Below are 52,500 nucleotides of genomic sequence, written 5' to 3'. Positions count from 1 at the left end.
AACAGTGGAAAACTTCCCTTGGGCTTTACTTCCTCCTGTATCTGGAGATAAGCCAGAACCTCCCTATGATCTTCCCTTGTAGTTGCACACAAACTCTAAGATAAGATCAGGCGTGTTCAGTAAAGTATATGAAGACTGGAACACTGAATACGTTGCCAAGACTGTACTGCTGTGCGCACGTTACTTGAGGATGGGAAAAATAGTGATGAGAAGAAAAACATCCCCTCCTTAATTCCTCATTTACCTGACTGAACCCTGGTGGCCATTTGTTGCGTTTCCATTTCTGCCTTGCTCCTACCTTCCCCCTTCCTTATTGAAGCTTACTTAGAGTGCAACCTTTGAGCTCTGGTGTTATCTTTCTTCTGTCTACAGGCCTCCAGTATATACCACTGTAATATAGCCATAAAAATAGGGGGATGGATCTTTTTCTCAGCACCCAGAGAAATAACAAACATTTTTTTTTGAGAGGAAATGCCTTTAATATGCTATTAAGAAAACAATCCAGGCTTTTCAGTCTAGAGAAACGGAGAAACATCACTAGCTTTACAGCAAGGAAGGGTAGCTTCCATGTAAATGTGCCAAAGGCGAGTCTGTTCCGTATTAGGAATGAGCTTGGACTTACTATTGCAGATAATCAATAGTACATCTGTAAGCAGAGGTCCTCATCAGCATTCATAATTGTCTTATTTTCTGTCTTTGGAAAATGACACGATGCTCACACCTCATTTTGCTCATCAGTAAAGTGGGTAATTGGTACCTTCCTTATGAATGTGTTGGAAGGAATATGCTTCCAAGAGGTCAGGTCAGAAGTGGAAGTTTTTTTTTTCCTTCCATCTTTCAGCACAAATGGATGTATCCTCAGTAGGAACCACGGAGCTATAAACCCCTTTTCTGACAGTTCCTTAAGGGATGGGAAGACACAGTTCTTATTTTCAACCCCCAAGCAGGTAATTGTGACACTTTGTCTTTCAAAGGGAGACTTAATCTTGGGTCATTTTGATGTGTGAACAGCACATCATGCCAACACAAAATCTCCAGGCCACCCTGCTCACTACCGCACCTTTGCTTGCCCGGATTGTGTGCTTACAAGTGGTGAGCTACTTTCTTTGAGAATGCAGGGGAGTCTGTTCTGTATGATGAATATCTGCCTCGCCAGCAACTCAGTTAACCCAGCCTTTATTGTTCTAGTCTGATTTCATTGTTTTGACAAGATTTGAAATAGATCTTCTAAATTCTATGACCACGTAATTGATGGTAGGTGAGTATTATTCAAAGGGAAAAGTGATCTTCATGTAATTAAGCAATAGATTCGTAATCACTTCCTGATGCTGTTTTACACAGTTAACTTGTTAAAAAGACTGGTGGTTTTTTAATTACTCCCTCCAAACAATATCTTCAGATAGAGAAATGTATGCTTACCTTACTCCTATCCCCTAAAAAGACCAGGAAGATACTCAGAATCAAATAACAAACACAAGAGCATAGGAACAAACGAGTTTCTGAAATTGTAAACAAAGTTTCAAGGGCTCTTGAATCTAGACTTTAAGTAGAAAAATGTATCGCACAGCTTTCTGCCCAGTGTCCATTTGACAGCATGAAATAAGATTTTTCTTAATATTAGAGTCTTCTGAAATATCTCCAACTCATGGTGTGTCTACTTGTTTGGAATTGTGCCTTATAAGGAATTATATCCGATCTCAACTGCCCTGCTGTTATCTTAGAGGCCAAAGAGACACTGTAACAGGAAGGATGCGTTGGTTTCTCTGCTCCCGTTTCATTCAGAAATGATGACCTGCTGTATCTCAATTGGCTGAAACCCACGGACAGCAGATGGAGTGCTGAAGAAAGCATTAGGCAGTTCTCCGGGGCTGACGGAACCAGAGTCACTTTGCACGGAACCTCCGCTGTTCTCAAACTGGGAGATTTTCTTTTTGATCATCTTCCTCTCCTTGGCTCTGCGATTCTGAAACCAGATTTTCACCTGAAACACAAAATGCTTTATACTTAGTGGGGACAATACCCTAAGTGGCTAGTGTGGGTCTTACAAGGCTTCTTCACACCCATCACTTCATTTGAGCCTCAGGGTGACTTTGTGAACTATACCCGTTTTACAGGTTCTAAAACACTGTGGCTCAGAGAGGGCAGGTGCTTTGTAAGAAGTGAGACTGAAATCATCAAACCTAGGACTACTGACTCTGAAGGCAGAGCTCTATCTATTCCAAGTCACTTGCATCCTCTATTACACAAGTAGAAATACTTATATAATGACGCCGAGGACTGCTGATGAAAGAGAAGGATTCAAATAGCAACAGTGATTACAGTTGGTCATTAAGAGACAGTTCCTTATATTAAAAAGTTAACACCCAGAACTAGGTGAACAGGGTCATGAAATACCATCTATTTCTTGTTGGAAATCCACACGAGAGTGGTCTTAATGTGCCTATATGTGGTTGGAATGCAAACTGCTTGAGATAAGGCAATGCATCAATGGATTTTACATTTCTAGACTTCTATGATTCCAGCATCACTCCTAGACTTAGGGAAACATCACCAGGTGCTCATGTAATTGCCAAGTCTGAATGAGTGGAGACTGCTGACCTTTGCTGTAACTTGATCTTCATTGAATGTTTACAATAAGCTAGATTCAAGGCAGGCATCATAACATCATACAGATTAGAGAAGATTACATTTCCTATTTTGAATGACAGAAAAGCTCCATCCATGGAACTGCACTGGTGTGCAGTACCTCTTGTAGTTTGACTGATAGGAAGCAGACAGCAGCCATAGTTGTGAAATTTCCACTTCTCACACTTGTTAGTACTACTTGAGGGACCAGATCAAAGTTTAACCTGATTGATGAATTCTATTGGACTTCTAATTTCTTTGCACCTCTTCGCTTGCTCTCTTACTCCCAGGTCCACATACCCATTCAATAGTTAATAAACCCTCTGGCCAATGAAACAATACAGGGTGAGTATGGGCTTAGGAGCTCCTAGAAAAGCATCTGCTGGGCTGGAGAGATGGCTCAGTGGTTAGAGCACTGACTGCTCTTCAAGGTCCTGAGTTCAAATCCCAGCAACCACATGGTGGCTCACAACCATCTGTAATGAGATCTGATACCTCTTCTGGTGTGTCTGAAGACAGCTACAGTGTACTTACATACATAAAATAAATAAATAAATAAAAAAGAAAGAATGAAAAGCATCCACTTCTGTTTTGCTATTTTCTACAAACCCCAGGCAATTGAAGTGATATGTGGGAGTGCTTGGTAATACCTGTCTCTCAGAAAGGCCCAGGTTAACTGCCAGCTCTGACTTCCTCCGGATGGTAATGTATCTATTGCAGTGAAATTCCTTTTCCAGCTCCAGCCTTTGATGATCCGTGTAGACCACACGATACTTTTCTTTGGTCCTGGTTTTCCCTGTTGGAGAAGCATGACATTTCATTTTATTCTTCTCTTCTGGAGATTGTTTGGTTTGAGGGAACCAATTACCCTTCTAACTTTCATTTACTACTTTGAAATATAAAGGGACTGCATTTTAAAACCAAATACGTCATGTCTATTTCTTCATAAATGCATTATCATAAGTGGCCATGTTATCTATACCTAGGTGGGTGTGAATATAAATATCTACCATTCTATCATATATATGAAACAAAAACCCTTTTAATATTTTCCTGAAATAATCAGTCAAATTACAGCTACTTTACCATTGACCTACTGTTATACCAAAACAATCGAAATACTTAAACACTCAACCCACAGTTTTCATTACATCCCCATCCACGTATAACAACTGAGTTAACAATAATGGCAACAGGCACTATGACTCACACCTTGCTGTGTTGTTGTTGCTGTTGTTTTGATACAGGGTTTCTTTGCATAGTTCTGGTTGTCCTGGAATTTGCTCTGTAGACCAGGCTACCCTCGAACTCATAGAGATCCACACATCTCTGCCTCTTGAGTACTGGGACTAAAGGTGTGCACTACCACACCTGGCCCTCATGAATTATATTTTATGCAATGCTTTCACGACTGTTTCCCATTATCTTATCTACTCTGTTCAATTATGCAGAGAATGTTATTGTATGGACAAAGAACCTAAGGTTAAGTATAGGTAAGTGCATTTGTGCTGGTGAGCTTAGGCGTGCAAACCCAAGCATGTAACCTTTGACTCTTGGGTCAGTATATTAGATTCATTCCCAGTTTAAACCTGTTGGGACGTATAATCCCATATGCAGTAAACTATTCTGGAATCCTGATGTTGTAGTTATGTGTACTACCTAGAAAGAATGTGTATAGTTTGAAAAGAAATATTTATTGCTACTTAGCAAACTATGTTTCAAAATAGCACCTAATGTTTATTAGAAAAAGTAATATTTCTCCTGTGGGAGTCTTAAGGCTTTTTTTTTATTTCCAATGAATAGTGAATGGGGGAAAGGAGGGTGTGTTGACTTAAGCAGACTGAAGTGAGGACTACACGTGCTTTGAAAAGATATCCAAACATTTGGTTTGTGTTACAACATCTAGCTAATTTCTCATGCTTGCCTTCAAATAGAGTTTTATTCTTCCTTTCAAATTTTCCAAAAGTGATTAGGAAGTCTCCCTTTCCTTTCAGTTTCTCTAACCCCCTCTAGGATTTTGCTTTTTTTCTCTGTGGCTTTTAGAAAGTTCTTCTGATCTTCTTTGGTTGTTTTGATGTGAGGTTTTGGGGGCCGACCCAGGACAAAGACCTCTTTAAAGTGGGTCCCTAAACTCCATTGAGGTGTTAAGATGCAGCCCAGGCCTAACAAAGGAGCAACATCGCATGGATCCCATCCTGAATCCTCTTTACATTCAGGAACATCAACCAATTGGTTTGGAATTTACAAGCCCTAAACAAATGTCAGACACCCTTTCATCTCCGGGAAGAGGAGGGGGCATGGATGTTGAAACAAATCTACCTTAGGACTCCGCTAAATGGCTGGATAACTGGCTACTCAGTGCAATTCCCTCCCTTGAAATGATGAGCACTAAGTCCCAGCCAACTAACTTTCCTCAAAGGTCCAAACTTTGAGCCAGATTTCTGGATTCCCGCAGAAACACAGAAAACCAAGGGTCAGGCTTTTGGCATCTTTCAAAGACAGAATGTATAATGAAGGATGAAAACAAAAACCTGAGGTTTAATTTGTTTTCAGGACTTCAGTTTTAGAATCAAATTATGTCTTTGAGGAGTTAGTTCCTAAAACCCTTCCTGATCAAAAAAGGGACTCAGTTTAAATTTTAACTTGAAACAGGGAGGTTAAAATTCAACTTGTGTGTGTCTGTGACTTCGGTTCAGTCAATTAATCAGTAAATATAACCAGACTTCAAGAACTCTGGAAAGATTGTGGTCCTTCCCCACCCCCATTGGTCATAAATTCCCCTCTTGCAGTTTCTTCTGAGGACAATAAAGTCAAGACCAGGCCTCTTTATTTGCCATGAAAATGGTCACCCTTTCCGGCAATATAACCTTCGAAGAAAGGGGCAGTGACAAGAGCGGAGATGCATATCAAAGCCGAACAAGTGTTAAAAAGGATCTGTAGGGCCAATCTGATGATAAGAACGAAAACCCCAAAGACAAGGGAGAGTATACTACCTGCACAGTTTACAAAGAGAAAGACATGGAAATTTCCTGGCACCCATCTCGTCTCGTGCTGTCTTCTCGGAGCCATGTCTTTCCCCCTTATTGCCTCTTCTCCTGAAGTGAGTGAAGGGATTGGGCCACTTTCTGGTAGAGCATAAAGTCCATATTCCCACAACTAAAGCCAAACACCAGCAAAGTATGAGGAATACTTGTTCTTATTGTTTAGCTTCCTCTATTTTCCAGAGACAATGACATTTTGAGACCAGGGGATTTCCTTCTCAGCTGATATTGTGAGTTAATTTAGGAATGGAAAAAGGTCTAAGACTTATTAAAGAGCTACTTCCACTCATGTGAAATGAGAATTTTGTTACTTCTTCCACAAAGATTTGAACAATCACCTTCATAGTTCACAGTGGTCCTTCCCACCACCCAGGGGGCACAGTTCATAAGGTGATGTCACTATATAAGATGACACTGTCACTGTAAGTATAGTTGAAATAGTGTTTGATGGAGAGGCTAGCAGCCAAGGTGCTATTAGGCAGAAAAACCAGTACAAAGCCTCAGGATCACAATGGTGATGGCAATGGAGAAAAACGATGGGGGACAGCCAGTTTTCTTACATAGACAGTTCACGGGGACGACTTTTCCCCTAATGGCAATCCTTTACTGCTTTAAAACTAAAAATCACATCCAAACTCATTTAAAAAAATTGTCCAACAAAACATGAAAAACCAAGGAAGACAATGGCAAAAGCTTCAAGGATTATTAAGCAATTCAGTTTATGAATACAGCTTTAAAAGTATTTCCTTAGTGGTGAGTGGCTTAATTAGAATCACTCAAAATGACTTCCTCTCCTTTTGTAAACAGGGAAGCCTGTTTCCAGCTCTGCTTAGCATGCAGCCTGGCCAATATTCATACAGGGCCACAGTTCTCTACTACAGAAAACAGTGGGAAATGGCTTGTTCTCATACACTGGCATTTAAATTATGAGACTGCTGGAAGATATTCATCACGATAGAAATGTTTGGACAAGATAGATTGCATATAGTGACATGTGTTTGGAATAGAATACTGAAAGCTACACAGCACTCGAGAGAGGCAGAGACAGGTGGATCTCTGGGAATTTGAGGCCAGCCTGGTCTACATAGTGAGTTCCAGGACAGCCAGAGCTGCACAAAGGACCAAAAAAAAAAAAAAAAAAAAAAAAAAAAGAAAAGAAAAAAAAAAAACCAAAAGAAAAGAAAAAAGAAAGAAAACTATGTCCAAATAAAAATAAAAGCCTTTTAAATCAGATTATCTGGAAGGCAGTGATTTATTCTACATGTCAATCTCCTTGCTTTAGAAATCATAGCTGTAAGGAGTGCAACACACACACACACACACACACACACACACACACACACACACACACATGCTCACACATATCACACATACACACACATTTTAACTTAAGTCTGTTTCAATTATCTTCATTAATGGAAAAAAAGCTCTCATGGGATTGCCTTAATTCAGGGAAGAGCTACGTCCAGTCTGTTGTCCGTAGATTTTTTTCTCTCTCAGCCCTAAACCATATGTTGATGTGCAATGATGGTACAAGGTGAACAGAAAGCTTAGGAAGATCTAACTCGTCTATTCACTTAACAGACGTTTAACACCTGCTCCCTTGCTAAGCATATAAAGGGGTACACTTTGATTCGGGGTGTCCCGGGGTGATGGCATTCATTTTTGTGAAGTTTATGGCCCTGTATCATGAAAGATACTCAGTGAGACTAGAATCTCCAGAACTTATGCAAAACATCACTTATGTGTGTAGCGCGGGGTGCTCTCATGCACAACCATCATCTCAAATTGTCAACAAATAGCAACCTGAGCCTACAAGAACATGCAAAGGGATGGTGTTAACTTACGAGGAATTCAAATGAAACAAATGTCAATGTTAATAAAACTTTGTCTATAGGACAAGTTGCCAAGAGTCCAAGGAGCTGTAACATCATTCTCAGTTTTAAACTTCTCCTAAGCACTGAAGAGATGAAGGCACACAGACTATGAGGATCCTTCTCAACTTCTCTTGGCATCAGAATTACCTAAAGAGGCTCTAGATAAATTCTGCTTCTCCTCTCTCTCTCTCTCTCTCTCTCTCTCTCTCTCTCTCTCTCTCTCTCTCTCTCTCTCTCTCTCTCTCTCTCCTCTTAAAGCAAAACAGAGAAAACTGCCATGCTTCCCTCAGCAACAAAAGACAATTCATCACAACCGTATTTTCTTACTGTGTTCTTTCCCTCACAGTTTTCCATTTTGAAAACCAAGCTAGGGGTTGGGATTTAGCTCAGTGGTAGAGCGCTTGCCTAGCAAGTACAAGGCCCTGGGTTCGGTCCCCAGCTCCGAAAAAAAGAAAAAAAAAAAAAAAAAAAAGAAAAGAAAACCAAGCTAGCGACATCCCCCAACCCCCACACAGTATTTCAAAGAAAAATCCTAGAAGTAGCTATTTGATGTCCTTTTAAAAATGTGTATTTTGCTTATTCTTAGGTTTTGGTGAATGGATGTTAGTTTTACCCTGAAGATTAGATGTAAGAACAGCTCTGGGGAGGAATTCCCTACCCTCGCCTCATTTGTCTTTAAGTTACATGACTCACCCATATCCTCTTTTTAATATAAGTTCTTAAGGGTTACTTTTAACTTGGGATCTCTACCCTAGTTAGACCTGGAACATCCTCCTTGTGGCTGAAAAGTCTCCTAACAGTAGGAAATGGTACCACCCTACCCTTTCACCTTTGCTTCTTGGAGGAGGGACAACAAAGGGTTATGAAGAGTATATATCATCATGGACAAATACTATTGAAATATCATTGCCTCTCCAGAGGGAAATGTCACCAATTTACTCTAATGACAGGGAACAAGCATTGGAATAAGAAAATGCTAGGGGAACAACCACAGCTGAAAACGAACATGTCTCCCAGTCCAAGATTAAAGTGGAGTCCTCATTTCCTCGAAGCTCGCCCCCCACGCCCCCAGCGGTTGCCTGCCCACCAGGGCTTGCTGGTCAGTGCCATTAGTCCTTAAACGGGATCCTTATGGCTTCTTGGGTGTTGTCGCTGTCGCAGACTTGCATTCTGCTTCTGCATCTGTGGCCACCTGCTGAATTAGCGATGAGGGCTTTAGGCACTTGGGGGGTGTGTGTGAATAATACGGTGGGTGTAAGGATAGTGTCTTATGAAATGACAGCTCAGTGCTGTAACGCTTCAACGCTTCCTTCAGTGGGTAGGACATTGGAAAAAGGCGTTAGGCTTTATTCAAGACAGTGCTAATTTGGTCGACGGAAGCTGTAGTTTCCTTGGGCATCTTGTAAAGAGGCCGTTTTGCTGTGGAAGCCTTCATAGGCTGGGGCGTCGGTTGCCAGCTAAGCACCTATTAAGTTGAGCATCGCCAGTTCTCAGCGAGGCTGCATAATAGGATAGGGGACGATTTGGACATAAAACCGGCAAGCACCGGGACAACCTTAACTGTCTTCTCACCCCGTTCATCACACGTGTTTCTGTTTTTCCCTCGGGACAACGACAGGATTAGATCCCGATCCTTGTGGTTCATCGGGAACACTGTTTGTGCCCTTACTCCCTTGACTTATCTGGGAAGGGTAAAAACCAAACCAAACCGAACCGAACCAAACCGAATCAACCAAACAACCAACCAAACAACCAAACAACCAAATAAAAAAGCCCACCTCAACAAACCCCCAGGAAAGGTTTAGTTCCAAGCGCTGCTTTTAACCAGCTTTGAACCTAGGCGCAAAGGAGGAAATTACTTATCCCGCCAGCCAGTTGCCCCGTGGGCTGCCTAGCTGAACTCTTCTGCGGGACGCGGAGTGAAGAGTAAGAGGGCAGGCGGACCAAGAGTAGAGAAGAGAAGAGACAGTGGAACGATGGATTACTCACCGGTCACCTGCACAGTCTTGCGCATCCACGCGTAGGGGCTGTGGCGGCTCCTGCTGGGAGAAGTGGCGCCGCCAGAGGTGCCTGAGTCGATGGAAACCAGTGACTCGCTGGCCGCGTCTGGCAGGCTACCGCCGTTGCTTGCACTGCCTGCACCGCCAGTGGGGCCCAGAGTGCTGTAGTCTGGGGAGCCGAAAGCTGGGGAGCTCGAGGTCATGTCGTTCATGGGCACTGTGCCCATTGTGCTGGACGGCCCAGGGTATGTACTCCAGTCTTCCCGGGGCGGACTGTAGGGTGAGCTCCAGGCTCCCAGCGAAGGCCCGTGAGGATCCATGTTGGACATATGTGGATACCCCATGTAATGTGGGTAAACTGGGGCTGCAGTAGTTGGAGGCAGGCAGAGGGACTACCACTGCCCCCAGAGGTGCCCACTCCGGCTGTGCTGCCTCCTCCAGGGTTCCTGAGAGTGCCTGGGTACATTCCCGCTTCTTTTTCTAAAAGGCAGCTTCCATACATGGTGGCTTGGATAGAAGAAGTTGCCCCCTAAGCCATCCTGAGGTCCCTGTAAACTTAGCGCCAACCCGAATTTGAGATGCAAGAGGCTATCAATGAATGGGTCAGCACTCGCTGTGCTGCCAGCTCCTCTGGGCGGCTCGGACTACTCCAACCTTCCTTTCCTACCCTAAATTTCCAGGTGACTGGTAGTGGGCCATAGGAGGGCTACGAAAGCCTGGGATGACGTCAAGGGGCTTCAAGCTTTTACATAGCATTTGCATTCAAATGAAGGGCCGTTTAACGTCTATGGGAACTTGTTCACTCCAAGCACCTTCTCCCCTAGCTCCCAGCCCCTCTGTGCCGCTTCTGGGATTCTTCTGCTTTCTTAGCAGCACTTTTGCGCTTTTGGAGGCGGTTGTTCCTCAAGAAATTTCTCATCGGCTTCTTCAAAATGAGACTGAGATGCGCAGTCTTGCTTCCTTTCACTGAGGTCTTCCTTTCACGATTTTCCAGAGCCCAGCTTACTGTCCTGGTTTCTCTCTCTCTCTCTGCCCATACTCTCCTGGTATGGATTTTCCAGTTGGCACTGGCTCATCATGCCACTGTAAAGGATTTCCCCTTCTCCCACACGCTCCTCAAGGAGAGGGCTTTGTTTCTATAGGCAGATTTGTTTCACAAATGTATATTCAGTGTCCACAGTGTGTCAGGAATTGTAGGCACCGGGGAAACAGCACTGACATGTATTTCTAGTTTCCTAAAGTTATATTCCAGTTAGATGGGAGGCTGAGTTAATTGGATGCCTAACAACTATGCACACATTAGAGAATAATGAAGCACATAGGCCATGAAAAGGGGAGAGGGAGCAAGTGGATAGTGCATTCTCTGAACTTCATATTAATGTATTAATTTACATCTCTCTGCTTCAAAGTCAATGCCCTGAAGGACAGGAGGAACTCTTGTAGTTTGAAATCCATGCAGCTACGGCAGACTTGCCATTCCATTTCAAAAGTATGGGCTAGGTAAGCACTCTACCACCTATATCCCGGACACCCATTTAAAGATAGAGGCTCCAGCTGAGTCTGCATTACAAAGCAGGCTTCACAAGATGAAGCCTGTAACCAGCTTGACTGCTGGACACGTTCACTCACTCATTGAATACATTATTGATAGCATTCTTGATCAGGTCTTTATTCAAACAAGTTGTCACCAATTATTTGACCTTTCTGACATACTACAGATTTTAACACTTTGTGCAGTCTGCTCCGATACGCCATTCCTTCTGGTAGACTTTTTTTCCTGGTTGTTTATTGTTTTCAATTGCTAGGTTATTGGTAGTTGCAGTTTTTCCTGCAAAGACTTCTTAACACCAGCAGCCTTCTTTCCTTTCTACCTTTCTTGGCCTGTGGCCCCTGCTCTAAGCTGCAGTCTCTGTATTCTTTCTCTGCAGACCCTTCCTTACACCCCTTCTCTTGCTTATCTATGTACCACCATTTCTGTATTCCTTCTCTGCACCCCTCTCTGTACTGCCTTTCCCTGCACCCCCTCTCTGTACCCCATTCTTTGCACCCTTTTGCATCCTCTTCTTCTCAACCTCTTCTTTACAGCCCCCTTCCCATCCGATTTGCTTTTGTTGCTGCCCCTACTTTCTTCCCCCAGGCTTTGTCTTCTCTGGCTCGGTGAGGACTGAGTTCTATTGCAGGGTCCTTGTGTGTGGGTGTAGTTCAATAAGATTCTCAGGTTCTTAGAGGATTTTTGTTCAGGAGTCTGATGAATCATTGTGTTTGATGTTTGCAGGGCTCTTTGGCTCTCTGGACTTTTCAAGATTCTGCCGAGGTCTGTATTGATCTTCTTGTACATGGGAAGTCTATTGTTATTCCTGAGGAAAACAGTTTTAAAGCAAGTGGCAAATGATTCATCTAACTTTCAGAAAGCACTGTCAGTACAAATGCAGAAATCCCTCCCATGTCTACCAGGAGCAGTTTGCTTACACTAAGCAGAGCAATTCCAAAGATCTCTCTCTCTCTCTCTCTCTCTCTCTCTCTCTCTCTCTCTCTCTCTCTCTCTCTCTTGGATATTCCTTTGTTTACATTTCAAATGTCATTCCCTTTCCCTGTTTCCTGTCCATAAGCCCCGTAACCCCTCCCCTCCCCTTGTATATGGGTGTTCCCCTCCCCAAGCACTCCCTTACCACCCCTGACAATCCCCTACACTGAGGGTCCAATCTTGGCAGGACCAAGGGCTTCTCCTTCCATTGGCTCCCAGCAAGGCCATCCTTTGCTACATATGAAGTTGGAGCCCTAAGTCAGTCAATGTGTACTCTTTGGTAATCGTTTAGTCCCTGGAAGCTCTGGTTGGTTGGCATTCTTGTTCTTATGGCGTTGCAAGCCCCTTCAGCTCTTTCAATCCTTTCTCTAATTCCTCCAACTGGGGTCCTGCTCTCAGTCCAGTGGTTTGCTGTTAGCATTCACCTCTAAATTTGACATGTTCTGGCTATGTCTCTCAGGAGAGATCTATATCCAGTCCCTTTCAGCATGCACTTCTTAGCTCCATCCATCTTCTCAAGTTTTGGTGGCTGTATATATATATGTGCCACATGTGGGGCAGGCTCTGAATGGCCATTCCTTCAGTCTTTGCTCTAAACCTTGTCTCCCTATTCCCTCCTATGAATATTTTTCCCCCCTTTTAAGAAGGACCAAGCATCTGCATTTTGGTCATCCTTCTTCTTGAGCTTCCTGTGGTCTGTGGATTGCATCTTGGGTAATTCGAGCTTTTGGGCTAATATCCACTTATCAATGAGTGCATACAAAGTATGTTTTTCTGTGATTGGGTTACCTCATTGAGGATGATATTTTCTAGTTCAATCCATATTTCTATGAATTTCATGAAGTCATTGTTTTTGATAGCTGAGTAGTACTCCATTGTGTAGATGTACCATGTTTTCTGTATCCATTCCTCTGTTGAAGGACATCTGGGTTCTTTCCAGCTTCTGGCTATTATAAATAAGGCTGCTATGAACATAGTGGAGCACGTGTCTTTGTTATATGTTGAGGCATCTTTTGGGTATATGCCCAAGAGAGGTATAGCTGGATCCTCAGGTAGTTCAATGTCCAATTTTCTGAGGAACCTGCAGACTGATTTCCAGAATGGTTGTACCAGTTTGGAATCCCACCAACAATGGAGGAATGTTCCTCTTTCTCCATATCCTTGCCAGCATCTGCTGTCGCCAGAGTTTTTGATCTTAGCCATTGTGACTGGTGTGAGGTGGAATCTCAGGGTTGTTTTGATTTGCATTTCCCTGATTACTAAGGATGTTGAACATTTCTCTAAGTGCTTCTCAGCCATTCGATATTCCTCAGCTGAGAATTCTTTGTTTAGCTCTGTACCCCATTTTTAATAGGGTTATATGTCTCTCTGGAGTCTAACTTCTTGAGTTCTTTGTATATATTGGATGTTAGCTCTCTATAGGATGTAGGATTGGTAAGATCTTTTCCCAATCTGTTGGTTGCCATTTTGTCCTAATGACAGTGACCTCTGTCTTACAGAAGCTTTTGCAATTTTATGAGGTCCCATTTGTTGATTCTTGATCTTAGAGCATAAGCCATTGGTGTTCTGTTCAGGAAATTTTCCCCAGAGACTCTTCCCCACATTTTCTCCTATTGGTTTGAGTGTATCTGGTTTGATATGGAGGTCTCCAAGGATTTTTCAAATGAAGATCTTGATGGCACCATTGTCTTCATTATAGATGATGGAAGATCCCCTGCCGGTCCACCACAATAACATTTGTTCATTTCGTTCTTGTCAGCTCTCATTTATGAAGAAACATAGAATTTCATACAGTGCATTTTGATCACATTCATCCCTTCCCTCTTTTCCTAGATCATTCCCACCTACTCCTTACCCACTCAACTTTGTATTCTCTCTCTTTTAAAATTTACTTTTATTCCTTTTAAGTGTGTGTGTGCATGTATGAGTCCATGTGTGTGCGTGTATGAGTAAATGTGTGTGCCTTGAGTGCAGGTATTTGCAGAGGCTAGAGCTGGCTAGATGCTTCTGAAGCTGGAGTCACAGGTAGGTGGTTGTAAGTCACTGGATGTGGCTTCTAGAAATCCAATTCTGGTCTTCTGGAAGAGCAGTATATGCTCTTAACTTTGGACTATCTCTCCAGCCTTCCTCCTTTGAAAACAAAACAAAACCAACAAAAAACCCAAAACAACAAGAACAACAATAAGAAAGGAGTCTAGTTTATTTTGGTCAATTACTCTTGGGTGCGGGGGTCCATCTTTTTTTTTTTTTTTTTCGAGCTGGGGACCAACCCAGGGCCTTGCGGGTTACTAGGCAAGCGCCTACCACTGAGCTAAATCCCCTAACCCTGCAGGGGTCCATCTTGATGCTGTTCCAGGTTTTTAGTTTCTTAAGTTAAACAGCTTTTGGGGCCTTCTTGTAATCTTATTTTCAACCAACAAAGAAAGTTTAGGAACTTCTTAAATATGATAACTTTTAGATATGAGCATGCTGCTAAGGCAGAGGTAGCCAGGGCACAAACATGACATACAGGTTTTGGGCTCTGTTCATTTTATCATGTTAATAATGCCAGACATTGATTGAGGTACATGGATGGTCTCCTCTTTTTATATGTTTATTTATTTATTTATTTATTTATTTATTTATTTATTTATTTATTTATTTAATGTATGTGAGTACACTGTCGCTGTCTTCAGACACACCAGAAGAGGGCATCAGGTCCCATTACAGATGGTTGTGATCCACCATGTGGTTGCTGGGAATTGAACTCAGGACCTCTGGATGAGCAGTCAGTGCTCTTAACCGCTGAGCCATCTCTCCAGCCCGGATGGTCTCCTCAATACAAATTTCCAAAGACATCTGGCTAGATTAGTGGGTTCCACTACCTTAACTGTGGGAATTCCAGCTACAGTTTTGCCAGTATCAGGATTCAGCACTAGTCTATGAGTTCCTCATTTAGACAGTACAAAATTGCCTCTTGGTTTTATGCAGGTTGGTTTGAACATATTCATAATATTTTGTTAAATGGGAATCTTGAACATAGTGGACATATTCACAATTTTATCCCTTTTCATACTAAAGCAAAAAGGAAACAAACAATTCACCTTATTGAACAGGGAAAACATGAAGATACAAACTCTGTATCAGGTACACCCGCTCAGTCTCAGGAACGAAAGGATTCTGTTTATAGCAGAACTTGTGTCCTTCCCCCACAAACACAACTTTTTCTAAGATCCAAGGAAAGCTAGAATCCTAAGGGTTCTTTTGAGAATGACCAGCATTCACTCCTCCTGGGTTGCTGCAAAGCACAGAAGCCCACATTGCCTCCAAGATGGTGTCATATAGTGACAGAAGCCAGTTTTCCACCAGAAACAGATCCATTGTATAAGTCAGATGCGTTTAGTTATTGCTTCCTTTCTTCTTCTCCTGCATATTTATATCATGCACCCTTAGCCATGCCTATTGGTCCCAAGAGCTGGTGAAAGCAGTGAACACTTCTCCTTACTATAGTGGATAGAGAAGAAGAACAAATATTTAAGTACTAGATACTGAAATGTGTATGGACACATCACCAGTGAATAAAGCATCTGACCTTATTAAACTTGGACTCCATATTTAAAAATATTACATTTACTTATTACTTACTTATTTATTTATTTATTTATTGAGAGAGAGAGAGAGAGAGAGAGAGAGAGAGAGAGAGAGAGAGAGTGTGCGCATGTGCATGTTGGCATGTGGAAATCAGAGGATAACTTGTAGGGGTTGAGCTTCTTCTGCCGTGTAAATCCTGAGGATTGAGCTTACATTGGCAGGTTTGTCAGCAAGTATCTTTATTCACTGAGCCATTTCACTTGTCCTTACACTTGTATTCTAATGGAATGTTATTAGATAATTACATTTTATCGCTTCTCGGCCTCTTGGCTAAGATCAAGTGTAGATAATTACATTTTGTGGTATGTCAAACAGCAATAATTTTTATGAAGAAGCAAACGATAGATGATATAGACTGCTGGAATGGGATGTTGCATTTTTAAATGTAGTGGTCTCCAAGAACTTCTCTTAGAAGTAACATGTATAAATTACATGACTTGATGGACTATGTCATGAGGAAAACTCTATACCAAGATAACAATGAGAAAAGATAGTGCTTGATTTCTATTGGAGAAAGGCTTTGTGGTTAAAGAGTAGATTAGGTCCAAGTGTTGAGGGAGGAGTAAGAGTTTGCAAGGATTAGGTTTTCCTCTAAATGAGGTGGAGACATTGTGGAACTTTCAGTGGATGAATGCTATGAATTGCTTTGGACATTGAATTTAAAATAGACTTTAAATTTGGCATGGAAGAACATATCTATAAGTAACCCCAACATTTGGCAAGTAGAGGGAAGAGGATCGGTTTCCAGTGCCATCATCATCAGTGACATAGCAAGATCAAGGTCAGTCTGAACTGCATGAGGACCTGCCTCAAAAACTAACAAACAAGTAAACAAATGACCAAACAGTGTAAGCAGGCAGAGTAGAATTAAGAAGATCAATTAAATGGTTCCTGCAATTTTGTGAGTGTCAGTGGAGATAGATTCTCTATATATTTTAAAGTTGTTTCTGAGAAGAAATAAAGAAATAATTGATTAGCAAAAAGTTAATGAAAAGTTTTGTTCCAGGGAGCAGGACTAAGGTCATTCATTACCTTTAGGTAATGTACCTATAGGTACTTTGCACATTAATCTCACTAAATCTTGGCAATAGCTCCACAAAGGATTTCTTATTCCTATTTTAGAGATGAAAAGACTGAGGCCATGAATCATTCCTTCACTTATTGTATCCTGAGGCACACTAGGCTAATGTGTCAGGATAGAGGAATGTGGAACATCTTAACAAGTCCTATAACAGGGCACAGTGGCTCATGCCCGTAATCTCAGCACTTGGAAGGCTGAGGTGGAAGATTGCTCTAAGTCTAAGGCCAGCCTGAACTGCATAGTGAGTTCAGGCTAGCCTGGGCTACAGAGTAAGGTGCTGTCAAAAAATGGAGGAGGGGCTATGGTGAAAAGGGGAAAGAGGAGAGGCAAGAGCTGGAGAGAAAATAATAGAGGCCAACGATCCCAGTGTTACACATGAGGAGGCAGAGGGCTTGAGAAGGCAAGATTTTAAGGGACTAAGGGACAGAACTATGATTGAAAAACAGGTCTGTTGACTGTCATATCAGAATTCTTTTCCCTAAAAAGGTATTATTTTTACATATGTACTCTCCTGTGCCTAAACCATCTCCACAATCATCAAGTTGTGGAAATGAAAAAGGTTCCACTTTGAATCAGCTGCAATACTGACCACATCCCTAAAGCCTCAAGGAGTAATCCTCTCAGAAAGTTCTCTTCCTTTTGTTTGAGTCCCATTAGAGATTCCTGTTCCTAAATGACTATGTTTGGTCTGCTTCCGAGTTATTTGAACTCTTTTTTCTGACTCTTTGGGATTTGTGCACTTTGAGAGAACGTGGGCTGATGTGTGTGAGTCCGTAGAATTGAACACACTATACCCAGCAGTTTTGGAAAAAAATTATGTACTGAATCAGAAAGAACCTTTGGATGGTGAAAGGACCTTTTGATTGTGACCCAGTGACCTAGCTACAGGGACTAGGGGCAAGATTGGTAAGTATACTGCCCAGTGTTTGCCAGCACTCCATTTCAGGGTTCTCCAGGCTCCCCCCCCCCGTGTCTCTCTCTCTCTCCCTCTCTCTCTCTCTCTCTCTCTCTCTCTCTCTCTCTCTCTCTCTGTGTGTGTGTGTGTGTGTATGCATGCATTTGGAAAGGCAACAAACAAGGAATCAGAGAGGCAGCTTTACTGCAGGGAGTGAAATTTCCAGAAGCATGGGTAGAATGGAGCCTCAAACCCTGATGACTCTCACTGTCAAGGTTAATTTTAAGGCCTGAAGGATATATTAGATGTGAAATTATTGATGGACTATGGGGATCATGGTGGAGTATGGGTAAACCTTTTAGTGCTTAGGAGAATCTCATCACTTGGTAAACATTTTCTAAACCTAGATTGGTTGTTAGTACAGTTCAGAGCATTTCTCTATCCTATCATTCATCTCTAACTACCTTCTCCACCTCACAGGCCTAGACTAAGGCAAGGCCTTTACCAAGGGATTTGAAGAGCAGAATGGTCCCCTCATTTTATAGAGCTATGTTGTCCAGGGTCCTCCTGGACCTGAGAAGGACAAAGAATTTAGAGCTTTAGTCCATCTCTCTTTGCTGGAATGGTAACTGAGGGTGAGGATAGAACAGGGAGGGACCTCCACGAGGCCACACTAGCAGACATGTTACTTGGAAAACCAAGTATGACCCACTATGGACTTCCACAAGGTACTCCATTTCTTTCAGCTTCAGTTTTCTTCTTTCTTTCCTTTTTTTTTTATTTTGCAAATTTAAGAAGTTTTTATTTAGGCATTTGTTGAACAGAACAAGCTGCAACTCAAAAGACTGAAAGAAGGTCTGTGCCTGCGATGGAATGAAAGTATATGGCACAGATAGGTTGATAGAGTGGGTGCAGATTTGGAGCTTCCCCTTCGTAGCATAAAATCACCTTTGTGAGTGAGCGTCTCAGAAAGAGGTTACCATTCTTATTGAGCATAAAACCCACAAGGCTGATTCTTTTTTAAAGATTTATTTATTTTTAATGTATGAGCACACTGTCACTGTCATCATGCACACAGAAGAGGGCATCAGATCTATTACAGACGGTTGTGAGCCACCATGTGGTTGCTGGGAATTGAACTCAGGACCTCTGGAAGAGCAGTCAGTGCTCTTAACTACTGAGCCTTCTCTCCAGCCCCTCCAAGGCTGATTCTTGAAGTAGAGCTAGTGAGGCCATGCCTTGTCTCCTTTCTCCATGCTGTGCATCCCTCCTCATTCTTGGCCTTCATGCTTCCCTGTCGAATCTTGGAAAACTGAATCCCAGGGTTTCTTGGGTATAGCTCTCGCTTTGCATTTGTCTTTATGTTTCAATGCTGACTTATTAGGGGGCCTTATAAAAATCAAAGTTATATTTTTTCCTCTGCCTAGAAAAAGTTTCAGAGTTTTAGTCCATTATCATCATGGTGGGAAGCATGGCAACATGCAGGTAGTCAGGGTGCAAGAGAAGAAACTGAGAGTTCTGCCTTGATCTACAGGCACCAGAAAGACACAACCAGCTTCAGTTTGTAATATTCTAAATGAAAGGCTTCCTCTGAGACCCACAGCCAAACATGAGAGAGAGAGAGAGAGAGAGAGAGAGAGAGAGAGAGCGCCTAAATAAGAGATCACCCCACTGGATCACTCTGGGAACCCTGAGCAAGGGTGCAGGGGAGGAAGAATATAGGAGCCAGGGGGGTTAAGGACAATGGGAGAACACCACGGCCCACAGAATCAACTACCAAGAAGCCTCTATGGGTCTGTGCTAGGTCTTCTGCAAATATGTTATGGCTGTTAGCTTGTTGTTGTTTTTTTTTTTGGGGGGGAGTCCTAACTGTGGGAGTTGGACTGTCCCTGACTCTTTTGCCTACTTGTGGGACCCTTTCCCTCCTACTGGGTTGCCTCCCTTAGCCCTGAAAGGAGGGTTTGTGTCTTGTCTTATTATAACTTGTTATGCTGTGTTTGGGTGAGATACCTGGTGGATAGCAGCTCTTTTCTGAAAGGGAAACAAAGGAGGAGTGGATGTGGGGAGAGGAGAGGGAGGAAGGGAGTGGAAATGGTGATTGGGTATAGTGTACAAGGTAAGAATAGAAAAAATGTGATGTTGAAAGGATTTCTTGGTTGGTCAGACTCCGTGCACCTACAGTGTGCTCAACATTTAAATAGCTCTTTATGGCTGTCATTCTAGGAGAGGCTGAGACTCCAAAGTATGGGCTCTTGGTGAATGGGATGCCTGCTAATTGGTGTGAAGGTTGAGAACAGTTTGTCCATCTCTACCTTGCAATCTACCTACCATTCTCATTTTTCTCCTTGAGCTTCTTGGTGCCTTGGTGATGGTAGTGCTCAACTAAACTTCATCTTCTGGCAATCTTTATTGTTCAGATGAACATTTGCACTTCCTGGGAAGGATCATTGAGAGAATTAGAACCACAAGAGTTGGTCGAAGCAAGACTAAGGTATGTTGTGTTTTTTAAATTTTTAAAAATTTTTATTAATCATTTTGTTTGTTTAGATTCAAATGATATCCCCTTTCCTGGTTACCCCTCCACAATCCTCCCCTCCCCATCTCCCTTTCCCTCTCCCCTTTGACTCTGTGAGGTGCTCCTCCACCCACTCACCCACACTGGCCTCACCCCTCTAGCATCCCCCTATGCTGGGGCATTAAACCTCCCCAGGACCAAGGGCCTCCCCTCCTATTGCTGTCAGGCAAGGCCATCCTCTGCTACATATATATCTGGAGCCATGGACCCATCCATGTTTACTCTTTGGTTGGTGGTTTAGTCTCTGGGAGCTCTGGGTAGTCCAGTTGATGTTGTTCTTCCTATGGGGTTGCAATCACCTTCAGCTCCTTCATTCCTTCCCCTAACTGCTCCATTGGGTTCCCCATGCTCAGTCCAATGGTTGGCTGTGAGTACCTGCATCTGTATTTGTCATGTTCTGGAAGAATCTCTCAGGGAACAGCCATACCAGGCTCCTGTCAGCCTGCACTTCTTGGCATCAGCAATAGTGTCAGGTTGGTATCTGCAGATGGATGGATTCTTAGGTGGGACAGTCTCTGGATGGTCTTTTCTTCAGTCCCTGTTCCATTTTTTTGTCCCTTGCTTTCCTTTGGACAGGAACATTTCTGGGTTAAATTTTTGAGATAAGTGGGTGGCCCCATCACTCAACTGGGCACCAGAAAGACACAACCAGCTTCAGTTTGCAATATTCTAAATGAGAGGCTTCCTCTGGCAACCAATGGGGGCATATGCTGAGACCCACAGCCAAACATGAGAGAGAGAGAGAGAGAGAGAGAGAGAGAGAGAGAGAGAGAGAGAGAGAGAGGGAGAGAGAGAGTCCTGGGAGCCTCTTGTTTCCCCTGGTATCTGGGTCTTTTCTAGTAGCTAACCCCAGCTGCCCATCCTCCACTGCTACATATTTCTATTTGATTTCCTGACCCTCTGTACTTCTCTCCTGTCCCTTCTAATACCCAATCCTGTCCTCCCCTTTTCTCTCCTCCTCCTCTCTCTTTCTCAGATCCCTCTACCTCCTATGATTATTTGTTCCCCCTTCTATGTAGGATTGAAGGATCTACACTTTGGTCTTCCTTCTTCTTAAGCTCCATATGGTTTGTGGGTTTATCATGGGTAGTCTGAGCTTTTGGGCTAATATTCATTTATCAGTGAGTACATACTATATGTGTTCTTTTGTTATTGGGTTATGTCACTGAGGATGATATTTTCTTTTTTTTAAATTTTTTAAAAGATTTTATTTATTTACTTCATGGATATGAGTACACTGTAGCTGTCTTCAGACACACCAGAAGAGGGCATCAGATCTCATTACAGATGGTTGTGAGCCACCATGTGGTCTCTGGGAATTGAACTCAGGACCTCTGGAAGAGCAGTCAGTGATTTTTTTTTTTACACTGAGATATATTTTACTAGTGAGACATTGCAAGACCAGAGCAGAGGTATCTTAAATGATAGCCTGAGAGGAGAGAAATGGTTGACTGTAAAATAAAAGAAAAATGCAGGTCTTGGATGGTTGCTGGAGGAATATAACCAGAAGCCCAGTTCACAGAGCAAGTATGTACTCACAGTCAGAACTTAGGCATTTGTTCCTGCAAATTTCCATCAGGCACATCAAAAAATCAAAGATGTTGAATGGTTTTCAGTCCTATTTTACAGGTTGCTAGAGGGAAAAGGGTAGGACTGCAGACTCAGTGAGATCTGGTAACTGGCCCAAGGTCAAAAAAGAAATCCAGCACAAATCTGCTGTTCAATAATCTTTTTTTTTTTTTTTTTTTCAGAGCTGGGGAACCAAACCCAGGGCCTTATGGTTGCTAGGCAAGCGCCTACCACTGAGCAAACTCAGCCCCAATAATCTTTTTAGTCTTATGACAATATTCATTTTGGCCTGGGGATGGAATTTGAAAAAATATAGGTTATATACTGTGCCATTTGTTGAAGACAGCATGAGAAGGAAAAGTTGCAAGATTGTAACAGGAAAGACCACTTCTGAAGAAGAACATGCCTACTGAAAAGCCTAGAAGGTACTGATATGGGAACAAATTGATCAAAGTAGGATAGAACCTGTCTTACAACTTCAGCCATCAACATTTCACAGTGTAGCTGTACATCACTGAAGCTGTAGTTTTAGGGTTTGCTCTTTATACCTGTATTGTGTGGGTATTGTCAAATATATGACACATATCAACCGATATAGGATTATATAGAATACTTACCGCTCTAATGATCTACCTTTTGCCTATTCATCTGTATATATCCCTTAGCAACTATTGATCTTCTAAATTAATTTTGCTTGGCCTTCACCAAAATGGCATATAGTCAGAATTATATAATACATAGCATTTTCAGGTCCTCTTTCATCGAGTAATACATAGTTAATGTTTCACCATCCCTCTCAAGGCTTTGAACCTCATTTCTTTTTAGCAGTGAATATTATTTAATAATATTATTATTTAATATTATTTTAATATTATTTCCATTATTTGAATTTGCTGTAGTATATTTATCCCTTTGCCCACTAAGGACATCTTGACAATTACAGGTGAAGCAGCTGCATCCATAAGCAACTTTTTGTGTAGACATAAATTTTCAGTGCATTTGAGCAAATATCAGGAAGCACAACTGGTGGCTTTGTGTGACAATAGTGTACCTGGTTTGTGAGAAACTGCCAGAGTATCTTCAAAAGTTTCTCTACTGTTTTTCTTTCCTCTAGTAATGTATGGGGGTTATAGGTGTTCTACATCCTTGCTATTGTTTGGTGTGGTGTTGCCAATGCTCTGAATTTTGGTCATTGTAATTCCATAATAATATATGATGTTGAACTTTCTTTTGCTATCTACCTTTTTTCAGTGAGCTGTTCAAGAGTTTCACTCATATGAAATCTAGATTGTTTTCTTATTGTTTAGTTTAAGAATTACATTTAGTTATTTATTTGTGCATTGTGGAGAGGGTATGCTGTGGCATATGTGTGAAAGCATTATAACAACTTGGAGAATCAGTTGTCTCTTTCCACCATGTTGCTCTTAGGGCTCCAACTCAGGGCTTTTGGCGTGGTGGCACATATGTGTAACCACTAAGTCATTTCATTGGTTCTCATTGTGGAGGTTTAAGAGATGACTGTTGCACATTTTTAATAACAGCCTTTACTTTATATGCATTTTCTAGTTTTAGTATTGGTTTGTGTCTTGTCTGCACATTCTATTGATGTTCTACAGTATGTAAGTTTTAATGAAGTTCAGCTTATCAAATATTCCTTATGTCTATCATGTCCCTGGCATTGTGTCTAAAATGTTGCCATCTCACCCAAGTTCATTTAAGTTTTTCCTTGTTGTCTTTAGATGGTTTATAGTTTTACACTCGGGTGTATAGTCTAAGTTATTTCCTATAGCCCAGTTCGGCCTTGGTTACTGTAGATTTCTGTGAATTCTTGATGCCGTATAGTACCGATGTTCGAGATTCTTTTTCTCTTTCAGTGCAGATATCTTGGGCTTTAGGGCTATGCCCTGAAAAACTTTTCTTGAGTTGAAAGTATACATTGAAAATATATTTGAAACAACTAATCTTTTGAAAAAGAATAGCTCACCCAGCCCATCTTAAACATACCAAGAATACTTACAGTAGCCTATAGTCAGACAAAACTATTTAATACAAATCCTATGTATTAGACTTGCATGTGGTTTATTGAAAAGATTAAAATTCAAAATTTAAAGTATCATTTGTACTATGGTCTAATTGAAAAATCACATCGATTTAGTTTTAATGCTTTGGTTTCCCCCTTTAGATTAAGAAAGTATTTAATTTCTTTTTTATTTTGCAGGAAACCACATGTAGGAAACTTTAGATATTTTAAAGAAAACTTGGGCATTTACAAAGTTGAAAGTTTAAAGTCTGTGGGACTTTTAAAATTATTCTATATCATTTTGTTGTTATTGTTGTTGCTGCTGTGATAAAATACCACATGACTAAGGCAATTTATAGAAGAAAGAGTTAATTTGGGCTTACAGTTGCAGAGTCATGAGAGTCCATCATGTTATACACACACACACACACACACACGCGCGCGCATGTCACATTTTTCTTATCTATTCATCTGCTGATGAATGTTTAAGTTGTTTTAATAATCTCTGAGCTATTGTGAATACAGCAGTAGTGCATATGGATGTGCAAGTATCTCTCTAGTAGGATATTAATGGTACAAAGGTGCCTCTCTCATCACATTCAGGTCAGCATTTGTTCTCATTTATATCTCAGGTTACTCTGACTGCAGTGAGATGGGATGTTAATGTGATTTAAATCAGCATCACCCTGTTAATCTTTATTATTATCCATTTGTATATCTAGTTTTGAGAACTTTTCAGTTTAGTTTCATACCTTGCTTTTTAGTCGGGTTATTTCTTCTCATAATTTTTAGCCCACCCTGACTTCCCTTTTGGATGGCTTATGTGGCAAAGATTTTCTGTCATTCTGTGTGTTGTCTTTTCATTTGATTGACAATTTCCTTTGCTGTATAGAAGCCTTTAAATTTCATGAGTTACTCTTCATTGTTAGACTGTGTTAACAATGAGAGTCCTGTTCAGGAAGTCCTTGATTACCTCTAAGTTGAAATATTTTCCTAATTTTTGTCCTAGCAGTTTCATAGTACCAGATAATATTGAGGTCCTTGACCCACTTGGAGTTGAGTTTTGTGTAGTATGAATGACAAACATCCAGTTTCTTTTTCTTTTTCTGCATGTTGAGATCCAGAATTCCTAATGCTATTTGTTAAAGAGATGGCTTCTATAATGTGTATTTTTGGTATCTTTGTGAAAGATCATGTTGCTATAATTGGGCAGACTTTGTATTTGGGTGTTCTATTCTACTGATCTATGAGTTCCTGTTGTGTCTACACCATGATGTTTTTATTATTATCGTTGTGGCTCTAACATATAATTAGAAATGAGACAAAGTGATACCTCTTGAAGTACCATTTTTATTGAAGGTTGCTTTGAACATCTCACAGCTGCATTAGCAGAAGCTGTAGAGCCAGAGTAGAGACAGGATTGAACTCTAGATTAGTTTCACAAGCAAGTGTGAAGTTCCACATCTCTTGCTTCACAGAAACTGCAGACACACTGGATCTGACTCAGAGTAAAGCCCACAGATAAATGGGGCGTTCCACAACTCACAGTGAAAACTGCAGACCCAGCCAGGAGGCTCACACCTACACAGAGGAAGGAAGATAAGAAAGAGTCTGTAGCCCAAATAACACCAAACCCCAAAGAGGGGCATTTATATTCTCAAACCTGACTACAATTCAGGCCTTTTCCTGAACATTGCAGAAACCATCACTAATAGAAAAAAAAAAGAGGGCTGGAAATTTAAAAGGACACAGAATTGAGAAAGGAAGGAAGAAAAAAACAACAACATGAAAAAACAATCACTAGTTCTATAGTAATGGCTCCTAATGGTAGCAATTTAGAAAAAAAAATTCAGAAAAAACATTTAAAAGAATAATTGAAGTCATTTGAAAAATTTAAAGAACGCGTAAATGGACCCCAAGAGTACAGAATCTGAGCTGAATGAAATAAAGAAATAAATCCAAGATAGAAAACTTGAATTCAGTAAAAAGAATTGTTGAAGGAAAAACAAATTCAAATGATGGCTAGGAATAAATAAAAATCATTAAGACAAATTAAATACTCAGTGGAAAGCCTCACCAACAGAATGGATTGTGCAGAAAATAGTCAGGGCTGGAATATAAAGTAGAGGAATTAGATCATCTATTAAACATTAATGAGGAGGGGCTGGAGAGATGGCTCAGCAGTTAAGAGCACTGACTGTTCTTCCAGAGGTCCTGAGTTCAATTCCCAGCAACCACATGTTGGCTTACAACCCTCTGTAATTGCCCTCTTTTGCTGTGTCTGAATACAGAGTGTACTCAAATACATAAAATAAATAAAAAGTCTTTTTAAAAATCAATAAGGAATTATAAAGATATAAATAGAACATGTGAAAGCTCTGTGCACCATGAAAAGACAGATCTTTGGTCATAGAAGAACTCTGCATCAAAGGCATAGAGAAAATTTTCAATAAAATCATAGAAAAAAAATTCTAAAAACCTAGAGGAAATGTTGTTACAGAAGTTAAAAAAGAAGCCTACAGAAGAGTAGAAAGATAGGGACCAGAAAAAGTAATTTCCATGGCATGTTATAGTAAAAACACAGACAAAAGAATATACTGATAATTGAAAGAGGAAAGGGTCAAATAACTTATAAAGGTAGTCTATCAATCAGAATGACACTCAATTAGTTAGCAGAAACATTGAAAGCCAGAAGGTTCTGGAAGATGTATAGAAAGATCTGAAAGCCCACAACTGCCAAACCAGACTATTATACTTAGGGAAACTGTGTGCTGAAATTGAAGGATAAATAAAAACTTTCCGTGATTAAAAATAGACTAAAGGCATTTATGCTTCCTAAGCCAACTGTACAGAGGATACTGGACAGAATATGTCAATCTATAGGGAAGAATAACCACAAGAAATTGCCACAGGAATAAGTAAACAAAACCAGGACAATCAAAAGTGGTTTAATAAAACCCCATAAAACCAACAGAATGGCAGAAATCAAGACAAAACTGCCAAATAGCAGTTGATAATTACTCATGGAGAGTGAATCGCTTTTTTTGGATTCCTCCGATTATAGGATTCCAATGGCCCCATTTTCATGTACTTATAGTTAGCAACAACTGGACTTAATGGGTTATAAAAAAAACATGTTGAACATGAAACTCAAGAAGGATGACCAAAATGCGAATGCTTCACTCCTTCTTTAAAAGGGGAACAAGAATACCCTTGGCAGGGAATAGGGAGGCAAAGTTTAGAACAGAGGCAGAAGGAACACCCATTCAGAGCCTGCCCCACATGTGGCCCATACATATACAGCCACCAAACTAGATAAGATGTATGAAGCAAAGAAGTGCAGGCCGACAGGAACCGGATATAGATCTCTCCTGAGAGACACAGCCAGAATACAGCAAATACATAGGCGAATGCCATCATTAAACCACTAAACTGAGAACGGGACTCCCGTTGAAGGAATCAGAGAAAGGACTGAAAGAGCTTGAAGGGGCTCGAGACCCCATATGAACAACAATGCCAAGCAACCAGAGCTTCCAGGGACTAAGCCACTACCCAAAGACTATACATGGACTGACCCTGGGCTCCAACTGCATAGGCAGCAATGAATAGCCTAGTAAGAGCACCAGTGGAAGGGGAAGCCCTTGGCCCTGCCAAGACTGAACCCCCAGTGAACGTGATTGTTGGGGGGAGGGTGGTAATGGGGGGAGGATGGGGAGGGGAAGCCCATATAGAAGGGGAGGGGGAGGAGTTAGGGGGATGTTGGCCCGGAAACCGGGAAGGGGAATAACAGTCGAAATGTAAATAAGAAATACTCAAGTTAATAAAGATAAAAGAAATTTAAAAAAACATGTTGAAGAGGATTTTGTTAAAATTGGAAGGGGAAGCAGAAGTAGATATGATCGTATTACATTGTATACATGTATGAAAATTTCAAGAGTAAAGAGAAACTAAAAGAAACTTAAAAAAGAAAGGAACTATCATGTGTTTTTCTTAAATATTTATTGTATGTATATGAATATGCTCTTGTCTTCAGATATAACAGAAGAAGGAATTCGATCCCATTACAGATGGTTGTGAACCACCATGTGGTTGCTGGGAATTGAAACTCAGGATGTCTAAGACTTGAAGTCAGTGTTCTTAACCCCTGAGCTATCTCTCCAGCTCTGTATGATATTCTTTTAAAAGGTTCCTCTGGTTATTGTTGTTGTTGTTGTTGTTGTTGTTGTCGTCGTCGTCGTTGTTGTTTTTGGCATCATATAAAAGTCAAGATTAGTTTTTGTATGTCTGAGAAGACTGTCCCTGAAATTTGGATTGGGATCGTAGTGAGTCTATAGATTGCTTTTGGTAAGATGACCATTTTCACAAGATTAATTGTTCTGACATGAGGATAGAAGGTCTTTTCAGCTTTTGGTTTCTTCCTAAAGTTCTTTTTGTCTCTGTCTTCATGTTTCTGCGGTCAAGGTCTTCCTTTTCCTTGATTAGGTTTATTCTTAAGTATTTTACTTTTGGATTGAATTGTTTCCATGATTTCTTTTTCAGTTCGTTTGCCATTGGCCTATAGAAAGGCTATTGACTTATGTGTATTAACTTGGTATCCTACCACTTTAATGAAAACAGCTCTAAGATGTTTTTGGTGGAGTCTTTTGTGTCTCTTATATAAAAACTATATACGGATGTCTTCTTTTCCTACTCATATCTCTTTTATTACCTCCTCTGGTATTATTGCTCTAACTGACTTGAACAGGAGTTGGGAGAGTGGGCATTGTTGTCTTACTCTTGATTTTTTAAAAATATTTTTTATTGAATTTTTTCAATTTACATTTCAAATGTTATCATCCCCTTTCCCAGTTTCCCATCCATAAACTCCATATCCCATCCTCCCTTCTTCTGTGAGAGTGTTCCCCCTCCCAACAACCCACCCCTTGCAACCTCCCTGCCCTGGCATTCATTTCCCTACACTGGGGGTTCCAACCTTGGCAGTACCAAGGACCTCTCCTTCCATTGATACTCAACAAGGCCATCCTCTGCTACATATGTAGCTGGAGCCATGGGTCTGTCCATGTATACTCTTTGGATGGTGGTGGTTTAGTCCCTGGGAGCTCTGGTTGGTTGACGTTGTTCTTATGGGGTTGCAAGCCCCTTCAGCTTCTTCAAACCTTTCTCTAAGTCCTCCAATGGGGAGTTGTTCTTGATGTTAATGGGAATTCTTTGAGGTTTTCTTTTTTTTTTTTCTTTTTTTGCCATTTTGCATGTTGGCACTCATTGTATACAACCTTTATTATGTTGAGGAATGCTCCTCTCTACCCCTCATATCCCTATGATTTTTTTTGTTCAGTGTTTTTTGTATAATCAATTTTTAACATGAATTTTGTCAAATGTCTTTTCTAAATTTACTTAGATGATCATCTGATTTCTGTCTTTTAGCCTATGTGCTGAATAGCATTAATTTTACTAAAATATAATGAACTATTTCTATATTTCTGTTATGAAACCAACTTGGTTGACATAAATGATCTTTTTGGTGTGATGTGGAATTGCATTTTTGCATCTGTGTTTATCAGGGAGACAGGCCAGCAATCAGCAATTTCCCTTTTTCTTTTTCTGGATATGGAATGATGTCATTATCTGATTTTAGTGTTGAGGTAATCCTGGCTTCATAAGAAGAATACTCAAATGCTCTAGAGTGTAGGGAACAGTTCAAAGCATCATAGGACCTTGCATACTCAAAGCTGACCTTGAATTTATTTTGCAGTTGAATATGACCTTGAACTTTTGTTCCTGTTGTCTCTACCTCTGAACTGCTGGTATCACAGTTATGGGTTAACATGCCTCATTTAATGTGGTGCTGGGGATCGAACCACAGGGTTCATGAATGTAAAACAAGTGAAAGACCCCCAGAGCAGGGAGACCCTCAGTCAAGTCTCGGGATGATGCGACCCCCCACGAACTCGACCCCCCAAGAACTCACGTGAGACCATCCTTTCTGTAATAAACATGAGGTTTATTGATAGGAACCAGTGCACTGGGGTCGAGACTCATATCCCACGCAGGGACAGTGGCGTTCGACCCTGAGAGGCTGGGAGAAAGGGTATTTAAAGGGAGAAACCACAACCCAAGGGGACAGGGATGGCGTCATTGGAAAGTGTCGAGAATACCAGTGAAATATCACAAGGAGGAGCTTCCTGTTTCTCAAGATTGTTCTCTAAGGGTCTTATCTTAAGACCTTTTTTTTAGTTCCTGGGAGAGCAGGCTCAAGAAATGTGACCTTTTACTTACAGGTAGAGGGCAGGGTCTGGAATTTGAGGTATTTAGGGCTTTTTTAAACTTCTGACTTCTTAGCTGCATTTTTTATTCTTTCACAAGCATACTACCAACTGAACTATAGCTTTAACCCTTGATTTATATTTGTTAGTCTTAAGGTACTAGAGACTACATACAGGGATATATATATATATATATATATATATATATATATATAGTCTACTATTGAGCTATATCCCCATTCCCTAATTTTTAATCAAGGACATAAATCACATGATCATCTCAATAGATGCAGAAAGTCTTTTTGACAAAAAATATATCCTTTCATGAGAAAAGATCACTGGAAATTGATAATGGAGGGAACATATTTCAGTATAATAAAGGTATAATAGTTGGGGAAAACTGAAAGCATTTTCATTAAAGTCAGGAATAAAATGAGCATGTCCACTTTCTCCACTATGTATTTTGAATATATATTATTCAATATTTTGACTGAAGTCTTAGCTAAAGCAATGAGAGAAGAAAATAAAAGGGATACAGACAGGAAAGGAAGAAGTCCAAGTATCGTTATTTGCAATGATATGATTCTATACATAATAGACCACACCAGAAAACTCTTAGATCTGACAACTACTTTCAGTAAAGTGGCAGTGAAAGAATAAAAAATGCAGCTAAGAAGTCAGAAGTTTAAAAAAGCCCTAAATACCTCAAATTCCAGACTCTGCCCTCTACCTGTAAGTAAAAGGTCACATTTCTTGAGCCTGCTCTCCCAGGAACTAAAAAAAAAGGACTTAAGATAAGGCCCTTAGAGAACAATCTTGAGAAACAGGAAGTTCCTCTTTGTGATATTTCACTGGTATTCTCGACACTTTCCAATGACACCATCCCTGCCCCCTTGGGTTGTGGTTTCTCCCTTTAAATACCCTTTCTCCCAGCCTCTCAGGGTCGAACTCCACTGCCCCTGCATGGGATATGAGTCTCGACCCCAGTGCACTGGTTCCTATCAATAAACCTCATGTTTATTACAGAAAGGACGGTCTCACGTGAGTTCTTGGGGGGTCGCATCATCCCGAGACTTGAGTGAGGGTCTCCCCGCTCCGGGGGTCTTTCAGCAGGATACAAAATTAATACACAAAATCACTAAATATTCAAATAACAAGCATGTTGAGAGTTAAATGAAGAAAACAACCCTATTTGCAGTTGTCTTAAAAATATCTTGGGAGCTAAAGAAATGGTGCAGTGAGTAGGAGCACTTGGAAAGTAAGATAAAGAGCTAAGTTTAAATCTTTAGAAACTATATTTAAAATAAACAGGCAAACAAATAATAGATAGTCAAAGAGATGCTGAACATAATGGATAAAGTTGTAGATACTGAGAAAGCTAGGCTGATTCCCTGACAGGCTTCCAATTGGCAGTTAAGGAGACTAAGTCTAAATCTTGTTTTCAAGAACTGGGTAATCCAGGCAAGTCTAGGCTTCTGAAGCTGCCCCACCACCTGGCCTGAGGCAAGGACAATGGGGTCAGCAGCACTTTCCAGATCTCTCCAGCAAGTTTCCATCCCCCACACCTCAGTAATGGAATGTCCATAGAGAAGGACCCAACAGATTAACATAGAGGTCACCTACCCCAGAATACTCTAATGTGCTTTAAATCAGGCCTGCAAGCTCACTTGGTTGTCTCTCTACTCTGGTAATAGGAGACCCAGCATGCTGGACTTCTGAAGAATAAAATACTCTTTGCGTTTACATACTATTTGAGTCTGGGATATCATTCTTTGGCGAATCATGGATCCTTACAATATTATATACCAAAACAGATTTCAAGTTATACTATATAGCTAGGGGAACATACATGGCAATGGCACAAAAACCAGACAGCTAGATAATGGAGTAGAATGGAGAAGCATGGTATAAACCCAGAGATTTACGGCCAACTGATTAAAAAGGTGTAAAAAAATGCATTGGAAAAAAGTCAGTTTCTTTACTAAAAGATACTGGGAGAACTGGATATTCATATAAAGAAGAATGAAGCTAGATCCCTAGCTCTTAGCCTATATGAAAATCAACTCCAAGTGCTTCAGAGTCTGTAATGCAATAAACTCTGAGACTCTAATGAGAAAAAGCAGGGAAAACATTTCAAGATATAAGCACAAGTAAGGACTCCTCCTGAATACTTTACTTGCTCAGGAAATAAACCTAAAAATTGAAAGATGGGATCCACGAAATTAAGAAAGTCCTATACCACAAAGGAAACAGTTGAGTGAAAAGGCAGCCTGAAAATGGGAGACATTCCCTGCCAGCTGTGCCTCTGACAGAGGTTTAATCTCCAGAATACACAGAACGAGGAAGGCAAGGACAATGATGACAACGTAAAAAAATCCATTAACTCAGTCAAATAAGCAGATAGTTCTCAAAGCACAAATTGACAATGAATACATAAAAATGTTTAATTTTCACTAGCTATGATAGTTAATATTGATTGTCAATTTGACGAGCTCTAAAATCACCATGAAAACAAGCCCCTGGGCATGTCTGTGAAGGATTATCAAGATTAGGTTAACTGAGACGGGAGGATCCAACCTAGCCATGGGAGGCATCTTGGACTAGGTCCTGGTTGCATAACCTGGAGAAAGATAGCTGAGCATGAACAATCATCAGTTTGTTCCCAGACTGGATTGAGTGTGACTAGCAGCCTCATGCTCTTCCTGTCAGGCCTTTCTCAATCTCCTCCAGCTGTGGGTCAAAATAAATCCTTCTTTAAATGGTCTCTATCAGACCTTTTGTCCCAGCAACCCGAAAAGCAAGGAACTCAATAGAATTGCAAATTAAAATCACATTGACATTCCACTGAATTGTAATCACAATGCTAGTCTTTTAGAAAACCGGCTGCCACCTAGTGTGGTAGCACATGCCTTTCATTTCATCACCCTGGAGGCAGAGGAAGGTGGGTCTCTCAGGTCAAGGCCAACCTGCTTCACAAAGCTGAGTTCCTGCACAGCCTGGGCTGCTTAAAGACATCTTGTTTTGAACCGCTCCTCTTCCCTGTCCCCCCCCCCCAAGGAGGGAAGAAAGGAAGAAAGAAAGAAAGAAAGAAAGAAAGAAAGAAAGAAAGAAAGAAAGAAAGAACGAACAAGGTATGTTGATGTGGATGTAGAAAAATGGGAATATTTACTGCCGGAAGAGAAAGAGGAGTTGGGTGCTTGAGAAGTGTTGTGGGCATGGGCTGGGGGTGGCACTAGTAACATTTATGAAGCCATATGTCTTTTTTAGTTTTTTTTCCCCCAAATATGGTATATATATACGCGCGCGCGCGTGTGTGTATGAGGTAGAGCACTACCAGCATTTTTGAAGCTGTGGATGTGAGAACTGCGTTTTTTATTCTCCCCTCCCCCAAGACATGGTTTCTCTATGTCTCTCTGGCTGTTACGGAACACACTTTAGACCGGCTGGCTTTGAACTCACGAGATCTGCCTTCCAAGTGCTGGGGTTAAATGGCTTGCCTTGTGGTGCGAAATGAATTAGTAACAGGAATAACCCCCCCCCCCAAATCTCTATTTTAGATTCCAAGAATTTCCTGCCTTTTCTTCATACTATCCTCCTTCACCTCTGGCGCTGCTCTGAGACCCCATCTGGAGGTAGGAAATAGGCTGAATGAACTGTAAAATACTTGATGAGTTTTGAGATTCATTGGTCTTGTGAAGGAATACAAAGCAGATAGGGCAAATTCCGAGAGACATTGTGCTGATCTGTTTTTTTTTTTTTTTCTTCTCAAATTGACACAAGTTAAGAATTATATGGGAAGGGAGAACCTTAATCCAGAAAATTGCCTCCACCAGACTGGCTTGTAAGCAATCTGATTGGGGGAATTTTCTTGCTTAATGATTGATTCGGGACGGGACAGATCACTGGGGATCATGCCACCCCTGAGCACGTGGTCCTGGGCAAACTGAGTAAGTAATGGTAGCCACTGAGCAGAGCTCCACATGGCCTCTGATTCAGTTTCTGCCTTGAGTTCTTGCCCTAAGGTTTCACAATGGACTGTATGCTGTAAAGTTAAAACAAATCCCCTCTAAGCTGCTTTTGGTCATGTTGTTTATCACAGCAATAGAAAAGCTAGAGCAGAGACTCTGAAAGCTCTGGTGTAGTTCTGGATGCTATTAAATACTGTTTCTGATGCTAATACAATATCCTCCAAGTCACATGATGTACAGCTTCTAGTGTTCTTATAGAAAAACTGACATGTGATGTTACAGAGTGCTTGTGCCTCTGCTTCAAAATTTTAGTTTCCTGCTTGTCTTGTTATGGGAACCCAGCGCACTCTTGATGACCAGAAAGAGTCTCTGTAAAACACTGATCACTCGTGGAATATGTTTTCTTAAATAGTGTTCTCTGGATGAGTGGATTGAGTGTAGCACATCTAGGATAAATCAAATCATGCTCTTACCTTGTCTCTTTTCTTCCGGGGAGACTCTATATCAACTAGCAAGCATGCATCTTCTAATTTTATTGCACCTAATTAATTAATCAATCAGTTCTCTTCTACCACATGAGTTTTGAGAATCAAACTCAGGTCATCAGGTTTGGTAATAGTCACCTAGTCACTGCCTGAACCATGTCACCAGCCCCTGTGCATGTTGTTGAAAGGAGCAAGCTGCTTCTCCACCTGCAGCTGAACTTCTGTGCTATGGTTCTTGCTTAAATATTCAGCAGAAGCATATACATTTTTTGGAGCAGTAATTGTTCTCTTATTGGGGATTTATTCAAGCTGATGAAGAGAATTTGTTTCAAGGTGGGACAAATGTATCATAATGTTTAGCTAGGTCTTCCATAAAGTCGACTTACTATATATTTATCATTTGTTGATCAGGAAAGCAGATAATCTCACGTGTATGTAAAATTCTTAGTAGGCTGTAGAGGATTAATAAGATATCTTAAAATGAGACCTTTTCTTTGCTTTTGTGAATCTCTGGCTTCTCAGAAAGGTACATGATTATTTTGATTTCTTTTTTTTTTCTCGGAGCTAGGGACCGAACCCAGGGCCTTGCGCTTGCTAGGCAAGCTCTTTACCATTGAGCTAAATCCCCAACCCCACATGATTATTTTGAAATGGTACCAAATTGCTGTAGTTTTAAGCCTATCTGCTACATGCATCTTCTATGCCAGTCCCTGAAACCAGCTCCTTAAACTTGTCTGTAATCCCTATTATTTACAAACTAATATTTTCTGTTTGGCATATCTTTTCCTGTTTCACTTACTGAAAGCCCATGCATTCATTAATAACACTGCACTTAAAAGTTAAATATTAATTGATTAATACCAAGTCAATAGAAAATGTCCTGTTAAAGTCCCAAGGATCAAATGTCTGGCCTGGTTATTCCTAATGTTGGTGTCCACGAGCTATTGTGCTTTTAAAATGGTTTTACACATTTTATTCTGCCATTATCTTTTAAAAACTAAAAATGTATATATTTGCATTTATCAGTACTCCTCTCTTTAAATATTTTTTCACTTCTATCCCCCAGGCTCTGGTTTCCATAGTATCCATTTTCCATGACAGTATAAAAGGTGCTATGCTCACCAGACACTGGCTGGGCTGACTCACCATTAGCTGCATAATTTCCTCTAGGACTTTTTGTAACAGATACAATACACATATACAGGACTTTGGTTTTTTTCTTTTTAAAATAAGCATATTTCCAGGTTCTCACATTTTCTTTGAATATACTGCACAGCATCTTATTATTAAGAAGGTATTATGTCTCAGGGAAAAATGTTCTGTTTTGTCTGTCTCTACTCAGGAGGTGCTAACTCTGGGTGCCTTGCCCACAGTATTCTCTTCTGAAATAGTTATTACTTTCTAAAAGAGATAAGTGCTTAATGTCTGTGTGGCTATCATCAAAGAGGACAGAATAGATGAGCTTGTAGGATTCAGGTCTGAAATGACAACAATCTATTTCTACTGTAAAATTTCCAGTTTTTATGTAATGTGCCCATTGTTGAAAAGATTCTTCCAAATAATACCAAGAGGGCTCCTTAGTGACTGTCTCCGTGAGAGAACTAAATTAGTGTTAATCTCAAAGATGGGAGAAGAAAACCACTGGCTGAAATCATCGTGGCCAAGTTAATTAAAGCAAGCAATTCATTAAAGCTTTTAAATTCATGTACAGGCTGCCTTTCCACTAAGGTGGGGTTTAAGAGGTCAGCATTGGATGTGTAAGGTTAGAGGTGAGGATAGCCCAATCCTTGAGAAACAAAAGTTTAATCATAAACAGGAGTGAACCTAGTTTGGTTTTACCATAAGAAGGCTTTTAAGTCTAAAATGGAGGCAGGCTGGTTCTTCAGTAGTATTTTATAAATATTCCAGAGACTCAGTGGCTGCCTGCAGCATAGTTCTTCCCTTCCCCTCAGAGAGAATTGATGGATGTCTGCTGAAATCTTAATATGTTTGCAGGTTTGTTGGCACAACTGCAATAAAATATTGCAATATCTGCTGTGATCTATAGACCTCTTTTCAGATTCATCCAAAGGGATCAATAATTCCCCAAGAAGCTCCTCGAAAAGAAAAAAATGATCTGTGAGAAAAGTTGTTAAGAATCATGGTTGACAAGCACCACCCAGTGTGCATGCCCTTGAGGAAGTGGGATTGCCTTGCCCACAGTTATGTGAGAAAATCTGCTTTAATAGTATACAGATGGCCAGGGATTCTGCATACATCAGGAGAGAGTGATGAATCAACTTCCCCTGGTGGGAGTGCTGTTGATGTGCTTTTTTTTTAAATGTTTATTTTATGTATGTGATTACACTGTGGTTCTCAGACACACCAGAAGAGGGCATCAGATCCCATCACAGATGGTTGTGAGCCACCATGTGGTTGCTGGGATTTGAACTTGGGACCTCTGGAAGAGCAGTCAGTGCTCTTAACTACTGAGCCATCTCTCCAGCCCTTGATGTGCTTTTTAAATCACTTTTGAACAGTACATCTTGAAGAAGGTGCTCTTCTGCTATGTACTCTGAATCAGCTGCTACAGCTGCTACATCCTCTGCCATAGTCCTGCTGTGCTGAAAAGTCAATTATTGCTGGTCTATGAACTCGACCATCTGCAGACACAACCATTTTCTCTGCTAAATCCAGTGATCTACTCCAACATACTGATAATTAATTCCTGGTGACAGTTATTGCTATGTGGATTCTCAACTTGCTAGAAAAGTCCTTGTCTACTTCATAGTCATACTTCAATCATTTATCTTGATATGCTGACAATGGTCTATACCCATGGTTTTACTTTAAGAAATTATACCTTCACTTTTTTTAAAAAGATATCTTTTTAGTTTTTGAAATTAAAATATGACACACACCTCCATTTCTTCCCATGTAACCCTTTGTTCTCTCTCAAATTCATAGCTTCTTTTTAAAAATAGTTGTGTTTTTATAACATAACATAAATATAAAACTTAATCTTCTTAGTGTATTTCATGTTACTATATATATATATATATGTGTGTGTGTGTGTGTGTGTGTGTGTGTGTGTGTGTGTGTGTGTGTGTGTGTATGTATATATAAAATATTTTCAGGACTACCCATTTGGTATTGGATAACCAATTGGGTGCTTTTCTCTGAAGAAGACATTTTCTCTTGCTCTCAGCATTTCTTAGTTGCCTATAGACCTTTAACATTCTTGTTTAGGTCTTATTTAAGTAACCGTGCCAAAGAGACTTCATGGGTGTTGCTTCTAAATATTTCTAAGAAACACAGTCTCATGGCAAAGTTCTTTTTTTTTAAATATAGGTTAGAATAAGAGTTATTCAGGCAACGGCAGAAGGGGAGCCAAGAGGGTAGTAGAGGAGAAAGGCGGCGTGGGGGGTAGAGGCTGGGCACATGAGCACATGGAGAGAGATGGGGGGAAGGGAATGGGGAGAGAGCGGGAGCAAGAAGGGAAGAGCAGGAGAGAGCAAGAGCCATGGCCAAGTTCTTCTTTCTGTGATTCTTACATCCTTTCTGCTTACCCCCTTTACATATGATCTCAAGCCTTAGGAGCCAGGAGTTGCTGTGTGGATAGATTGGTTGGGGTCAGGTATTAGTTGTTTGATTAGTTGTGGTTTTCTGTAATGGTCTTCTGTTGCAAAGAGATATTTACTGGATTAGGGGTGTGGAACTATACTTGTCTGTGGATATATACAAATATTTAAGAAGTTAAAGGTTATGGTTTAGTAAAGTACTGGTTGTAGACTCTTCTCCAAGATCCATGACTTCATTAGCTCCAGATAGTTGGTTTGATTTCCAGTACCGGACATGATTTCCATTTTGCTGAGTAGGTCTTAAGTCCACATAGAGAGCTCTTGGTTACCACCAAGTGCTGCTATTGCACCCTTAGGGTTATTGTGCCATGCTGGTCATTGTTGTAGTTCACAAACATCATAGCTAGGTAGGACAACTGATTGCTTCTTCCTTGGAAGTTTGTGCATGGCAATTTATTAGTACTCAAAATGCCCCAGGGAGGAGGCTTTCAGGTCACATCCAGTTCTGATTGTCTGTGTCTTATGTCTGAAGTATGTGGTAGCTTCAGTAATATGGACTCACCTTCGATCTCTGGGAGGAAATCAAGGGCAACAACAATACCTTATAATGGTTTGGGAGTCTTTTGGACAACTCTGACCAACAACTCAAATGGAGGCTTTTCATGCTTGTTGGGTTTTTTGTTAGATAGTCTATGGCTCTTGGGTGGACCATTGCTAATATGGATGGGAAAATAAATAAACAATAAATAGATGTTTATGCATGTATTATATATAATTTTAAGTAACTAGATGATAAAGCTTCTCAATGACTTTTTCAGACATCCTTATAGTTATTTCACTCTCCTCCCCCTCCTTCTGTAGCTATAATTTTTTTCAAATCCTATTTTTAATTATGGTTCTTAAACACTTTAACATCTCTTGTAGCCCACCACCTACCAAAGGTAGTAGAAAGGGAAGGATAGGGGGAAAGTGGACCTATTTAGACAGTATCTTTGGAACAGTTCTCATCTGTGTTGTCTGTAAGTCAGCAGTTTAGTTCACAGGTTAGCAGAGGCAGCTTGATCCATTCACAAACACCTCAGATATACCAGCAGTCTAGTTTGCTAGAGTCGGGATAGCACTCACAAATCAGCAGTGGTGTCACTACCAGCAGAGACAGTCAGGCCTCAGCTTTGGCTTGGTCAGCAGGAGGGACCTGAGGGACACTAGGAGAAGTTCTTGGTGCTCCTCAGGGAAGTGGAGATCAGGGAAGACCTCCAAGCAGCGCACAGCCAGCTCTATAAGCTTCTTCATGTATTTGCCCTAGCAAGACACCATCCAACTGACTTTTCAAAGAACCCTTAAGATTCCACTTCATTCTTCTATATTTATCATCCTCCATTTCCCTAATTAAAGCCCCCCTTTCTCTAAATAACTTGCATACTGCTATTTCCATCGTTTGTTCCCCTGACACGACCCCCCCTTTCCTTTCCTGTTTTCTGCAGTTACTCCAGTTGGTATACTAATATCTGAATATTTGGAGCTAGGAAGCTGAAGTAGGATCTTCTTTTGTCTATTCTGGTTAGTTTTAGTCTGCAATCTATTTTGTCAAATATTAGAATAGCAGTTCCTCCTTTCCTGGTCCCACTTGATTAGAGTACTTTTGTCCACCTTTTCATTTGAAAGTAGCACCTATATTTAAAGCTAAGATTTGTTTCACTCAGACAACAAATACACAGATAACTTTCTTGATCCGTGTATTCAGTCTGTGTCTTTTGATTGGAGAAATGAGGCCATTAATATCTAAAGGTATTTTTGGAAGGTGTATGTTGATTGTAGTCACTGGGTTTTTTTGGTATTGTGTTTTTAGGGTACTGTTTGTTTAATTATGGCCTTATCTGTTTTCCTTCTATAATCCTTCGGCTGTGCTTATTCCTCTCTTCATCCAGAAGTATTGCTCCTGTATTTTCTTTTGTTTTGGTATGCTGGATATGATTTTATAAAGACTTTTCATATCATGGAAAGTTCTTCTTTCTCCTTCAACTGTGTCAGATAGTCTTGTTTGGCACAGTAGTCTAGATTGACAGTTGAAATCTTTTAGGCCTTGGAGTGCTTTATTCCAGACTCTTGGTTTGTGAAGGTTCCATTGAGAAATCAGATGTTGTTCTTAGGGACTTTCTATTATATGTGACATGAGTTTTTCTTTTGAAGTTTTCAATACTCTTTCTCTGTTCTGTATGCCTAGTGACTTAACTATGATATACTGTGGGATATTCTTTTTTTTTTAATCTTTTATTATCTTGAGTATTTCTTATTTACATTTCAATTGTTATTCCCTTCCCTGTTTCTGGGCCAACATCCCCTAACCCTCTCCCTTCTATATGGGCTTCCTCCCCATCCTCCCCCCATTACCACCACCCCTCCCCAACAATCACATTCACTGGGGGTTCACTGGGGGTTCAGTCTTGGCAGGGTACTGTGGGATATTCTATTCTGATCTTGTATATTTGGTTTTCTGTGTACTTCTTGTATCTGTATGAATATGCCTTTCCTTAGTTTGGAGGAGGTTTTCTTTGATGATCATTTGATGATACGGTCTATGCCATTGACCTGGATTCTTCTTCCTCATCTACGCTTATAATTTGAAGATTTGTTCTTTCATTGTATCCTAAGTTTCCAGAATATTCTTTTCCAGTATTTTAAAAAGTCTTTTTTTTCCATATTCCTTGCTTATTGGTCTAGATCCTCAACTTTATCTTCAAGTCCTGATCTCTATCTTCTGCTTGATTCATTCAACTTGTAAGTCTTTCCTATGAGTTTTCAAGTTGGGTTAACAGGTTTCTCAATTCGATCTTCATTTCAGCTTGGCTGCTTTTCAGTGTTTCTATCTCTTTATTGAATTCAGTTTCCAAATTCTAGATTGCTTTTACTATTTTATTCAGCCTTATGTTGTGCTTTCTTGGTCATCACTCAGGCATTTTTAAAAAAGTCTATCGAGCTATTTCTTTATATCCTCTTTTTTTTTAAACTTAAACATTGCTTTATTACTCTTTTTTCCTTTTTTTAACCTCTTTTTTTAAATTGGATATATTTCTTTATTTACATTTCAAATGTTATTCCTTTTCCCTGTTTCCTGTCCATAAGCCCCCTATCCCCTCCCCCATAAGGGTGTTCCCCCCATCCACCCTTCCTTACTGCCCCCACCTGACATCCCCCTGCACTGGGGGTCCAACCTTCTAGGACTAAGGGCTTCCTTCCACTGGTGCCCCAACAAGGCTATTCATTGCTGCATATGCAGTTGGAGCCCTGGGTCAGTTCATGTACAGTCTTTGGTTAGTGGTTTAGTCACTGGAAGCACTGGTTGGTTGGCATTGTTGTTCTTATAGGGTTGCAAGCCCCTTCAACTCTTTCAATCCTTCCTCTAATTCCTCCAACGGGGGTGCCATTCTCAGTCCAGTGGTTTGCTGCTAGCATTCACCTTTGTATTTGACATGCTCTGGTTGGGTCTCTCAGGAGAGATCTATATCTGGTCCCTTTTATCATGCACTTTTTAGCTTCATCCATCTTATCTAGTTTTGGTGGCTGTATATATATATATGTATATATATATATATATATATATATATATATATATATATATATATATGGGTCACATGTGGGGCAGGGTCTAATGGCCATTCCTTCAGTCTCTGCTCAAATCTTTGCCTCCATATCCCCCTTTGGATATTTTTGTTCCCCCTTTTATGAAGGAGTGGAAGCATCTGCATTTTGGTCATCTTTATTCTCGAGCTTCCTGTGGTCTGTGGATTGTATCTTGGGTAATTCGAGCTTTTGGGCTAATATCCATTTATCAATGAGTGCATACCATGTGTGTTTTTCTGTGATTGGGTTACCTCACTCAGGGTGATATTTTCTAGTTCAATCTATTTGTCTATGAATTTCATGAAGTCATTTTTGATAGCTGCGTAGTACTCCTTTGGGTAGATGTACCATGATTTCTTTATCCATTTCTCTGTTGAAGGGCATCTGGGTTCTTTCCAGCTTCTGGCTATTATAAATAAGGCTGCGATGAACATAGTGGAGCACGTGTCCTTGTTATATCTTGGAGCATCTTTTGGGTATATGCCCAACAGAGGTATAGCTGGGTCCTCAGGTAGTGTAATGTCCAATTTTCTGAGGAACCTCCAGACTGATTTCCAGAATGGTTGTACAAGTTTGCAATCCCACTAACAATGGAGGAGTGTTCCTCTTTCTCCACATCCTTGCCAGCATCTGCTGTCACCTGAGTTTTTTATCTTAGCCATTCTGACTGGTGTGAGGTGGAATCTCATGGTTATTTTGATTTGAATTTCCCTGATGACTAAGGATGTTGAACATTTCTGTAGGTGCTTCTCAGTCATTCGATAGTCCTCAGCTGAGAATGTTTTGTTTACCTCTGTACCCCATTTTTTAATAGGGTTATTTGTGTCTCTGGACTCTAACCTCTTGAGTTCTTTGTATATTTTGGATATTAACCCTCTATCAGATGTAGAATTGGTAAAGATCTTTCACTAATCTGTTGGTTGCTGTTTTGTCCCAATGACAGTGTCCTTTGCTTTAGAGAAGCTTTGCAATTTTATGAGGACCCATTTGTCAATTCTTGATCTTAGAGAACAAGCCATTGGTGTTTTGCTCAGGGAACTTTCCCCAGTGTCCGTGTATGAGACTCTTTCTCATATTTTTTTCTATTGGTTTGATTGTATCTGGTTTGATGTGGAGGTCCTTGATCTACTTAAGCTTTGTACAGGCTGATAAGAATGGATTGATTTGCATTTTTTTACATTCTGACCTCCAGATAGCACCATTTTTTGAAAATGCTATCTTTTTTCCATTGGATGGTTTTAGCTCCTTTGTTAAAGATCAAGTGACCATAGGTGTGTGGGTTCATTTCTGGGTCTTCAATTCTGTTCCACTGCTCTACCTGCCTGTCTCTGTACCAATACCATGCAGTTTTGTTTTGTTTTTTTTATCACTATTGCTCTGTAATACTGCTTTAGGTCAGGGATGGTGATTCCCTCAGAAGTCCTTTTATTGTTGAGGATAGTTTTTGTTATCCTGGGATTTTTGTTATTCCAAGTGAATTTGCTAATTGCTCTTTCTATCTCTATAAAGAATTGAGTAGGAATTATGATGGGGATTGCATTGAATCTGTAGATTGCTTTTGGCAAAATGGCCATTTTTACTATATTAATCTTACCAATCCACGAGCATGGGAGATCTTTCCATCTTCTGAGATCTTCAGTTTCTTTTTTCAGAGACTTGAAATTCTTGTCAAACAGATCCTTCACTTGCTTGGCTAAAGTCACACCAAGATATTTTATTTTATTTGGGACTATTGTGAAGGGTGTCATTTCCCTAATTCCTTTCTCAGCCTGTTTATCTTTTGAATAGAGGAAGGCTACTGATTTGTTTGAGTTAATTCTATACCCAGCCACTTTATTGAAGCCGTTTATCAGGTTTAGTAGTTCTCTGGTGTAACTTTTGGAGTCACTTAAGTATACTATCATATCATCTGCAAATAGTGATATTTTGACTTCTTCCCTTCCAATTTGTATTCCTTTGATCTCCTTTCGTTGTCTGATGGCTCTGGCTAATACTTCGAGTACCATATTGAATAAGTAGGGAGAGAGTGGGAAGCCTTGTCTAGTCCCTGATTTTAATGGGATTGCTTCAAGTTTCTCTCCATTTACTTTGATGTCAGCTACTGATTTGCTGTATATTGCTTTTACTATGTTTAGGTATGGGCCTTGAACTCCTGATCTTTCCAGGACTTTTATCATGAAGGGGTGTTGAATTTTGTCAAATGCTTTCTCAGCATCTAATGAAATGATCATGTGGTTTTTATCTTTGAGTTTGTTTATATAGTGGATTATGTTGACCGATTTCCTTATGTTAAACCATCCCTGCATCCCTGGGATGAAGCCTACTTGATCATGGTGGATGATTGTTTTGATGTGTTCTTGGATTCAGTTTGCAAGAATTTTATTGAGCATTTTTGGCATCGATATTCATAAGGGAAATTGGTCTGAAGTTCTCTTCCTTTGTAGGGTCTTTGTGTGGTTTAGGTATAAGAGTAATTGTGGCTTCATAGAAGGAATTTGGTAGTGTTCCCTCTGTTTCTATTTTGTGGAAGAGTTTGGACAATATTGGTATGAGGTCTTCTATGAAGGTCTGATAGAATTCTGCACTAAACCTATCTGGGCCTGGGCTCTTTTTGGTTGGGAGACTTTTACTAACTGCTTCTATTTCCTTAGGAGTTATGGGGTTGTTTAGATCGTTTATCTGTTCCTGATTTATTTAATTGTGCTACTTCGTATCTGTCTAGAAAATTCTCCATTTCCTCCAGATTTTCCAGTTTTTTTGAATATAGGCTTTTGTAGTAGGATCTGATGATTTTTTTTTAATTTCCTCAGATTTTGTTTTTCTGTCTCCCTTTTCATTTCTGAGTTTGTTACTTTGGATATACTCTCTGTGACCTCTGGTTATTCTGGCTAAGGGTTTATCTTTCTTGTTGATTTTCTCAAAGAACCAGACTCCTGGTTTTGTTGATTCTTTGTATAGTTTTTTTTTGTTTCTACTTGGTTGAGTTTGATTATTTCCTATCTTCTACTCCTCTTGAGTATATTTGCTTCTTTTTGTTATAGAGCTTTTAGGTGTGCTGTCAAGCTGCTGACATATGCTTTCTTCCATTTCTTTTTGCAGGCACTCAGAGCTATGAGTTTTCCTCTTAGCATTGCTTGCATTGTGTTCCATAAGTTTGGGTATTTTGTATCTTCATTTTCATTAAATTCTAAGAAGTCTTTAATTTCTTTCTTTATTTCTTCCTTGACCAAGTTGTCATTGAGTAGAGCATTGTTCAACTTCCATGTGTATGTGGGCTTTCTGTCATTATTTTTGTTATTGAAGACCAGTCTTAGTCTGTGGTGATTTGATAGGATGCATGGGATTATTTCCATCTTCCTGTATCTGTTGAGGCCTGTTTTGTGACTGATTGATTATATGGTTAATTTTGGAGAATACCTTGAGGTGCTGAGAAGAAGGGTATATCCTTTTGTTTTAGGATGGAATATTCTATAAATATCTGTTAAATCCATTTGCTTCATAACTTCTGTTAGTTTCTCTATGTCTCTTTTGAATTTCTGTTTCCATGATCTGTCCATTGATTAGAGTGGGCTGTTGAAATCTCCTAGTATTATTGTGTGAGGTGCAATGTGTGCTTTGAGCTTTAGTAAGGTTTCTTTTATGAATGTAGGTGCCCTTGCATTTGGAGCATAGATATTTAGGATTGAGAGTTCATCTTGGTGGATTTTTCCTTTGATAAATATGAATTGTTGGGGCTGGAGAGATGGCTCAGAGGTTAAGAGCACTGATTGCTCTTCCAGAGGTCCTGAGTTCAAATGCCATCAACCACATGGTGGCTCACAATCATCTGTAATGAGATCTGATGCCCTCTTCTGGTGTGTCTGAAGACAGCTACTGTGTACTTCTATGTAATAAATAAATAAATCTTTAAAAAATATGAATTGTCCTTATCTTTTTTGATGACTTTTGGTTGAAAGTCAATTTTATTCGATATTAGAATGGCAGCTCCAGACAGTTCCTTCTGACCATTTGCTTGGAAAGTTGTTTTCCAGCTTTTTACTCTGAGGCAGTGTGTGTGTTTTCTCTGAGGTGTTTCCTGTATGCAGCAAAATGCTCGGTCCCCTTTATGTATCCAGACTATTATTCTATGTCTTTTTATTGGGTAATTGAGTCTGTTGATGTAGAGAGATATTAGGGAATAGTGATTGTCACTTTCTGTTATTTTCGTTGTTGCAGGTGGTATTAGGTTTGTATGTCTCTTTGGTTTCATTGCAAGGAGATTACATTCTTGCTTTTTGTAGGACATAGTTTCTCTCCTTGTGTTGGAGTTTTCCATCTACTATCCCTTGTAGGCCTGGATTTGTGGAGAGATATTGCGTAAATTTGATTTTGTCATGGAATATCTTGGTTTCTCCATCTCTGTTAATTGAGAGTTTTGCAGGTTACAGTAGCCTGGGCTGGCATTTGTGTTCTCTTAGGGTCTGTATGACATCAGTCCAGGATCTTCTGGCCTTCATAGTTTCTGGTGAGAAGTCTGGTGTGATTCTGATAGGTCTGCCTTTATATGTTACTTGACCTTTTTCTCTTACTGCTTTTAATATTCTTTCTTTATTTTGTGCATTTGGTTTTTTAACTATTATGTGACAGGAGGAATTTCTCTTCTGGCCCAATCTACTTGGAGTTCTGTAGGCTTCTTGTATGTTTATGGGCATCTCTTTCCTTAGGTCTGGGAAGTTTTCTTCTATAATTTTGTTGAACATATTTACTGGCCCTTTAAGTTGGGAGTCTTCACTCTCTTCTATACCTGTTATCCTTAGGTTTGATCTTCTTATTGTGTTCTGGATTTCCTGGATGGATTGGGCTAGGAGCTTTTTGCGGTTTACATTGTCTTTGATGGTTGTGTAGATGATTTCTATGTTATCTTCTGCCCCTGAGATTCTTTCTTCTATCTCATGTATTCTGTTGGTGATGCTTGAATCTATGACTCCTGATCTCTTCCCTAGGTTTTCTATCTCCAGGGTTGTCTCCCTTTGTGTCTTTTTTATTGTTTCTATTTCCATTTCTAAATCCTGGGCGGTTTTGTTCAATTCCTTCACCTGTTTCATTGTGGTTTCCTGTAATTTTTTCAGGGCTTTTTGTGTTTCAGGCCTTTTTTGTGTTTTCAAGGGATTCTACTTGTTTACTTGTGTTATTCTGCATTTCTTTAAGGGAGTTATTTATGTCCTTCTTAAAGTACTCCATCATTATCATAAAATGTGATTTTAAATCTAAATTTTGCTTTTCTGGTGTGTTTGGATATCCACTATTTTCTTCAGTTGGAGAACTGGGTGATGCCAAGTGGTCTTGGTTTCTGTTGCTTAGGGTCCTGTGCTTGCCTCTCACCATTGGGTTGTCTGTGTTCTTTACTTATCTTGCTGTTTCTGAGAATGGCTTGACACTCCTGTAGTCTTCTGTGTCAGCATTCCTGTAGAACTGTTTTCCTGTTTTCTTTCAGCCATTTCTGGGCATAAGTGCTCTGCTCTCAGCTGTGTAGGCACTCCTGGTGACTGTCTTTCAGCTCTTGGTGCAGGCAGGAATCAAAGGGTCCTGCCCCCGACTGCTCTTAGGTCCTTGCAGGTCCTTGCACCCAGCGGGCACAGCTGGCATCAGGCTATTCCCTCTTGGGTCAGGAATGTGGGCAGAGTGTAGTCTTCTCTGATTTCTCAGTAGTGTCTGCACTTCTGAAGGTCCAGCTCTCTTTCCCATGGGATTTGGGTGCAGGGAGCTGTTTGGTTCAGTTTAGTTCAGTTCTGAGGGTAGACCAGAACTGCAGGCACCAGCAGCTGACTGTTCCTATATTCCTGTGTCCAGAGGTACTATGCAGTTTCCTGTTGGACCAGGGGTGTGGGCAGAGGTGGGCAGAAATGGCAGTCTGTCCTGTGGTCTCAGGATGGTCTGCACTTCTGGGCATTCATCTCTCTTCCCCATGGGATTTTCTTTGTATGCTCTTTAAACTCTTTGAATTCTTTAATGAAGCTTATGATTATCCTTTTAAATTATGTGTCTTTGAGTTCAGCTAGGTAGTTCTCATGGGAGAACATGGGACATAGTGCTAGTACATTTTGGTGTGTGTGTGTGTGTGTGTGTGTGTGTGTGTGTATGTTTGTGTGTGTTTGTGTGTAAATGTTGCCTTGATCTTTGATATTGATTGTATTTTGTGATGAGATCTGGGTACAGACTTTTGTTAGTTCTGTGTCTGAAATGGACACAGCGACTTGGGGCAAAGCACAAAATTGTGTTGGGTAGGCTCTAAAGGTTATATATAGCTTAAGTGGTAGGAAGTCATGTGGAAGGAAGTCAGATGACCACAGGAGACTGAGTTGGCAAGCAGGATGTGCATCGTGGTCCTAGCCTAGGGTTGGTAGGTGAATCTGGAGGTTGAGGAGAGTTTGTGGAGGGGAGAATCTTTTGGACTCACTAGATCAGATGCTGGTGCAAGATATGCAGGATCCGGCTTGATAGATTATTTGTGGAACACAAGGGACCTTTTAGTGTGGAGCAGCAAAATCAGGGGTGGCCAGATAAGGCCAGGAAACTGATATAGGATCTTAGCTAAACCTAGGGGTTTGAGGAGATTGTATGGATGGGAGGAAGCATAAGGGAGATACACTTGACTAATCCCTGGCACAAAATGCAAAGGGTCTGACTGGATGGAGAGATTAAATATGATGTACAAGGTGCCGTAGATTGGAAAGAGTTGGTTTAAATGTGTATATGTATATGTACATGTATAATATATATGTTTGCCACACGTATATGGTATATATACTGTGTGTAGAGTACTTTTAGATCTCATTGTTTACCATATATATGGTATATACCATATATATACTATATATGGAATGTATATAATATACATATGCACTAAATATATAATAAAACATATATATTAAATATGGTAATCAATGAGAGGACCTGAAATTATTTTACAATAAGGTATTGTGTAAGTGAGGAGACATTCAGACATATCTACTAGCATAGACTGAACCACTTTAAGACAAAAGAAGTATAGTTTATGTAGATTGGTATCTCAAGTATTTTGCATTTTGTTATAAAGAACATTGATTTCCCTTGTTTATTGAAGATAACATGTTTGTTTCCTTGCAATTCAGTAGGTGGCTGCTATAGGTGACTCATTCTGTTTCAGCTCTTGTTTTTCTTTTTCTTTCATGAGTCATCTTTCTCTTCACAGTAGAATATACTTTAACATCCTTAGTAAATAGACCCTTCTGTTCCTTGGAGACTCTCTTCCTCTATTGTTTAAAATGAAAATAAACAACTTGCATGGAATAGTTAACTAATGAATGAAGGAAGAATGTCTTATAATGAAATTCTATTTACATTGCGCAAAGTAACAAAGTGGCCCTGTTTATAGCTATTTCCACAATTGTAATTTGTGCCTTTTCAAAAATTAGACTGAGATTAGAAGCTTCATTTTGCCATTCATTTGCCGAATATTTATTAACTGCTCTTTAGCATTCTCTCTATTAGATGTGAGAGGTAAGATGACAGAACCCATGCTTTCAAGGAGTCACAGGGCCTAGGGGAAAGGCAATTATTTGTAGTTAAAGACACATATTTATAATTGATGCCTTAATGACATTAATACTGGGTGTGAGGTGCTATTAAAATAACAGGGACAAAATAGCTAACTTTGGCTATGGACAAAGTACAGGAGCAGTAAGTGGGTGTCTTAGGGTTTTATTGTTGTGAACAGACACCACGGCCAAGGCAACTCTTATAAAGAAAAACATTTAATTGGGGCTGGCTTACAGTTTAGAGGTTCCCTCCAGTATCATCAAAGTGGGAGCACGGCAGCATCCAGTCAGGCATGGTGCAGGAGGAACTGAGAGTTCTACATCTTCATCTGAAGGCTGCTAGCAGAATACTGGCTTCCAGGCAGCTAGGATGAGGATCTTAAAGCCCACACCCACAGTGACACACCTACTCCAACAAGGCCACACCTTTTTCAGCAAGGCCACATCTTCTAATAATGCCACTTTCTGGGCCGTGCATATACAAACCATCACAGTGGGGTGACTGTGATGGGGAAAATGAAGGAAAGAATGGAGAAATAGTGAAAGATAGGGGATGTTTTGCCAAATATATGACATCTATACTAAATTTCAGACAGAGAAATTGAGAAAGGAAGTCCCTGATAGAGAAGCCATGTGAAAAGATACAAATCATGGCTCATTGTTGAACTCAGTGACTGCTTTGAACTTTAGACAAGACATTTAATCATACTCCTCTTCCACCATTTCCTTCCTCTCACTTGATACGGATTGGTGTGCTACAGTATGGACATAAAGACTTGGGGGTGGGAGTGGTTGTGTATGCCTGAAATTCAGGCACTTAGGCATAAGTATCTTGAGTTCAAGGCTATAAAGTGAGACCTTAGAGAGAAAGGAGAAAAAAAGAAGGAGAGAAAGAGGGAGAGGAGAGGAGAGGGGAAAGATTGGGAGAGGGAGAGATACATACATACATACATACATACATACATACACACATACATACACACATAATATACATATATATGTATATACACAACACAGGTAGATAGAGAGGTGTTCATGTTTAAGATTAAAGTTCAGAGCTGGAAGCCAGGAAGTTGTAGAGCGCACCTTTAATTCTAGCACTTGCGAGGCTGAGTCTGACAGATCTCAGAGTTCATTGCCAGCCTGATCTACAAAGTGAATTCCAGGTCACCTAAGGAAAGCTACATAGAGAAACTCTGACTCCAAATACCAAAAATGGACAATCAAACAATTACAAAGTTCAAACCTGGAAAGATAGCTCACCAGTTAAGAGCACTTGCTGCTCTTATAGAGGACCATTCTTAGTTCAGTTCCCAGTTCTCACTTTGTCTCTTAAACACTAACTCCAGTTTTAGGATACCTAACAGCTCTCTCTCCTGGCCTCCAGGGACATTAGGCATGTATGTAATGTACATACATGCACACAAGCAAAACACTAATATATATATAATAAATAAATATTTAATATTATATATAAATATAAATATATTTATTATATATAAATAATTAAAACAACAAATAAAGAAAGAGAGAGGGGTCAGGGATATATTTAGTGGGTCTCAATTTGAGGTCTCGAGTTAGGTTTCCTAGCACCCACATAACTGACAGAGTGAGTGCAGCAGCCCTCTTGGAATCTTGATGGGAACAAGCTGAATAGATGAATTGAATAGTTCTAGGTTCATTAAGAAACCTTTCCTTGAGGTTGGAAAGATGGCTGAGCAGTTTAGAGCCCTGACTGCTCTTCCTGAGGTCCTGAGTTCAATTCCCAGCAACCACATGGTGGCTCACAACAATCTGTAATAGGATCCGATGTCCTCTTCTGGTGTGTCTGAAGACAGCTACAGTGTATGAACATATATTAAATAAATAAATAAATAAATAAATAAATAAATAAATAAATCTATTAAAAATCTTGCCTAACCTGGGCAGTAGTGTAGCAGGCCTTTAATCCCTGTAGATTAAAGGAAGTAGAGGCAAAAGCAGGTCACTTTCTGAGTTCTGAGTTTGAATCTAGCCTGGTCTACAGAGATAGCTCCAGGACAGTCAGAGCTACACAGAGAACTCTGCTGGCATAGGAAGGAGGGTGGAGGGAGGGAGGAGAGAGGGAGGAGAGAGAGAGAGAGAGAGAGAGAGAGAGAGGACTCAAAATGTAAGGTGGTGGAAGAGCTGAAATATATTTTCACCATCAACTTGCCCTTCTCTTATAAGCTGCTTTTCTGTCTTAACTATTTTGTTACAGCATCAGAATGAAACTTGAATAATACAGTATTTTTTGTGTCCGAGTTGTCTCACATAGTATAATGTCTTTCAGGTTTATCCATGCTTTTGCAAATAGCAGATTTGTTTGTTTTAAAATTTTATATTATTAGTGTGTATATACATGCCGTTGTATGTGCGTTGAGATCAGAGGACAGCTTTGTGGAATTTTTTTTCTCTTATTCCAGTTTTCTATGGGTTCTAAATATCTAACATAGGTCATCAAGCTTACATGTAGCGTTTATCTTACCAGCCCCAATTTTAAGAAATATTTATTGATAATTTTTTATTTACATTTCAAATGTTATTCCCTTTCTAGGTTTCCCGCCCATAACCAACCTTTATCCCTCCTCTCCTTTTCTATGAGGATGTTCCCCCACGACTTACCCCTTCCCACCTCCCTGCCCTGACATTCCCCTACACTGGGGGTTGGAGCCCGGTTTCCTACCCAAAACCCCCTATCCCCTCCCTTCCCCTTCTTCTATGAGGGTGTTCCCCCCTTTCTGCCTCCTCACCCTGACATTCCCCTCAGTGAGGCATCCAGCCTTGGCAGGATCCACGGCTTCTTCTCCCATTGGTGCCCAACAAGGCCATCCTCTGTTACATATGCAGCTGGAGCCATGGGTCTTTCCACGTGTACTCTTTAGATGGTGGTTTAGTCCCTGGGAGCTCTGGTTGGTTGGTATTGTTGTTCTTATGGGGTTGCAAACCCCTTCAGCTCCTTCAATCCTTTCTCTAACTCCTCCAGTGAGGACCCAATTCTCAGTTCAATGGTTGGCTGCGAGGGTCCGCCTCTGTATTTGACATGCTCTGGCAAAGCCTCCCAGGAGACATAAGAAATATTTTAATTATTTTAACAATGTATTTTACTCATATTCACCCTCTCCCCACTTCTCCCCTTTACTCTTCTTAGATCCTCCCTAACCTGCAACTTTGTGTCCTTTTTTTTTTTTT

General features: G+C 40.3%; 1 protein-coding gene and 1 pseudogene across 1 annotated transcript; both read right to left on the bottom strand.

The window, feature by feature from the left end:
- Positions 1 to 507: 507 nt before the first annotated feature.
- On the bottom strand, positions 508 to 10,045 carry Cdx4 (caudal type homeobox 4). Its single transcript, XM_032890010.1, is given in 4 exon segments — positions 508 to 1,981; positions 3,276 to 3,421; positions 9,533 to 9,916; positions 9,919 to 10,045. Coding segments are annotated over 4 exon segments (864 nt in total). The 3' UTR covers positions 508 to 1,774.
- A 26,390-nt stretch (positions 10,046 to 36,435) lies between these two features.
- Positions 36,436 to 38,389, bottom strand: LOC116887976 (annotated as a pseudogene).
- Between the last annotated feature and the right edge of the window lie 14,111 nt (positions 38,390 to 52,500).

Source organism: Rattus rattus, chromosome X, assembly GCF_011064425.1.
Source record: "Rattus rattus isolate New Zealand chromosome X, Rrattus_CSIRO_v1, whole genome shotgun sequence".
NCBI classification, from domain to species: Eukaryota; Metazoa; Chordata; class Mammalia; order Rodentia; family Muridae; genus Rattus; species Rattus rattus.
The sequence above is the reverse complement of the archived record's forward strand: the minus strand, read 5'-3'. Positions and strand labels throughout refer to the sequence as shown.